Genomic DNA, 71,245 nt, shown 5'->3' with positions numbered 1-71,245 from the left:
GACATGGCTAGGAGTGGATCAACTTTATTAGCTTCATGATACAAGTTATTGTATTTACTAATGGGAACCTTATTTTACTTCTTCTTTATGTCCATGATATCTACTATGGAACCTTAATTCACTTCTTTTCTTCATTTCAGTACAATGTACACCTTTCAACTTTTCAGTCTTGGAAGTAACTTTAGCTAAAAGATGACTCCTTTCTTTGGATGAGCGTAATAAATAAAGGTCACGTAATTTTTTTTTTTTTTATGTAAGTATATCACGCTTCTCAATATTGATACGAGTATTTATTTTTAGCAAGTACCTATTACTCGGAGTGATGATGACGAACGCGGGATGAGTAGAAAAAAAAGTTACACTGATGGTGTAAGTATATCACGCTTCATATTTTCTTCGGAGAAGAATGATTGACTCCTTTATTAGTTACACAAAAGGCGGAAGTAAGAAAACATGTAAAAAGCTTGAGAGGAGAATCGGTGCTAGAGAAATAAGGAATCTGTGGACCCGAATAGGTTTACTTAGGGAATAAAAAGAATCGGAGAATCATTTCAATTGATTCGTGCTTTTTCATATGCATAAGGTTGGCGAGATATTTCATTCGAAACCTAAATTTACCGACTTAAAGGACTTGAGGTTGGCCTCCTTGCCGTAAAGAAATCAACTATAGTTATTTGGGCTACCGAAAAAAAAGGTATACGCACACAGTCAGGAGGAGTCACAAGATACGCAATTTGGTTTTAGTAAAACTTAAAGAATTTCTTCTTGTCAAACACTTCAAGAAGATCTCAAAGTTAAGACTTTGCACCAACAAATATGGAACTTTATCCTGTGGACCAACCTATAAGCTTATATTATATACATCTCAAGAATTCTTTATGTGGATGAGTTACATAGGAAAATGTTGCCACTCTAATAGGCAACTGAAATTAAATGGACATCTACTCAGCCGCCTTAATTTTTTATTTTTTCAGAGGAAAGAACGCACATTAAGAAAAGGGCATACCTTCAGCACTTGCACTAAAAATAATTCAAGTCCATTGCTACGACATAGGACCTATATATTCAAATAAGAGCTAGTTCTCTAAGAAACTCTCAGCCTTAAGTTTATTCCACTTCGACTCAAACTTTTTTATTTTTTATCTGAAAAAAATCTCAACCTTTGCTTCTAGTCCCAAATCTGTCCAAGGGTTCAAGAATCACCACTGTTTTTTTTTAGATTATCAATATCGTGATATTGTTGTAATTTCATATGGTGATTCTTGATACATGAGCAGAATTTAGACTAGAGTGAAAGTTGGTGACTCTTTTTTTCTAGAATAGAAGTTTGAGATAGAATTGGGTTAAACCTAAAGTTGAGGCTTTGTAGGAATTAGGCCATGGAAATAGGAGAATTTTTCTTCTTCCCCTTTTAACACTGTCCCTCTTTTTCATTTATTTATTTTCCTTAAGTCCCCAAATAAACGACAAATACTGGTCGGCCACCTCCGACCCACGAGAAAGTATTCTCGAAGTCGCTCATTGGGCCGATTTTTAGCCCAACAGCTAAGCTCGTCTTCTATCTTGACCTGTCGCTATAATTAAATTTCATCACTAACTACTCAAGATCGATGCACTAATAAAGTATTCATCATCAGCTGCAGGGTTCCCGGTCAAATGTCATCTTTAGATTCGGTCCTGGCATCACACAACCAAAATACAAGGTTGAAAACCTGTCCTATTCCTCACTTCTCTCTGTTCTTTCTCTTCTTTCTGATTTCTTTTTAGAATTTTAACAAGATAGACTCTGCGAAGGATGCATTTCTCAGATACATGACCCAATTGTGAGAAGTCATTGTTACTGTTGCTCAAATGGGATTTGAATACAAAGAATCATGAATCCGACGGGCAGAGGCATTATCCGAAACCATAATTGAAATAAATCATATCGGGCATTCGCGATCATTATACTGTACTGCAGGTTAGAGTTATTACATGATTGGAAGAACAGCAACACTAATGGCAAATGCGAGGATTACTACAAAAGGCACCACATTTCCTCTCCATTCTTTCTCTCTGCCTTTTTTCCTTGATACAATTACATCGTGTCAGCACTGGGAAGATGAAAACAAGATACAACTAATAGCCACTATAAACAACATTGATTCTGCATAAACAGCAAAAAAAAAAAAAGACCCACAAGACGAGTAATAAGTGAATATGAGATTGAAGCTCTTAAGAGACAGCAAGGTAGTGCCCTGATCGGTTGAATGCTGGATGAATATAAATACACTCTATACAATTCTACAATTCAACCAACCCTTTTATCAGATCCTCTGAGATTAAGGTTGAACCATTTCTTTTTGGATTTGTCTTTTCCTTCAACAGATCCATCTTCCACTGGACTTCCCATCTTCGAATCTTCACCTGGAACTCTGTTGCTGCTGCTGCTGCTGCTAGTACCATTACCAGCAGTACCACTGCTACCAAAGTCACCACTTGCTACCCGGGTTACAGTGAACGAAGAATGAATGCCATCCCTTTGTTTTAGTAACTCATCTACCTAAAATATACCATAGATTAATTCAGCTAAAGAGAAGAGGAGTCATGTCATCCCTCATGTCCAAAAGAGGGGGAAAGGAAAATGCGGCAGTAACCATCTATCAAAGACTTGACTTAATGGGTTAACATCATAGGAGGACATCTGATTTAAGGAAAACTGCTAATTGGAGAAAATGACATTTGGAATAAGGATGACAAATGGCATGAAAGTTGCAGCATCTTTCAAGTGAATAGCACAAAAGTTTCCATATCTGAAATCTTAAACGGACATATGTAGAATGCATGGTTGTATGCGTCAGTGCATAGAAACACATCTACTAAGGCAACATGCTTTGAATAGAAGATCCCTCATAGGAGAGATGGCCTCAGATATTCATATCGAGCATCTAAATGAGGATATCATTATTCTGCCAAAATGAGATGCTAATAACAAAGGAACGAATCATGTTAGCTGATGTAAATGGCTATAGAAGAATCACAGATTTTGAATGAGCAAGACAAGCCAAGAAGAGAAAATGACATACAGACTGCTTTTCCTGGCTGTATCTGTTGGTCGCCTCCTGAAATCGTGCAAGGGCCTACAAGTATCAGAATAAAATCATGAGAATGTGCATGAAGCAATAAGTACGGAAATAACATAGGAAAGAAGAAGACACCTTCCTATACTCTGTCTCAAATTGGCGTAGATCCGTCCTTTTTCTCAATATCTGAGCCTCAATTTCCTTCAGCTTCAGCGTTGAATCTTCATATGATCTTGCACATAGAGCCTCTATCACGTAGCTTGCAGGCTTGAAAAAGTTATCTCCTGAATCAATTTAAGAGTATTAATCCACCTAAATATCAAAGGGGAATCCTACTTCTGTTGCCAGAAGAGACCAAAAGCAATAGATAAGCTACCATACCATAGACAGCGAAGATGTGAGTTCCAGCTTTAAGTTCTGAAACCTCACAAGGTTGTAGACCTTCCAACCTTTTAAAGAATGCAGCTTCAGGATCCTTGGCCATTGCCAACTGCCCACCACTAACAATTAGAAATAGGAAATGGGGTGAAAAAGGTAAGTGAGAGGAGGAATAATAGAAAGAAACGCACTGCATTCACGGTTGAATCCATTCGGTAAACTTGGAAATGTAGAAAGTACATTCCTGCAGATGTCACCTTGCCTGTTTTCTCGCTGTCTTCCTATATAAAGAACAAATAATCTTATGACTAGAAAAAAAACAAAAAAAACAAAAACAAAAAATCCAATAGAATGCCAAATAAATCAAAAACTCTAGAAGTAGAGCAGATTGCATGACACAGATAACAATATTACAGAACTCATAAATAGCTCTTGATAAACAAGTCTTCCATGATTCTTACTTGACTAGAACAAATCACAATTGCAACGAAATGGTAGCAGTAGCACTCGCCCAGAAATTATTCACTCTCCAGGTGCAATATTTTTTATCTAACTCAGCCACAGGCCATGGTCCTTTTACAACATCCCTTGACTGCACTATGTCACAGCAACTCATTATTAAAGAAAACCCCAGCTCATCGTTTCATCCTTAAACACGAATGCTGCTATCACGTCATTCATTCTTACCATATCACAGCTACAATAACAGTAACAGCCTCACTAGCTGAGTCCAAAATTAAAAGCAGGATATGTTCTCAAGATCGCAAACGTGATACCAACAAACTGAAGAATGTGAAAGGAAAAAATGCAACTTGGCTTTTTATGTTTTAACACATGATTGGGACAGTCCCCCAGCTAAAACACCAACAGCTGCCCTCCCTTTAAAAAAAAAAAAGCCATTTTTCCCCTTTCGACAAAACAGAGAGAAATGGAAAGGTCCAGACTAGTAACGCACCTGTAAGGCCAAATTATAACCACCATTGGCCTCTTGTTCGAAGTAAAGCAACTGGATAAGAAAACAAAGAACAAAATAAATGAGTCCCTGAAACAAAACCATCCAGAAAATTTAAAAAATTAATACCAACATTTGCTGTGAAAAGCTTACTTTGAATTTGCTTTGTGCTGTGGAAGTGACTCTTACTACAATACCAGCTTCTGCTTGTTGTTCATTAATTGTTACACCAAAAAAGTGAGCACATTGCTTATCCACCTGCATGATAATTCAAAATCAGAAGAATGTGCTCTCACAGATGCTGATCAATCAGTCTATAAACAAAAACAAGCACCTTTCCACTGACTGATGTTCCAATTGGAAGGGGTCGTACTGTTACAGTTCCATTGATAGCTTCTTCAAGAACATTGGCAGAGATTGTAGTTTTGATTGGCACACCCAGTTTGCTGTTGACAAGTACGATGAGAGATGCAAAAGAGCCAAATGAATCTTTAAAAAAAAAAAATCCAGACTGTTGATAAAAGCACCTGAATAATGCTGCAAACATTGTATTGACAGTTCCCAGGTTAGACAAGTCGATTTCCATATCCAAGCCTTCAGCATCGAGAGCCTAATTTATTTCATGAATATGAAATTCAAATCTTATTGTTTGATTGATAAAGTAAAAGGACGATACGGAGAAAAACCATGCAAGAACTAAATTTCAAAAGAAAACAGAACAAGCCAAATCTACTAGGGGCACTGCAGCCTACTATTTCAAACTGAAGTTAACCAAAATATTAACCCGTCTTTATAAAACCATGCATCACTGATCCCCATAAGGTGTCTTCTTCACAAAATAAGAGCAGCATCTGCCTATGCCATTGTGAATGACATATTATATGAATTCCATGCATGAGCTTTACAAAAATGAACTAAAATAGCAGAAAATAAAGCATTAATATATACATTAAGTTCAACTCTTTTCAGAACCCTTATTTGCATCCCTATATCTGTATTTCCACGCTTTAGTCTTACGCCAAAGTCCAGCCTATGCATAAGGGGAGCATCAAAATATTTAGATACTAAATGACACACTTATTCAACAACTTAAGCTTTGAGAACAGTTGGCACCAATCCCACAAAAAAACTTACAACTTCAATTGCCACTACTGACTTACTGGAGCTGCCCATTCATACATCATAAGATGAAACAATCTAACTTAGGAGATAGCATGCATGATCAGGCCACTTAGAAGACACTGCTCAATCTTTAGCAAAATTCTTTGAACCTAAATCAACACAACCTCTGCAAGACTAGTATAACCTCATAAATTCACAATGTATCATATCTCACCTTATCAAAAAGCCAAAGTCAAGAGATATTATTACTCGAAGCAAGCGCAATCAAATGTTGGCACACAAGGTGGTACACTTATGTACAGTTCAAACTCCCAGCTACCCTCTCTCCCTCTCTCACCAAAAAAAAAGAAAAATCTCTCCTTCCACACTTGAAATGCCTGGGTACAATAAATTGGCATTGCCCACTCAACACAACAGCACTTCACAGGAATTCACGTGCCAAAGGCAACATTCGATCACATCATGCTAAGACATTCACATGATTGTTCGTACATCTAGCAGACATGCACAAGCACATTTCCAAACAAGTGCACAGGGAAGAGCGAGCACGATCAATTGAAGCACCTCAAACCCTGCGCTATCGTATTGTCTCCTTTTCTCTGGGTCAGATAGTATGTTGTATGAATATGCAACCTCCTTAAAAAGTTCAGAAGCTTCAGGATTGTCAACATTCTTGTCAGGGTGATACCTGCAAGTTTAAAGAAATAATCATATTAAATTATATATTTTTAAAGGTTAAGACTGAAGATCTCTCGAGGAGTCACGTTAATATATCAAAATTATTGCACTAGACTAAACTTAAAGAAGCATTCCAAGCACTACACAATGGTTGTTGTCAAATGAAAGGCTCTGCATCTGGCCTAAAATGATCAAGAAGCATATGTTTAACATCATACTAGGGTGGCAATTTAGTTAAAGAATATCTTTTTCTCACATATGCCATCAACTAACTCACATTACCCTAGAACAAAAGTTTTGGCACTTTCGATAAATGATTTACCGGGAGACGAAAGCATCTAGGGCATAATTATTCGAGCCAGATAAAGGACAGGATCCAAGATCATCATTTTTCATCAGTTATATTTGTCCTAACAAACTTATCATAAACATCACTGCTGCACAGACACGATATGCAATTCCAATTAAAAAAAAAGAACATTTGGTGGAACTAAGAAGTCATTTCTATCGAAAGCGTAACATCCAGACATCAATCGAACAAATGTCTACGTGTCCTAAATCATCAACAGGCCCTCCAAGCGCATGAGACTCCACCTACAGTTGCTCCGTTGACTGGAACACTCAGAGGAGCTCCCGTGCCATCCTCTTCATCATAATTGGTCTGCTCGCCTGAAATGCCACGGCACATATTTGGGAAATCCCATTACTAAGAGCGTCCGAATCAATCACCAAGACCCAGTTCGTAACTCGCGCGCTCCCAGCTGATTCTCATAAGATTAAGCTACTAAACTGAAACCGGCGACGAAAATCATACTCCAACAAAGCTACTTCCTTTAATTCATCAGAACCAGCAATGCGCATAAGCAAGCATCGACCCTTCTCCTAAACTCCATTCATCCGTCGAAGTCGACCTCTAATTCTTCAGTCACAGGCATACAGCACCGAGAGAACGAAAAAACGGATTGAGAATAACTCAGGGGAGGAAAAGGAAAAAAAAAAACATACTTGAGAGCAAGCTTTCTGTAGGCAGTTTTGATTTCCTGATCGGTCGAATCCCTGGACACATTCAACACCTCGTACGGGTCTCGCCGCAACGCCGCCGCCGACGGCCCTTCCACCTTCGGACCCATATCTCTCCCTCCCTCTATCGAAATCAACCCAGTTCACCTGGATTCACTCCATCCCAAATCTCCAGGCGGGAATTCAAAAAACGAACGGAGCCTCCCTCCCCCCAATTCAACTTAAAGAACGAATTTTTTCCGCCAAAAAGACGAGGCGCGGAATCCGAAGCATCGGATCGCGCTCTTCTTCCGCCCCCTCGGAGTCCGCGCCGGGGAAATGAGGTCCCAGAAAGACGCCGCGAGGGCGGGTGGTGGGCCCGGCGAGCTCGACGGACGGGAGGCCCCACCGGATCGCGACGGCGGAGGAAGCGAAGGCGGAGGAAGGAAGAAGATCGGATCGGATCGAATCGGCAGCGAATGGAGCTCTAGGGTTTTTCGAACGTCGGAAGCCCGTCAGCTCGAGCTGCAAGATGGGACCCCCACCCTCTCCTCTCCCCGCGAATGTCTCGATTTTTTCCCTTCTTGTTTTGTCCGGAAGAACTGGGTTCGCCCCGTCATTTTAAGAAATTTACAGCGAGATCTTCTCGTTGAAGTCAACGTGAGTTATTTTTATCCCACGTCATCTCGCTCTATATATTTTCGGAAAAAGGAAAACTGGGCTGCGGAAAGCAATTAGAGCTTCCATTGTTTGGATCTCGTGGACAAATTCGACTTACTTACGTCCTTTCATTTTCGGAAGAAATTAAATGTACGTGTTTGATCAATTCTCCCTTCAAGATTTGTTCCGGATTTTTGTCGGTATTCGAGGACTATATATCAACATCATATTATACTCGGGATGAGGGAGTGGAATGGTACTGAATCTCGTATTAAATGAGATTGAAAAATGTTTGGAGATGTCAATATGTCAATTTCATAGTAAATATTTACATTGGTTCCAAGTGTCGTTGAGAATATTGCCATTTCATTGGGCAAGTGATTTTCAAGCACTATTTTTTAAATATTTCAAACTCTGCTGGCACAAGTTATACAAAATATTCTTTTTAACGACAAAATATACATGATTTATAACTGGACGTTAGAGATATATTTCTGCATTAAGTAAAATCAAAGCAGCTATAATAGGTTAGACTTACTTTATAAGACTCAAGAATCAAGAATGCTGAATAATAATAATAATAATAATTTCTAAGACTATTTTAAAAATCAAATCGTTTTAAAGAATTTTTGTCCAATAGTCAAATGCATAACCGAACTTTTACTTTTAGTTTTGAAAGTAACAAAATAATTAACAATAGCAATATTTAGCTATTTTTAAATTGAGGATGATTCCTAACCCCCTTTTTGATCCATAAACAGGTAAGTCCATTTTGATAATATATGGTACATATTCCTTCCCAAATTAGCTGTATAAATTCTATTGGCTATTGATAGGTAGCTTATATGCTTGGTAAGATATTATTAAATTTATTTACTTTTAATTTATTTTTTTCATGAGAAAAAGGGGGCCACTAGGCATTGACCTGGTTAGAGGAAGGGACCATGGCAGTGAACGGGAACAATTGAAAAGACTCCACACATCAAAATTGTAAAGCCAAAAAAAAGGATACACAATTATAGTTACAAATTAAAATTCATTAAACTTGGGGATCATTTTTGGTAACACTCCGGAAACAATTGATTATATTCCTTTATTATCGAAAAAAAAAAAGAACATAAATCCATTTGATAAAATATTTATTTCTAAAAATACAAATCAATCTTTTTGTTCTCGAATAAAATTGGAATAGAATTAAAAATAGAAAAAAATTGATTCTTATTCTCAAAAACAATTCCTAGAATCAATTCTAATTTTTTTTTCTCCTCTTTTTTTCTTTGCTCTTCTTCTTTTTCTTTTCTTCTTCTTCTTCTTTCAAAAACAATTTTCAATTCTAATTTTTTTTTCCTATTTTCTTTTCTTTCTTTTTCTTTTTCCTTTTCTTCTTCTTCCTTCCTTTTGGCTGGAGACGGAGCCAAAAGAGGACCAGCAACCTCACCGAAGCATCGCCTCCATGGCAACAACGAGCTTTGCCGTGGATGGGCGAGGCTTGGCCTCCCCAGGCGGCTTTGGCCTTGCGCTTTGGCCTCACCAGCCGGGCGGGCGAGGCTCCGATGAGCTCGTCGCCCGTGATCGATGACTAACCGTCAAGAAGGAAGAAGAAAAAGAGGAAAAAAAAAAAAAAAAAAAAATTATATATAATAAAAGTATTAAAAAATTTTAAAAAAACAAAATAATTTAAAAATCCTACCAAACACATTTTTATTTAGAGAAATTTTGGACAATTATTAAGTCCATTTTTTTCTCAGAAATAGAATAAAAAAATCATTTTTGATAAGAAATTACTCAGCAAAATTATTACCAAACGCCTTCTTGGACTTCCTATTTCCAAGTTCGATGAGACTAAAATGAGCTTTGGTCTTCTCCATTTCATTTTTGGACTGACCGCACGATAGTCAAACTTTTGGCATGTATTAGCCTTACACAAAAGCAGGGACCACAACACCAGTTTCCCATTTTGATGGCAGACGATGTACATTGCCATGTGTGAGAAGGATGGACGGGAAATACTCGCCAAATTTCGATCTAGCGTGATGTCGAGCAATCCACATGCGGTGTATCGACCTTAATAACCCGGGTGTTGTAGGATCCACAGAAGCCGCACTTATGGTATAGCCAGTGGAACGGTGCCGTCCCCTTTTTATCACAATCGTTGCACAGTATGTCCTGCATCACCGAAAAGAGCAACTGAAGACTAGTGGACCGGCTGCGCCAGCACGAAAGATCTAAGGAAACAGAAGAGAAATGTTTACCTGGCAGCGATCCCTGTATTCTTCTGGAAGCACTTCCGAGGCTAACAATGCATCGAGCATGCCAAAGTAAACCTAAAACCACAATGAAAAACAGGGCTGAAACGGAATGAGAACCTGATCACGTGTTCTAACCTTGCACAAAAGAGGTACTGCCCTTGACTTACAATGCCCGTCAGCCCAAGTTTATATAAAAGTACAAACGTTTAATAGACACATCCATTTAAGGTTTAATGTTATTTCTGTTTTCACTGAGACCGACACCAAAAAAAAATTAAAAAAGAACAAAAAGAGGCCTCATATAATGAAGAGATTCCAGCAGGCAAAGACTAGCTAACTCTATAAGATTCATGTAATGGAAAATTAAGAGAACTGAACTTCCCAGAATGCTTGTGAATATTATGGTCTGCCCCCAGCCTAATCCTACAGTTGACACTTGTTCAGATTGAAACTTGAGGATTGAGAAATCAAATTCCTCCGATGCTCAGTTAGTGGATAAGTATAGAATAATTGGATTGGACCTGAGCAAGTCTTTAAAAGACTCAAGGAGGAAACAGGCAGGAGATTTGCCTGGGGTAGGAGACCCTGTGTTGTCTTCCGTATTCCCTCTTTGTTGGGAAGACAAAGATAGACAGGGAATTAAGGGGCCTCACAGTGGAGAAGATAGACTCCACGTCAGGGTGTGCATGCATGCCGTGGCTATTGCCTGGTAGGTTGGTATAGTAGCCATCTGCGCTTAGGGCACTTAGGGTGAGTGAGGATGGGTGAAAGGCCTACTATAGGGTTAGCATGCCTTACAACACTGCGCACAACCGCAGGCTGACCTTGTAACTCCGGTTGTGAGCAGCGCCAATAAGCATAGAATAATTGGACACTTATTTATCATAAGGTGGCTTTTCTAAGAACAGAAAGGGTTTTTATGAGTCCATAAAGGATTTTCTTTCCCCAGGTACACATCCAGTTTACATCAACTGAGTGGCTTCCAACAACATCACCAAAAAAAAATCCTGTCAAAGTCCTACAAGAAATAACTGAGAAGAACCATGATGGGACTTTTCTAAAGCACCCTTGAAAAACTTTACCCAAGTTCTAAAAGAAATAACTGAGAGGAACCACAATAGGAATTATCTAAAGAAACATTCTTAAACATCTAAAAGAGGACATAACAACTAATGTTCATACCGCCATATCTCCCAAGGATCTACTGCAAATTGGACAGACATAGTGGCTGCATGTGTATGCCTGACATAAGGAAGCACGATGTTCAGTATCTTCAGAACCAACACTCAAGACACCCAAATTAGACCTGAGCAGAGCCAAACATGAGAGAAACCTGGAAGCAAGCTGAATGCATGAAATGGCCACAGGGAAGAGCTTTCACAGTTGCACTCGATGTGAATAAAAAATCACAGCAGATTGGGCAATTTGTCTCCAGACCTTTTTCCCGGCACTTATGGTCAACCAACTTCATCCCCAAACAACAGTTGCAAGTCATGCAATGAAAAACATCGACCCCAAGACCCTTCCCAAGACGGCATAAATTACAAAAAGGGCAATGGTAAATATTCCTGGAGGGAAAAAGGAAATAAGATTATTCTGTAGTATGAATGTATTTTGGGCCTTGTGCCAAGGTTGATCCCAGAGACAGAGAGAATTAACAGAAATGATGCTCCAGTAAAAACTTGGCAACCAAAACTCTTTGCTAGGTAACTGACTTAGCTTGGATGCTCTGGACATAAATGAAGTATCAGACTAAAATTTTTATAGGAATAATAACAATAATAGCAATAGACCATTACAACATTACACAAGCAAGATTCAAGATTGCTACCACATACACTGACATATTTAGAGAATTTGGGCTTTGCAGAAACTCTAACTCCATTTTGCAGTTAGCACCCAACTTTAAGGCTATCGATTGATAAAGAAGATTTCACGGGGGGACAAAGATAATCGACCAACAAGGGAAAAAGATGCCATATATCGTCTTTCTCATGCCATAATCCCCTTGCAGACGACTCTTCACGGTTAATGTAGTTTTGGAAAAGCAATTGAAACACAAATGCATATGTGAAAAGAGACAATTCGATTGTACAGAACTTCATGAAGAATGCAACTTCTTTAACACCGTTGACCAAATAATAAAAAGTAACTGAGAAGAGAAAAAAAAATACTCAGAGAAATAATTAATAATATCGTAGAAAGTATCCATACCTTTCATCATCAAAAAATTTACAAATGCTACAATAGTGTTTTGCCATTGAGAGACCATTGCATGAAGGTGTTGCACAAATTTGTCCAATTGGCTGAATCTCAAGGCAATGCATGCACATCATTTCAGCAGTGGCTTTCCTGCAGCTCGATTTAACACAAGTTTAAGAGCGAGACCATGAGAATTGTGTGAGCACTCTAGTGTGCAATATAGAACGTCCTAGGATGGTGCATGCAAAATTTCATGAAATCACCTGTCCATGGTATGGTCACTGACATTATCATGGCAGAATCTGCATGTATACAACTTGCCACAGCAGGCAGCACGAAGCTTGCAGTTTCTCTTGTAATGCTCACAACCGAACACTTGTTTCTCTGAATCTCGAAATGATGGATAACATCCCAGAAGTATGTCACTTGTAGAATTTTCAGCAACAGCTTCAGGTGTTTTTTGTTGAGCAGCTATCCAGCGACTGCACTCAGTCATGTCAGAAAAAGGGGAAGCTAATGAATAGATGAAGTGCAAATGTTGGCATTGAAAATGAACCTGGTCATCAGATGTTGAATAAGATATGCCTTTCTTCTTGGGTCAAGAGTTGAATCCCTAGAAACTTTTCTTATCTCTGATTCAAGTTCACTTTGATTCATTCGGAAGATATCCTTCCATCCAGGCTTGAATGTTTCACTACGATCCAAGCTTCCACAAATATCACCACCTAAGAAGTGTGGATACAATAAAATTTGGAATTATGAATATCTAAGTTCCAATTTGGTGACATAGCAGAAGAATGTCAACTGCAGGAACTCAATGCTGGTGCATAAGCAAGAAGCACATTCACAAGAGAATAGTAAAAGCTCACAATATACCAAAAGACGAGCCACTCTCTGATGAAGCTGTATGCAAAGTTGTAGCAGCAGCTCCCTCCCACCACTCATTAAGCCATTCACTGAACATGGTGTTTTTAGTTGCCTGCTTCCACGTGTCCATCACATAGTTTTGCTCCTCCTGGGTGAGAGCAGAAGTCACCCATGGCAACATAGACTGGAGAACCTCTGCGCCCATAGTACCAATTATCCTACCAACTAGTTTTTCTTGTTCTTCAACTGAAAAATATTTAACAAATAATGGCCATAGCTCAAGTTCCTCTCGGAAAAGATGTTGATCCAAAGTAACCTTGATGGATCTGCACATGCCTTGAAGTTTGGTGGACAGCTCAGCGTACTTACTTGTGGTCTCATGGTGATAAATAGACACAAAGTTTCTTCCATCTGAATTAAGTGACAAAAGTTCACTGTTGAAGCATTCATGACATTGTGTGAGCTCTGAAAGTGTAGCCGAAATATCTTTGAAAAGTTTCTCTTCCTGCTTATGGTCTAAAGTGTAGGAGTGACTCACATTGTGAAGAGTCTCTTTGGATTCTATAGCTGGAAATACTATATCATCCTCTGCATTACTATGGGCTTTATATAAGCCCCGCAATAGTTGGAATCTACCAGTGAACTCCCTTAGGAAAGTGCCATCACAATTCTTTAGTTTTCCAGATTCAACATCCAGATACTCTAAGTCCTTGCGGATGGCTTTATGAAATTTAAATATGCTGTCTATGGGACGATTAGCATTTCCAACTTCGGCAGAGCATATATCAATTTCCCAGTTAAAAAGACTGGACTTGAGGAATGGGGCACATTTGTCAAAAGATGAGGACCACAAAGCATTTGTTGATTTTGCAGCAGCAAGAAAACCTACTCCGAGCTTATTAGAATTCACTCGTAACTTAGTTACACAAGTTCGATCATCACCAGACAAAGTATTGCCATATTGAAGTCCTCTAATTTGATGACTGTCATGGTCTCTGTGACAAAATCTGTTGCCTTGCTTGATTAGCCTTTCAAAAATAGGTGCCTCATCTTCACAACCAAGAGAAGTTAAGTCATCAGCATAAGACAATGAAACGAACCTACAAAATAGACCGTCTCTCTCCATGCTGCTCCCTGTCAATCTTTTGGCAGGACATCCAGTTGCACTAGAATACAAAAACTTTTTGGAGTGGCCTTTACATGCCCAACCAGAAAAAAGTGTAACCAGTGCAGAATCTGACGATGGAGCTGCAGCCACAAACTCTGCAAGTTACAAATAGGCTAGACACAACGAACAGAAAGCTTGAAGAGCAATTTTGCTTTTACTTTCCCCAACAATTAAGGTCAAGGGTCTACCTGCCATATGCATATTCTGAAGAAATGACTGTGCTTCTTCTTCACTCAGGGATCCAATCAACCATGGTAAGACTGACTCAATTAATCTCAATGGCATCAAGCATAGGCTCTGGTACAGAAGTTCTTGCTGCTGTTTGGGGCTGAAATGCTTTCTGGCTAAAGGTAGTACCTGGGAAAGTGATATTTAGATCCTATTTGGGAAAACAAGTGACCATCGACATATACAAGCTATACTGTCTTCAATTAATTGATCTGAGAGAAAATGTCCTGTCTATGGGAAATTTTAGGTTATCTAAAAATAGTATGCACACCTTAAGTTCTCATTCTGGAAGTGCTTCTTGATGGAATCTATCATTTGATCAGCATGTGAGCACAACTCTGTATTAAATCCAGCAGAAGTTGTGTTGGCTCCATCAGTCTGAATACTTTTGATCAAATGCCTCAGCCGATCAAATTGTATCTCTTCTGCAGCATGCTCCTCAACAAAAGAGAGTTCCAAATCTACAGCGGGGAAGATAACTTTATCCTCAGCCATGCTGCATTTAAAAAGAAAAGCTTAGAGTCTGCAAGGGACAGTACAGCCAAAAGAATATTCAAGTTGAAAGGAAATTCTAATAGCTGAATTTTAAGAACATTGATCTGTAAGAAAACCAGTAAAGTTAGTCAGCAAGAGAAAGGAAGCTAGGCACAGCAAGAGACTGATTCGGAAAAACAAAAACAAAATATACAATTTTCTCTCAGAAACTAACATCGACTGATGCTAAAATTACTCCTAGGGACCCTTAATGTTACGTGCAAAATTAACGATAGAGTAGGTCACTCGTGAAAGAAAAATTATCTCTGACTCCACAAAGCAGCTGCTCAAGCATCCATATTTTCTATGGGAGAAAACCTCCACCACAACAACAGAGAACCAGTTACAAAGAGATACCGCCATGAGATATTTTAATTGCTTAAGGCTTTGACCAAGTACAAAAAAACCCTCACAACCCAATCCAGTCACCTAAAATATGTTTTCTGAGAGGAGATTCAACAATTACTGAGACCCCATACCACCCCATCAAGAACAATAAGCATACTAATATAAAATAAAGACCACCATACCTGTGAAATATACAAACTTCAGCAATAAAACACAGCTTCTTGTTAAATGCAGATAAATCAGAGAAACCTCCAGAAAATTGGAGTCTTTTGGCTGCCTCAACTATATCATTCAACTCTCTTCTTATTGCATTATGCCAGAACAAGATTTCATCTATAGGATGAATCATAACAGAATCAGCAGGGTCAAGTTTCACCTCTTCAAATTTCCTTTTACTGCTCTTTGAAGATTTAACCGCACTGTCGTCATCCTCAGAAGAATTGCTAAACGATGATGGGACAGTGTTACAATTGTTCCCATGACTCTTACCAGAATCATGCATTTTCACCCCTTCAATCCAGGAAAAGATAACCTTCATTGAGAAAATTTAATGTCAGCCAGTACTCTTTTTTCTAGAAATTATGAAGAATATGGCACCACCCTCAGGTTATTTTCACCTGTTGAAGAAGCTTTTCTTCAGGGATTATCTTATGCAAGCATTCAAGCATATCCTCATATTCCTCAGGTGATATGGAAGAGGAGAACCATGGAAGAAACTCAGCCATCATGTTAACAGGGATGCTGCACAGGAACTGCCATACTAATGATGCCTGTTCGTCAAGGAAAACTTCTCAATAAGCAAAGGGAAGACCTGCAACAACCAAAGCAAGTCAGAGATACTAGTATCGTAGTTCCAAATACAAAGTAAATATTAGAATAAACTGAAGAAGAACCTAAAAAAGTTAGTCATGCCAAGAGAAAGTAGTTCCAAAACCCTTAGGATCAACGCCATCAAAATTAGTCTTCCTAAAAACTGCATGGGAATCCATCAACGAAAAGCTTGCAGTACACATTGATAGATAAGACTAACAAATAAAAGGAAAAATTAAAACAGAAAGATGTCAAATAGATAATGAACATAAGTGAATAATTGGAGAAACAAAACATTAAATGGCCGCTCTAAAAAGGTGATGCATTAGGGACAGAAAGACCTGTTCCTCCTCCTTGGACAAGTGCTGGCTAATTGATGTTTGAAGAGCTCCCAAGCATGAGGCCAATTCCCTCCTGTAGTGTTCTTCATTTTGCATCTGTGAGTTCAACAACTCAAACAACTGATCAAATAAAAAACCCTCTCCTTCGTGTTCTAAGGTGTAAGTCCTGGCCACATTCTTCACATGTATATCCAGAGCTGGAAATATGACCTAGATTTAAAACTGGAAACATCACCAATCTGTAACTTCAGAATCTCAAGCCATATCTCATATAGAGCCACGAAAAAAAAAGGCAAAAGGAAAGAGGAAAGACCACAAACCGAGATCATTGATAATAGAAAATCAATATTAAACGCAGGAGAATATGAATGCAGTCTCTATGCTTCCGCAGAGACCCAAGTCTCAATTAAAGGTCCTCTTCACATATTAAAAGAACCTTCATGGCACTATTAAAGTTGCATGAGAAGCCTTGCCATTTCAGAATACAGTGTTCGGTCAAGTCTAACATGGCCCAACTACTTTTACGCTTGCTGCCCTTCCTTCTAAATCTTTTTGCACCATCCACTTGGAATAAGGTAATGCATAAGCAAATTAAGGACAGTTAACCACATGTATGGCTCAGAGAGACTACTCCACTCTGGACTTACCCCCTTGTCTGAGAAGGAGAAGGGTTTCTCTGGACTTTTTCTTTTCCTTTTTCTTTTGGGTGGGGGGAGGAAGGGGGAGGGAGGGAGAGTGTGAGAGCTTCAGATTCGCATACTTCCATTATAAGGCGACACAAATACCAACACAGTACTTCTAAGAAGCTGCTATCTTCTCTCTAGTTTCTTTCTATATTCATTATTGTATGGACTGAGTAAATATGTTTGTATTGTTAGGTGAAACTATGAAATTTTCTCTAGACATGACTTGATTCCTTTCTCCTTTGACAAGATATTTTTCAATTACCCTTGGTGTTTCTAGGCATTTTAGCTTTTCCATATTGTATATTCCAGCTGGCCTGCACTTTAACTTATCTGAAAATAACCTGGGACTTTATTTTGATTATCATTTCAGATCATGCTCTTTCAAATCTCAGCCCTGCGAAAGGGTACAACTACAACTATGGGCTAAGAAGAAGTTAACTTCATGGAGTAAAAACATGTAAAATGTATGTCACTCATGCAAGAGGTGGTCAACTCAATTGCAAAATGTATCTCACTTTAGAAATTTTGTCAAAAGCGAAATATACATTGCCCAGGAGAAAACCTGAATGTAAATAAGAGAAACAAGTACCAAGTACTCAATGTCCAACCAAATGAGCATTTGCAGATGAGGTAGTGTGGGATAGAGTATATATCTTTTGGCCTAGTACATGTATCCTACTTTTAAAAATTCAATCGTATATACACCTTGGGATTGATGTTCTAGCATAGTTGTGGAACTTGATGCAGTTCAACAGGGATTGTCTTAGTTGAAGATAGGGGCCACAAAAAGTGATTTGTGCATTGGATGCTTCCACTTGCTAATCTAAGACATTGCATCCCCTCGATCCTCTACCAAGGGATTGCAAAGAACTCCACAAGAGTTCAATTCTAGACTTGTTCACAAGAGCAAAAGAAGTGCGTAGAAATGGGCAGTTCTCAACATTTCTGAGAGCTATTTCTACGGTATCCCTGCTGCTGGAATCGTGAATCTGTTGTAAGCTGACTCTTCAGGACATTCCTTTCCTCGATTTCTAAACCTGAGCGAGTGCTTTTCTTTTTCACTTATTGCCTTCGTAACCATAAGGCGAAAGGAAAAAGCTTTAAAGCTTCCTCAGGGTAGGTAACTTTGTGAACGAAATAATCAGTAGGAGAAGGCAAACCCGATTCGAACACCACAGCATACGAATGGAGGAAAGATTTACACAGTACATAGTCTAAGCATAGCAAGACGTCACGGTCTAAATCGTCCGTAATTCAGCCACAAGCCCTGCGCCACGAGAAGCGGAACAGTTCATTTGCTGAGCAACAAAGCCGTAGAACCACAAGTGCGGAAATCGCTAGTGAGCAAAAACGGAAAATTCGTAGAACTCGGAACTACTTCGATTCGACAGCTACCATCTAAACCAAGTCCAATCAACACGAGCACCATGAAAACTACGAGAGAAAGACGAAAACCGAACCCCGCCGAATATTAAACGGCCAAAAAGGAGCGAAAACGGCGGCAATGCAGCTAACCTCGTCCTCGGCATGGCAATGGTGCTTGTACATTGCGCGAAGGAAGCGGCACCTCTCCGACAGAGGCCCGATGCCGCCGCCGCCGCCGCCGCCGCCGGTGGCGATGGCGGTGGCGGCCCGGTGGAGGCGATCGAGCTCGGACCGGATGGCCCGGTGGAAGAAGAGGAAGATCAAGATCGGGGAATCGAGGACCGACTTCATCGAACGGGCGGGGCCGGCGGGCCCGGACGTCGCGGCCGCGTCGCCGCCGCCGGCGGGGGGCTGAGGCCCGGCCACAGGAGTCGCCATGCCTCACATGCGCGAGCTCGAGGAGGTGCTGAGGAGCAGTTCGCAACGTCTGTGTGCTCGCGTCTCCCGGATTCGGCCTGCCGTTTTCGCTCTCTCTCTCTCTCTCTACGTTCTTGCTTTCTCTGTGGCTTTCTCTCTCTAGGCTCTGCTCTGTTTTTAACTGTGGATTCTCTCCCATGGCAAGTCAGGGAACTTGCGACGGGTACAAATAAGAGAAGGCACGTTTCCTAGTTCCCGCGGCACGTGGCGCCTGACGCGAACAGGTCGCTCAGGAGGGCTTATTGCATTAGCACCAATTCGATTTGATCATATTAATTTAGCCCACTTCATTCCCGAAACCTTTTGACAATTTTTCATTGGAATCTTTCTGGCCAATTATGAATCCGAAATCACCAATATGGATATCAACTGTTTTATGCAACATAGTTAATGTCATGGCCGATTATGAATCGAAAATCACCGATATGGATGTCAATCGTTTCATCTAACATAACTAATGTCAACGTGATAAAAATTACTTTTTTTATTTTCTAACAAAAAATTATAAAAATTGTCGATATCAACCTCCTTTGGGTCAAATAAGATAACCAATGTCTACCTCCATGATTTCTTAATAGAATTGATCGAAATAACGTAATTAACAAATTATTAAAAATTTGAAATTGAATTGGCTAAAATTAAAGATTTGAACTAAATTGATATAGATATAATCAGTTTACGATTTTTTTAGTAATTTCTCCGGGGATTAAGCCACGTTTTGTGGCGCTTCTCTGCAAAAGATTAATGGAGTCAACCATTTCGATATCAGTAGCATGAAAGCTCATCGATTCCATGGACAAGGACGTACAAATTTTGTATATAGTGAGTCGCTAACCGGAGCAGGAACCAGACCTCAGACCTACCCTCTGACGAAACGGGCATTAAACAATTTGCGCGAGCGTGTCATGCGCGAGTTTGGCACGCACTTGCGAATAAGAAAATCATAATTTAGAATTTGTCCTAACGATCGTGGTTGCTCCACCATCGATGCATAGTGGCCACTAATCGTGTAGATTAGCCTGCAAAAGTGGATCCACCTTCCCTTTTTCTCCCTTATTTTCTGTTGGCACCTTCCTCCCCTAATGGATATCTCCCTTGGCACCCTTTTTGCAATAGACTAAAACGGGAATATCATCATCAGACCCACTTTATAGCGAGGTTAATGTTAGTGAGTTATGTGATGGAATCTAGAGTTAAACAGCTAAAAGTCAACCCTTTTATCATTGACGAATACATGTATTGAAAGTCTTAAAATTTATTATCAAGATGCAACTGAGTCTTAAAATTTCAAAAAAGTATAATTAAATTTTAAAACTAATCATGATATGCAATTGAGTCTTAAATTTTTCATAAAACCAATTAAGTCTTATAACCTATCAAATTGGTCCAATCTTTGTTAATTTATTTGATTTCACTTTTTGAAAGTTTTAGAATTTAATTGTATTTTCTTGACAAATTTTTGGACTTGATTGAACTTTTTAAAATTTTAAGACGCGATTATACTTTTTTAACAAGTTTTAAAATTTAATTACACTTTTTAAAAATTTTAGGACTTAATTATACGTTGAAGACAAGTTTTAAAATTTTTAGTACACTTAAGAAAATAAGATACAAAATTAATAGAGCTATGGCATGAAATCAATTAAGTAGAGACTTTAGGCCTATTATTGAAATGGACCCGATGAAGTTTTGTGCTGTGAAGATAATGCACTTACTTGAAAAGAAAAATTATACAATAATCTTCCCATTTAAGGCAGGGGCATCTCGTTCAAGTTTATTTATTTATTGGCGGTGGTGGTGCCTATTCCATTTCGGTTACTTCGACTGATGGTAAGGTGGGAAAATTGGGAAAAGGAATTGATGTTATACTTAGCAAAAGTTCGAGACCACTTAACCACCATCCAACTTAGCTCATTGAATATATATTGGAGGCCGCCAGTGGTATGCACGTCTTCGTCATCAAACAATAGAAAAATGCCCACGAGCCATGGTTTCGTGGAATCATGATGACCATGAAGCAAAGCGGGAGAAGCTCCTAGCAATCCCTCGTCCAATTAGACGATACAAAACCAGTAGCCGCCGTCGTTAGAGACGGTAGTTTTCCTTATTCCAAAAGACTCCTCCTTTCCCCCTTCCGCAATGTGTACTTGATCGGGCATTAGAACTAGGTCTCGCACCCGGAATCTAAAATTCCAGTGTTTAGGCATAAAGAAAGGAAGGAAGGAAGGAGATCCAGCTGAGAACCAGATGCGAAAATAAGTACCCAACAATTCTAATAAACAATGAGAATAGGTGGGCTTGAAGTGCACGAAGGATTTGCCAAAAGAGGGAGTAGGCGATGGTGGGATGAGTGTGAATGCAATACTGAGAAGAAAGTGGGAGCGGATTGAAGGATAGAGGTCCATGATTTTGTCCATGACTGACGACAGATGCTTGCTTATAGTTACTGATGCTGCGCATGGAGGTGACAGGATAACGTTGGAGTCGAGTCATGCCCCTCTTCCTGGGTTCTCTCCGGGCGATTGGCATGGACTGTTGCAAAGGACTCGCTTTCTGGATTTTGATACCTGAGAATTTAAAGAATAATCTCCTATGGCCAAGAAATTACTTCTGCATGTTGAGAAGATTTGATCAACGATTTGGCAAGTCAAACAAAACATGAGAATGGGGTTGCTTGCTCAAGATCATTAATCTAAACAGAGTTCTATTGGGCCTGGCCCGACGGGCACGAATACCATCTCCAGCCGCCTCGTCAATGGGCGGGCCTATAACCTTATCGGGCTTCTAGGGTCCATCCATGGCGAGGTCTGTGGTTAAACGTTAGAAGCATGCGCGGATCGATGCAAGAAAAGGAAGGGGAGAAGTCCTAAAGAGTAAAAAAAAAAAAAAAAAAAATTGTTTAATTTGTTGGTTATGGAGTGGTGTTATGACCGGGGATGAGTTTTAACTAAGTGTGCCACAGTCAAGCAATTAACAAGAGTCAATCGCATTAATACATAAAACTAATTTCACAAACCAATCTTTTTCAAGAGATTATTAGATCAAACAAGATGGAATGCCTAGCACCTTCTTGTTGTTTCAATAAATATCGATAATCTAAAATGATAGGTCAATAAAATTAATCAAAACACAGATAAAACAAAAGAATTGGCATTTTGTCGCGACGTAAAGGTAGATTCAATAGTTGTTGATATGATAGGTTTGCTTATCTTGGTATGATAAAGTGAGAATAGTTGTTGATATGATGGGTTTTCTTATCTTGGTATAATAGAATGAGGGTAGGTGACATGCGAATTTTATTTTCACTATTCAGTCCAACTTTTTCTTTCTTTTCTTTCTTTCTAAAGTTATCAATTGCTTCTAAGCCATCCCTAGTTGGAATCTGGAACGGAAGGCACGTCATCCATGCCTGAATTGGGGGATTTGAAATGACTCGCTAATAAACATTTCGGCACAGATCCGAAAGTTACGCCGCAATTAGACCGAGCTTGCCCTCCCTGATGAACAAAAGTCTAAAGCCACTTTTACTTCTCAGTCGATCTTTCGGACAAAGTTCAAACTTTAACCCTCACGCGTAGTTTAGGTTTCGTTGTATAATTGCCATCCTCTTTTGGTAATTTCCAGTCATTCTACGTCGGCCAACTTCTGTTGACTTGAGGAAGCGAAATCAAGTTCCTCTCACATATTGCCAACGTGGGAGGAGCAGATTAGATGCAATGACGGCATAAATCGTTTGCTTAACGTCAGAGCCATCGGCTCGGACCTTAGTTTTGTCTTTTTGCTTGTGCGTGCGGAGGTTATTTCCCTTCGGTCAAAAAGCATGCATGCATGCAAACGGTATTCGCACTCGCGTAGGACATCTTTCCTGCCATTTCTGACCCTTGGACTGAATTAAAGTATGACTAAGAAGTTTTATTTGACATATATATATATATATATATATATATATATATATATTAATATAATATATAATATATATACTTAGAATTGGCTAGGGTTCGACTTATTATAAAGTCGCACTAGTATGTTTCTAAGTATATGCACTTCGACGTACGTACTAGACTTGCTAAAATTTATCGTGAAAAATTTAACAATTAAAAAAATGGAACTTTGGAAATTTCAATTGACAATAGATAGGTGTTAGTTCAGAATCTATGTGTTTGAGTAGCGTACCCGCTTCAGCGATTTCCAATCAAAATTCAATTGACAAATCGCTAAGATATTTAGAACTAAATTGATAATTCATAAAAAAAAAATTATGATTATTGAAAGGTTTAGGACTAAATTAGAAATTTTTTAAAATATTTATGGCTAAATCTACATAATTGAAAGATTTAGAGCTGAATTGGTCAATGTATAATAATTTGACTTCCTTTTTCGGACAATTTTCCAAAAGAAATCTAATTAGATATGCTGTACTCCTTGGAGAAGTAAATGAGGACTTCGACATGTGGTCCTCTCGATTGGTGGTGCTTGTCTCACTTCTGAGACAAAAAGGATATGCTACAAAGTTCTGCAACATTAGAATCATAATAAACTACATATGACTAGCAAAATTAAAAGCTTTCAGTATAATATGGACACGCGAGGTTAAGAAACTGGACTTCAGCACTAAACGAGGTTTAACTCATTAATTTATTAAATAACCTAAAATATGCCAAATTGACTATTCTTCGTGATTAAAGAATGACTGAATTCATTTTAAATCAAAAACTGTTAGTGACCTAACCGATCGATATTGAAAAAAAAAGAAAGAAAAAGATTGGCAATGAAATAGGAAATTTTCTAGCAGTAGCCAAAGATTTATCTTAGTGTGGAGGAGCCTAGGAGGTAGCATTCAAACAATTTTGGCTGAAAAACCAAGAAGATTTTATGTGTACAAAAACCAATTTAAGTTGATTAAGAAAGGAATCTGAAAATAAATTGAGGACACGCCTTAAATATCTCATTCCCATGTTATCATTGAGAAGATTTTACGTGTACGAATAAAAATTTAAGTTGATAAAGAAAAGAATGCGAGATTAAATCGAGGAGGACACGTCTTAAATGCCTCATATCCTTGAGAAATGATGTATATCACATCGGTACGTCGGAACGAGGGTCACAACAGATGACTAAAATGATCAAGGAAATTTCAAAGAAGAAAAATTTGTAGATGAAGTTTTGAAACATCAAGGGGGAAGAAATAGATGCAACTTCTTGGACATTAGTGAGAAATAATTAGTAAAGTAAATAAATGGTTTATTCCTGCTATAATTGAGTTCGGTCAAGGTGGGACCAAAACAATAAATTCATGTAATGGAAAAATTAAATAAACAAACAATTCATCGAGGGTCGTTACAAAAAATTAAGAAAATCCATCAAAACGAATAATATTCTCGAAACGATTAAACTTATATATTTCAATTATAACACTCGTTTATCACAATTATGCTAAGAAAATTCCACAAATTTGAGATGATAATTTATATTGTTTCTCTATAATACATGGCCGATTGTCCTATAATTGGTGTATCATGTATGTTACTAATCATTTGGAATAACGTAGTTGTCCTATTGCCACAGGACAACTCCCATGCTTTTCGCAGCACTCCTGTATACAAAAAAGTTTAAACAAAATTCAGTTCCAGATGATACTACATAGAAACACTACTCAATCTTACTCATGCACAGCACGTGCATGCTAGTTGAGAAGGAAGTCGAAGGGATTCCATAGAGCACCCCTAAATCAAGTATAGTATTAGAGTATCTGATGTACTTTCCTACATATGTATTTTCGATGAGTGAGACATTAGTCATTCGAATGCTAATTTAAGTAAATATAAAGGTAGGCGATACCCATTCCTGTGATCTACCAATTAGCTTGGATCTAGCTAGAGACAAAAGGAAAAAGCCGCCGATGATGTTACATTCTAAAGTGCACTTTTGACCATCGGACAAGCCTCCTTTTTATTTTTTTATTTTTTTTATTTTTTTGTCGAAAGATAGAGATCATTACTAATAAGTTGCGGAACCACAACTAAGTTCGGAATCATTACATAATGAAACCCAAAGTGGATGAGGGGATATAAAATCCAGTTGCCTCCTTTTTATTTACCGTGTCAAGGAGAACCCAAATTCTCTATTAATAAAGCAAGATCCTTGATTCGTGAGTTTCAAAGGTATATGTCCTCCCTCTCTCTTCTTCTTCTTCTTCTTCTTCTTCTTCTTCTCTCTCTCTCTCTCTCTCTCTCTCTTAGTTGGGACCGTGGAAGTGGATTTGAAGTGTGCCTGAGATGTGGGTACTCAAGATGGAGATATTCTTTGTCTCATGGTTGGGTCCGTGGAAGTGGATTCGAATTGTGCTCGCGCCTTGTCGACATGTTGCTTCGACAAGTTACAACCACTTTGAACGGACGAAGGATCGATTGCACAAATTTGAACGAAACTAACCTCGGTTGAATGGGAGTGTGAATCAAAATGTATGGCGAACCTAGGAAAAGATAATGAAGAATCAAGGCCCTCGTGTTACACACGTGTGTCTCAATAACGAAAATGTGGCTTTACTCGAGATTTGTCTTCTTCGTTGGAAAGAAACGAAGACAAAAAACAAAAGAAGAAGATGTGAAAAAACGAAGGTAGGGGTTTCATCTTGTGTTTCAATTCGCGTTCCATTAACAGAAAATTTCGATGCTCCAAGCGAGAGAGGACAAAGAATAGAGAAGATGAAGAGCAAAAGAAGAAACACATGAGAATGTGAAGAGTTTTTTTAGGTCAGAATGTGAAGAGTTGGGGGTTTTATTTTAAGGGTTAGTTAAATTATATATGTATTTTTTGTGGACAAAATTGTCCATATTTCGGCCACCAGAAATGTCACACGCTCGCCGGGTTGATGGGTTCAAGTCCTTATTTGAGATTTGTTAGCCACTTTGGGTCCTTATTTGGAACAATGGCCACTTCGGGTCTTTATTTGAGAAAATAGGCTTACTTTGATTCATTATTCGAGATTTTCCCTTAAATTGACAAGTCGTTAAGATGTTTATGAATAAATTGGTAATTTATCAAAAAATTTAGGATTATTGAAAGGTTTAGGATTAAATTAGAAATTTGTTAAAATATTCATGACTAAATCGATACAATTGAAAGGTTTAGAGTTGAATTTGGCAATGTATACTAATTTTGCTTCCTTTTTCAGGCAATTTTCCAAAAAAATCTAATTAGACATGTTGTACTCCTTGGAGAAGTAAATGAGGACTTCGACATGTGGCCCTCTCGATTGGTGGTGCTTGTCTCACTTCTGAGACAAAAAGGATATGCCACAAATATTCATAATCATATGACCAACAAAATTAAAAGCTTTCAGCATAATATGAACACGCAAGGTTAAGAAACTGAACTTCAGCACTAAACGAGGTTTAACTAATTAATTTATTGAATAACCTAAAATATGCCAAATTGACTAATTTCATTATTAAAAAATGACTGAATTCATTTTAAATCAGAAATTATTAGTGACAGAATCGACTGATATTGAAAAGAAAAAAAATTGGCAATGAAATAGGAAATTTTCTAGCAGTAGCCAAAGATTTATCTTAATGTGGAGGAGGTAGCATTCAAACAATTTTGGCTGAAAAACCAAGAAGATTTTATGTGTACAAAAAATTTAAGTCGATCAAGAAAGGAATCTGAGAATAAATTGAGGAGTACACACCTTAGATATCTCATTCACATGTTATTCTTGAGAAGATTTTACGTGTACAAATAAAAATTTAAGTTGATAAAGAAAGGAATGCAAGATTAAATTGAGGACGCATCTTGAATGCCTCATATCCTCGAGAAATGATGTATATCACATCGGTACATCGGGATGAGGGCGACAAGAGATGACCAAAATGACCAACGAAATTTCAATAAGAAGAAAATTTTGTAGATGAAGTTTTGAAACATCAGGGGGGAAGAAATAGCAACTTCTTGGACATTAGTGAGAAATAATTAATAAAGTAAATAAATGGTTTATTCCTGCTATAATTGAGATCGATCAAGGTGGGACCAAAATAATAAATTCATGCAATAAAAAAACTAAATAAACAGGCAATCGTCGATGGTTGTTACAACAAATTGGAGAAATCTTTCCAGAATATTATGAAGCGACAAAACATTTCTATAGTCTAAGTCTACGGATATCGATAGTTAAAGTCTCAAGCTTTTATAGTCTCAAGACTTTGTTATCTCAAGACTCAAGACTCAAGACTCAAGACTCAAGACTCAAAATTATTCTCACCGACGTCTTTCTAATCCAAAGTGTTGAAGAAAATCCAAAGTCGAGGTTTATGGTTGAGGATTTGATTCTATCCTCGGAATAGATTCTTTGGTTGGATAATCATTTCGGATTCTTTAATTCTTATCTAAGATCAATTGAAGATCCGATGGTCGACGAAATAATCTTGGATTATTCTATTCTTGGAAACCGAGATCCCGATTGTATGGGCGAACAGATTGATGGGCTATCATCGATTCCTTAAATAGCTCGGATGATCTTCTTGATTGATTCCGTCCAACGGGTAGATTGGAGGAATTCCTTTGGTAAGTGCCAACGGCTATGATGGCATGAAGGAATATAAAAGGAAGATGTTCTAGTTGTTTTAAGTGTGTGATCGATAGAAAAATTCAGAGTACGAAGATCCTTGATTGTTAGTCGAGGCGAGCGAAATTGTACACAGAGAGTGTTTATACTTGGTAACGCCTTGAGCGAGTGTGGTAGATCATCTACACCTAGAAATCAAGGAAGATCAACACTGTAACAACTCTTTGATCATAGTGGAATCCAGCCAATCATCGGTGCGAATGCGTAAGAGTGGACGTAGGCTTGAATCAAGCCGAACCACTATAAACTGAGTGTTCAATTCTCTCTTTCCTTTACTTAGTCTTGCGATTGAATTTTTAACTGTTGCAAATTATTTAATTGTTTAAATATCGTGCAAGCTTCGAGAAATTTTTTTATATACCTATTCACCCCCTCTAGGTACTCGTACTAGCTATTTCAATTGGTATCGAGCCCGTGTTCTTACTTTGTTTGAAGTGTTTTACTTGAGTAAAAGATCCATGGCTAGTATGCTAGCACCGGGCGATGGAGGGGCAAAGCAATACCTGACCTCCCTACTTCGATGGAAAGGATTACAACATCCGGAAAAACAAGATGAAAGCTTTCCTACGATCAAAGGATCCTCCGGAATGGGACGTAGTGGAAAAAGGAATCACTCCCCGCTGCTGCATCAATCACCGAAAGAGGAAAAGAAACCGTTGAAACCAGCGGAATGTCTCAAGAAGAAATAAACAAGAGACAAGCACTCGATGCTAAAGCAATTTATTCTTTATATTGTGCTTTGTCACCAATGAATATAACAGAATATCTTCTTGTGTCACAGCAAAAGAAGTCTGGGACAGGTTACATATCACTTATGAAGGGACAGATCGAGTGAAGGAGACCAGAATTAACATTCTTCTTGGTCAATATGAATCCTTCAAAATGAAACCAGGAGAATCAATAAATCGACATGTTTAGTCGTTTACGATATTGTCAATGGTCTTGAGAACCAAGGACAAAAAAATTTCTGATCCCATGAAGGTGAACAAGCTTCTACGTGGACTCTCCAAGGATTGGAATCATATAAAGACTTCAATAAGAGAGACGCAAAGAATCATGCCATTATCTCGTAGACGAACCGATTGGAACTCTTCAGTCTTACGAAGTGGAACGAATTAATGAAGACGAAGATCCAAGAGGTAAGAAATCTATTGCACTAAAATCAAATGATGATTCGATGATGCAGATTCGAAGATGATATGGATGATGAGGAGCTCGCCCTCATGATAAGAAGATTCAGAAAACTGAATAGAAAAGGCGAAGGTTCATCCCAAAGAAACAAAGTTCTCGAGACATCAAACCAAGTCTGTTGATGATGAGGAACCAAACAAAGAAGTAGTTTGCTTCGAATGTAAAAAAAGAAGGGACACATCGGACCCAACCTGTCCTCTTCGAAAAGAAAAGAGGAAAAGCTGAGAAATTTCGAAAAGCTCTTAAAGCCGAAACCCGGAGCGATACGAGTGTGAAGAGAGTGATGAGGAATATGCCAACCTGCGTCTAATGGCGCAATCGGACTCGGACTGGATCGGACTCGGACATGTGAATTTGAGGTAAGTGATTATAAAATCCTGTCAAAGTCTCTAAATATATTGATGAGTTATGTTTTAGTCTTAAGACTTCTCTTAAAAGGATTTCCGAACTTAAAAAGGAAAACTCAGTTTTAAAACAAAAGGAAAACATTTTAGAAGAAAAGGTAAAAAATTTAGACTTGAATGTTTCTACTCTTAAAGAAAGTGAAGACAATCTTTCAAAAGAAAATGCTTTCTTAAAAACTGATTTATCAAATATTTCAAAGAAATTTTCAATAGGGTCCGAAAAACTTGAAAAAGTCCTTTCAATCCAAAGACCTTACTTTAATAAGTCGGGTCTAGGTATGACAGCTGAAACAATCCCTTTGATTGATTTTCCGAAAGTAAAAGAAAGAATTAAGAAAAGACCATCGAGAGAGGCTTATAAAAATCATTTCAAAAGAGTTTTTGTAAAGCCCGTAGGTCGAAATGCTTTAAGGTGTTCTAAGTGTAATGCAGTCAGGATCATTTTGAAAAAGAGTGTCCTATGGTTTGGAAGCCTGTTAAGAGAGTATGGCCTAATAATGCTCATCCTACTAACACGAAAGGACCCAAGAAAATTTGGGTACCAAAGAAAGCTTGAGACTCTTTTTTGAATGCAGGTCTCTGTCAAAAGAAGGTAAAGTGGTATCTTTGGCGGATGCTCAAGACACATGACAGAGACTCAAAATGTTTCATAAAGCTTATTAAAGTAAATGGTGGAAAAGTTTCATTCGGAGGAAATAGCAAAGGAAGTATTGTGGGATTCGAATTGCGAAAATTGGAAATCTCACAATAAGCAATGTCTCTCTAGTGGAAGGACTCAACTACAATCTACTCAGCATTAGCCAATTGTGTGATATTGGTTACAAGATCTTCTTTCAAGAAGGCATATGTTCTGGAATTAGCAAAGATTCGACTCGATCTTTCATGGGTCGAAGGCATGGAAACATCTACCTCCTTGATGTAAAGCCAAATGAAGAACAATGCTTAATCTCAATTCAAGATGAAGCAATTCTATGGCACAGAAAACTTGGCCATATCAACAAGAAGCAATTAGCCAAAATCTCTTCAAAACAGCTTGTTCGAGGTCTACCTAAACCGCCATACCAAAAGTCTGACTTATGCACTCCATGCATTCGGGGAAAGTAAGAAATTCATTTAAGCAAATAAATCATGTATCTACTAATCATGTAATACTGAGTTGCTTCATATGGATCTCTTCGGACCAACAAGAACCAGAGCATTGGAGGTAAGAAATATTGTCTAGTAATTGTAGATGATTACTCGTTTTTGCCGGGTATATTTTCTTGCAAATAAATCGAAACCTTTTCGTACTTTGAAAAGTTTGCTAAAAAGGTTCAAAATGAAAAAGGATGTGCTATTTCTAGTATAAGAACAGATCATGGAAGTGAATTTGAAAATCAAGATTTTACGAAATTCCGTGATAAATCTGGTGTTAATCACATATTTTCCTCTCCGTATACTCCGAGCAAAATGGAGTTGTGGAAAGAAAGAATAGATCTCTTCAAGAAATGGCTAGAACACTTTTAATTGAAAGTAAAATTTCTTCACGATTTTGGGCTGAAGCTGTTTCAACTGCTTGCTATATTATAAATAGAGTCTTTCTAAGACCTATTCTTGACAAAACCCCCTATGAATTGTTCAAAGGTAATAAGCCTATTGTTTCATACTTTCATGTGTTCGGTTGCAAATGCTTTATTTTGAAAAATGCAAATGATCGAGTTGGTAAGTTTGAAGAAAGATCGATGAAGGCATCTTCCTTGGATATTCTACATCAAGCAAAGCCTACGAGTCTACAACAAAAAAAGCCGATCCGTGGAAGAATCAATGAATGTCAAATTCCAAGACTCGTGCAAGATGAATCCGCCGGACTCGGCACGAAGAGACCGAATCCGCTCTAGATCTTCAAATGTCTACATCTCAAGAAGCATCTCAGATTCGGGAAGTCCATCATCAAGACGCTCATGGAGAATCAAATAAAGAAAGAGATCATCAACACGGTAACTGGAAGCACAAATCCAGTCATCCCAAAGATCTTATTATTGGCGAACTTAATGAAGGAATCCGCACTGATCAAAAAGGCATGAAGAATCTAGTCTTTGTGGCTCTCATCTCCGAAATTGAACCAAAAAGCATAGAAGAAGCTTTATCGATGAAAGCTGGATCGAAGCTATGCAAGAAGAGCTAAGACAGTTCAAAATCAATGATGTCCGGGAATTGACATCTAAACCAAAAGGTAAAACTGTTATTGGAACCAAATGGGTATTCAGAACAAAATGAACGAAAAGGAAAAGTCGACGAAACAAAGCGAGACTCGTGGCCAAAGGGTATACGCAAGAAGAAGGAATAGACTATGACGAGACTTACGCACCCGTTGCAAGGTTAGAAGCTATTCGTCTATTACTTGCGTTTGCTTGTTACAAAAATTTCAGGTTATTCCAAATGGACGTCAAAAGTGCTTTCCTAAATGGATTTATCCATGAGGAAGTTTATGTGGAACAACCGCCTGGATTTGAAGACCCAAAGAAGCCGGACTCGTCTTGGGGACCGAAAAGGCTCTGTATGGTCTAAAGCAAGCACCTCGAGCTTGGTACGAATTGACGGACTAAGTAAGTTTTTATTACAAAATGGTTTTGTCAAAGGTAAAGTAGATACTACTTTGTTTATTAAAAAGGAAAACAAAAACTTTTTACTTGTTCAAATATATGTTGATGACATTATTTTTGGATCCTCTAATGAAAGTCTTTGCAAGAAATTTTCTAAGTCTATGCGGGGATGAATTTGAAATGAGTATGATGGGAGGGTTAACATTCTTTCTTGGACTCCAAGTGAAACAAATGAAGGAATGAACTTTCATCCATCAAGAAAAATATGCGAATGATCTTGTCAAAAGGTTTGGATTGGAAAATGCAAAAAGATCGACATACCAATGTCATGTTCTCGTAAGATAGACAAGGATGAAGAAGGGAAGAAAGTAGATCAAAAGCTGTACGGGAGCATGATCGGTTCACTTCTTTATCTTCTTACCGCTTCTAGACCTGATATTTTGTTTAGTGTTTGTATCTCGTGCTAGGTTTCAATCAGATCCTAGAGAATCACATCTCATTGCCGTGAAACGAATTATCAAATACGTTGCTTCATCTTCAAGCATCGGTCTTTGGTATCCAAAGAGGGGGAGACTTTAATCTTTTAGGATACTCGGATGCAGATCTGGCCGGTTGCGAGTCGATAGAAAGAGCACTTCTCGGAACTTGTCAACTACTTGGAAACGAACGGTGTCTTGGTTTTCGAGGAAGCAAAGCACCGTAGCTCTTTCAACGACGAAGCGAGTATGTAGCTCTTGAAGTCTTTGTTCGCAAATTCTATGGATAAAACAACGGCTACAAGACTTTGGCATTGAAGACTCATGCACGTAAATCAGATGTGACAACACAAGTGCGATAAATCTCACCAAAAATCCAATCCTTCATTCAAGAGAAAAGCATATTGAGATTCGACATCACTTTATTAGAGATCATATTCAAAATGGAGAAATCTCGATTCAATTTGTTGATTCAAAAGTCAACTAGCGGACATATTCACAAAGCCTTTGGAGAAGAATCAGTTTGACTTTATCCGCTCGAGACTCAACATTTTGAAGCTTGAAGAAGTTAAAGTCTAGAGACTCACCAACTCTAAGACTCTGATCTCTTAGACTCTAAGTCCTGAGACTCAGACATTCATGGCTAAAGACTGTAAGTTGTATTTCATCTAAAAGGTACTAATTGTCATTTAGTTATAATTAACTCGAAAAGGTACGATCTTTTGTTTAATAATTTTGGCAGTTATCGATTTTGAAAAGAAGTAATCGTTCACTTTCCTTGCACCGATTGAACTTCCTTTTTCAAAAACTGAGTTATATATATACAGTTTTTTCCTTTCCCCAATTTTCAAAACCCTAAAAAGCACTCTCCTCTCGATACTGTTTCTACTCTTTGTTCATCGTCGAGAAAGTGGTCATTTTTCTTGGGAAAGCAAGTGAAGGAATCCTCCAATAGACAAAGAAAGATGTCGTCTTCGAGGAAATCATCAAGAATCGCAAAATGGGGACCACAAAGAATGAAGAAGGGACGGACACATTTCGATCTCACGAGGAAGAAGACTTACCAAGTCGGGCCGACAGAGTCCGATTCGCTCTCCTCCACGTCATTCAGCATCTCCCGCCCCCACAAAGTGCAAGTCACAACTGGAAGAAGAGATAATCGAGGATGCCGACCCCAAGAGTTCAAAAGCCCTCCTTTTGTATACTCTTTATCGTGCATTGAAAAGCACAGTACTCCATTGAACTATATAGATGACTTCCTTAAGGACAAAAATTATGGGAATGAGTATCTTTTCCCCGAAGAAAATGGAGGAATGGGGAATTGCCCCGAAAGGAAAAGCAGAGGAAGCACTTGCGAACATTCCAAGAGATCCTTGTATGCCAGGACAAAATCTGATTGACGGGAACGATGATGACAAAATGTTCCTTGAATTTAAACCTAAAATGGGTGTGGCGGCAAAGGTGAAAGGAAATCGGATGGATTTGTTTAAATCCAAGGATCAGGAAAAAGTGTATTGTGTCTTGTTGAAAAGAGGGGTAATCAACCCTAGAAGTGTCGATTTTGACTTCCCGGATTCCATCAACTTGAACCTAAGAGAGAAGTTGAATTTGCTTCAACTTGAGACTTTCTCGCTCCGACTCTGACGACGGGTATGATCATCGACCGCTTATTTCTATTCAAATCTTAGCTTTTTGGATGCGAATAGAATTTCATTGATGTTCGAGACAAAGTCTATGTGGTAGATGTGAATATGTTGGCGGACATAGTTGGAGTTGAACGGGGACGCTATCTCCCAATCAAAGTCTCACCCGCTCGAACTACTCGGATCTTGTCAAAGATAGGGATGTAGATAAGAAAATTATCTATTCCGGGATGAATGCCATCAACATTGTGCTTCACAAGATTGTGATCAATTGTCTCGACCTAAGTCTACTTCAAAGACCTGTGTCTCTTTCGAAGCAAAGTTGATGTATGCGATCAACTCAGACGAAAGTTCTTCTCCCCACACTATTCTTTTCCATATGTACAGAAACGAGTGTCAAAAGACAAAGGACAATTGCCTTATCACGGTGCAGTGACCAAGATCTTCGAGACATCGAATATTGAACTGCCACATACTTTTTGTGTTCGCCCGTGTGATAAGATGGTGGTAGGGCTGAAAATGTTAATGAAGATGCGTCCGCAAGAACTCTCTAAGGCAATGGAGAAATTCAAAGTGAAATCTCCGGTCGGCCCGCTTCAAAAGGGAAAGGAAAGAAGGCCATTGGTGCTTCTTCGAAAAAGAGGAAAAGAACTCTTATTCTGGAGGATGAGGATGAGGATGAAGATAATGAAGATCCCACTATTCCAGCACTGACAAGAACAAGACGTTTTGTGTCTTATCCGACAGAACTTCAGCAGAGCAGAGAAGAAGAAGAACAGAGAGAGAAGGAGAAAGAAGTTGAGGAAGAAGAAAAAGAACAGTCCGCTGATAAACTGGAGAGAAGGAAATCAAGAGCATGATCATCACTCTTCCCCTTTCGATGTCCTAGAGACAGGGGGAGTTAGCGAGCAAGAGAGGTCTCCACCTCATGCTGCCGAAGATCTAAGACAATCTCCGAAGACCCCAGGAAGACGTTCGGTGTCTCTCAATTGCCTCGAAGAAGATGATACGACGATTCCAAATCGCGGACCGTTCGTAAGCGCCATCGTCCGCACACACACCATCCGAGAAAGCCAATGCCGGTCCACGGACGGATGATTCTGTAGATCTTCGTAGTATCATGAATATTCTTCGGAAATGCGTAATCGATATATATTGGACTGTGAAATCCAAGCTTTGAAGCATCTTTGGACAAGCATCTTGATCTCTCTGGAAGATAAATATAAAGACCTTGCTCTGCAACTTCAAGCCAATGCGAAGAGAGAAGAGGTAGCTCATCTCGCGAGAAGATCGAAGAAGCTCGAAGGAGTAGTCCAGTCAATTGGGGATTTCCGGATCGTGCGCATTCCCAAGCGAGACATGACTCCTTTCTCACCCTCTTTTTAATGATGACAAAAAGGGGAGAACCAATTTGAACAAACATTATTTTAAAACTTTATTTGAAGTGACTTTTGTGTTTATGTTTATTTTTGAGTATGACTTGAGAACTTGAACTTGAGTGTTAGACTGAATTGGTTGTGGATTTTGATGCTTGACTGGTTGCATTTATATCAAGTATTGTTACATGGTATTACTCATGAAAGACTAACCAATTTGCTGTGGATGCAGAGTCGGTTGTTTATTAATCTTTATGAGTTAGCCATATTGCTTGAGAAATGTTTTTGCAGGTCAAAGTTGTTCAAATCTTCAAGAAAGTTTTGTCACCATCAAAAAGGGGAGATTGTTGGAGAAATCTTTCCGAGGAATATTTTGAAGTCGACAAAACATTTCTATCGGTCTAAGTCGGATATCGATAGTTAAAGTCTCAAGCTTTTATAGTCTCAAGACTTTGTTATCTCAAGACTCAAGACTCAAGACTCAAGACTCAAGACTCAAAATTATTCTCTCGATTGAGTCTTTCTAATCCGGTGTTGAAGAAAATCCAAAGTCGAGGTTTATGGTTGAGGATTTGATTCTATCCTCCGGAATAGATTCTTTGGTTGGATAATCATTTCGGATTCTTTAATTCTTATCTAAGATCAATTGAAGATTCGATGGTCGACGAAATAATCTTGGATTATTCTATTCTTGGAAACCGAGATCCCGATTGTATGGGCGAACAGATTGATGGGCTATCATCGATTCCTTAAATAGCTCGGATGATCTTCTTGATTGATTCCGTCCAACGGGTAGATTGGAGGAATTCATTTGGTAAGTGCCAACGGCTATGATGGCATGAAGGAATATAAAGGAAGATGTTCTAGTTGTTTTAAGTGTGTGATCGATAGAAAAATTCCAGTAGTCCGAAGATCCTTGATTGTTAGTCGAGACGAGCGAAATTGTACACGAGAGAGTGTTTATACTTGGTAACGCCTTGAGCGAGTGTGGTAGATCATCTACACCTAGAAATCAAGGAAGATCAACACCGTAACAACTCTTTGATCATAGTGGAATCCAGCCAATCGGCTGTCAGTGCAAAAGAGTGGACGTAGGCTTGAATCAAGCCGAACCACTATAAACCGAGTGTTCAATTCTCTCTTTCCTTTACTTAGTCTTGCGATTGAATTTTTAACTGTTGCAAATTATTTAATTGTTTAAATATCGTGCAAGCTTCGAGAAATTTTTTTATATACCTATTCACCCCCCTCTAGGTACTCGTACTAGCTATTTCAGTTACAACAAATTAAGAAAATCCATCTAAACGAATAATATTCTCGAAATGATTAAACTTATATATCTCAATTATAAAACTCCCTCATCACAGTTGTGTTAAGAAAATTCCAAAAGTTTGAGATGATAATTTATATTGTTTCTATATAATACATGGTCGATTGTCCTATAATTGGTGGATCATGTATGTTACTAATCATTTGGAATAACGTAGTTGTCCTATTGCTATAGGACAATTCCCATGCTTTTCGCAACACTCGTGTGTACAAAAAAGTTTAAACAAAATTCAGTTCCAAACGATACCATATAGACATTACTCAATCTAACTCATGCACAGCACCTGTAGCATGCTAGTTGAGAAGGAAGTCGAGGGGATTCCATAGAGCACCACTAAATCAAGTATAGTATTAGAGTATGTGATGTACTTTCCTACATATGTATTTTTGATGAGAGGGACATTAGTCGTTCGAATGCTAATTTAACTAAATATAAAAGTAGGCGCTACCCATTCCTGTGATCTATCAATTGCTTGGATCCAACTAGAGACAAAAGGAAAAAGCCGCCGATGATGTTACATTCTAAAGTGCACTTTTGACCATCGGAGAAGCCTCCTTTTTATTTACCGTGTCAAGGAGACTTGGACCCTTAGATATATGTCCATCGCGTTCGCGGTTTGTCTCAAATCCTTTCCAACATACACTCAACTCATTTAATTCCATTTTCATACGTTTAAATTTCATAGAAAATAATTTAGATTGTTGAGCTGTCGCTTCGGTGACGTCTTCTCCCAGCGGTCTATTCACGATGAGGAATTTTAAAGGAGCTCGTCTTTATCTCGGACGCCTAGAATTTTCTAATCGCAACAATCTTCAAACTTATCGTGCGGAAGGGAGCGCAGCTGGGGAGGTCCAAGACTTTCCATACCAAGTCCCCCATTTCTTAGGGAACATCCCCATGAACAAATCTGTGTATTTTGCGCGGAATGCGTAACGTGCTGGAGTCAATGGATTGAAACGTGTTGCTCATTTTCTCGATGGGGCCATCGCGCCCTGTACGCGGGCCGACGCTTCCATCGGAGTCAATTCCAATTGAACGCGATTTGATCCCCAGGTACGACTGGCGAGATATAATCCCAGCTTTGCCTTGACCTTTTCTTGCCCCCCATGGCAGCTTCTGGTTCGCTTCCTCTTCTTTTCCAGAGGTGCTTTTTGAAAAGTAAACGCCGTTGAACAGTGGTTTTGTTCACGATCCTCGTGCCCTAAAACTCACTTTATTATTGTCTTGATTGGACATGTAATGGCGGCCAAAGCATTTTTAAGACGTGACTAGAAAGAAACCCCGTATGATTTCGAGGGTTATTCGATTCATAAAACTAATAGAGCGTTTCTTGAATTCAAGATTTGCCAACTAAAAATGGGTTTGGCTCCGCCAGAAACTAGAGATTAGTACAAAGTCTGAAAAGTTGAAAGTCCAAGTCGATGGTCTAGAAAGCCGTCGCTATACGAGGATGGCTTATAGCGATGGCTTTGCAGCCGTCTCTGGCACGCACATATAATAGAGCCTCACAGGGATGAGAGTCCCTATTCCCCCCCTCTCTCTCTCTCTCTCCCTCTGCAAGATAGGAATCAATCGTCCCGCCATTTTCGCCTCTCTCTGTATCAGACTTTTGTTTGGATCTTTACATATCTTGCACAGTTCTTCCATCAGTTCTTGGTCAATTCTTGCACAAATTCTTCTCTTTCCTTTTTCTTTTTTTTTTTGGTGGTGGTGGGGAGCCGGGCACCGAGCATTCAGTTATGGTTCGCCTTTCTGATTTCTTCGATCTGATTTTATGTATCCTGATGGTAACCGTAGCTGCGGTGTCCGTCTATGCCGATCTGTCATAAAGCTTATTAGTTACGAGATTTAATTTGTTCCCCGCACGTTACACCAACATTCATTCATTCATTCTTCGAACCGAACCGAACCCCGCTTTTTCTCCAATTGGTCCGTGTGTCGGGCAAGGACCATACACAGATCTCATATTCTTTCTTATTTATATCTTTGCATATGATTTTCAATTTCATCCACCAACATCAAGGCTGTATATAATACTCCCCGTTCTTAAATTCTGCATTTCTGGTTACAATCGGAGCAGTTCTTTTCCCTCGAGGGCAGCATCTCTTGCGTCGAAAGGAAAGCCCCTCTTTGAATCTACACTAAAGAAACCTCCTTTTCCCATCAAAACTTGATGTGACCCAACTCTTCTTTCTTTCTGTCTTCCACACGGTTTCTTCGAGATTAGCTCAGATGCCACTCGAACGACAAAATTAAAGCCCACATTCGCAAAAAAGGGCGAGAAAGGACAGTTCAAGAAAACCCGCAGGGCTTCTCTCTCTCTCTCTCTCTCCGGATCTGCAAAGATAATGAAGAGTCAACAGAACCAAAATCTGCCGACTTCGATGTTCAAGCCCTTCTATTCACACCTCCAGTTCACCAACGCCCTCTCCTGCATCATCATCTTCGGGTGCGGCTTAACCCTAGGAATAGTCCTCACTTTCCATCTCCAGAACCTGTCCTTCAACCTCGACTTCACCCGGCTCGACTTCTCGCCAACGCAGTCGCTACAGCCGCCGCCGCCGGCCCCTCAGCCAGCCCCACCGGCCATCCGTGTGGGGCTGGCGGAGTACCTGAAACCGGCGCCGGTCACGCACGACATGGAGGACGACGAGCTGCTGTGGAGGGCGTCGATGAGCCCGCGGATTCGCGAGTACCCGTTCGAGAGGACGCCCAAGGTCGCGTTCCTGTTCTTGGCCAAGGGTCCTGTTCCATTGGCTCCTCTGTGGGAGAAATTCTTCAAGGGGCAGGAAGGGCTGTACTCGGTGTACGTGCACTCGAACCCGCCGTGGAACGAGACGGAGCCGGAAGACTCGGTGTTTCACGGCAGAAGAATTCCCAGTAAGGTCAGTACCGTCAGTCAGCTTCGCATATAATAATTTTTCTGGCAATAATTCTAGCCGTACATCTTTTTCGTCATTTGTCAAGTTACAGACACCTCTCTTTTGGAGCTTTTAGGCCGCAATTATTTTGAGAGAAACAGTAATTTTGTTTCGTCTGCTTTTGCTTTCAGTGTATATGATTTAGATTGACAAAGAAAATGCATGTCTTCATATCCATTCCTTTTTCTTTTTTTTTGTGTGTGTGTGTGTCTAATGTAGATATATTACAACCGACATAGTCAGTTCGAGTTGCATAAGGTTGCAGCATATCTTTTCCTTGTGTCCGGTCATATGTTTTGGGCATTACATGCATGTTTGCTTGGCAGAAAACTAAAGATGAACTAAAAAATGACAATTGCATAGAGATGCCGAGTTACGAAATTGTTTAGCGTCTTTACACTAGAGTTAATTGAAGCCGACCTGACTTATTGTGAGGTCAAAATTCCATAAAGTTGTTTGTTATCGTTGTCATCGTCAACGTCATATATAGCAAGTGTGACGGAGTTTCTTCAACTGAGGCCATGTACATTAGCCGCACCGTGGCCGCCCTAACCCTCGAGCCGGGAGCAAAGATAATTCAATTAGGTCCTCATGCGCGTCCTCTTCGCCGGAAGACAAGAGATTGACGGCAACATGATGATTTTCTTACGAACAGTTTTGAATGTTGGATGCGTTTGGAAGGCGAAGGGTTTCTACATGGAAAGAAACCGCCTGCCCCCCCTTGCCTAACGCGATCAATGCATGTGCACTCTTCCCTATAGGAATAGAGCCTTCGTCACATTAACTAGTCAATAAGAACGGAATTCCAAGAAAAATTGGGTCCATCTGGAGCTTCTTCATTTGGATTACGTTTGGTACAAGCGCATTGAAGAAGACGATAGGAGATCTCGAATTGAATCTTCGTAGTAGTAAAAAACGTTATTGCTTCGGTTAGATCTCGGGCTTTTCATCACATGGATATTGGTTTTGGGAAATTCAATACTTGGGCCCAATTCCAGCTAAATCAAAGAGGGTCCATCTATTGCTCCCGGTGGTTCCACCATTCCCATCTTGATCTTATTGTATGTGATCTCATGACATGACTTGTTTGACTTATCTGCCTGTCGGTCCATTCTTGAATTTGCTTTACAGAAATGATTAGAAAGAGCTACATAATAAGACAAGTTGTTCACCGACACCGATGATAAACTTAGCTGCCTGTCAGTCCACAGGCAAGAACTTACTCTGTAGGATTAATTCAGAAATTTTATCGAGTCAAGTCCTCCTTCAAAAGTATAAGTTCATATGCTGATTTTGTTCATCACATCTTTTATAGATCGAGTCTACTCATTTTTTTTTCTTTGTATAATGTGTCGATTGTCCTCACAAAATGCAGGGAGTTTCATGGGGAAACGTCAACATGATCGAGGCTGAGCGGCGCCTCCTCGCCAACGCCCTCCTCGACGTTGCGAATGAGCGCTTCGTCCTGGTCTCCGAGACTTGCATCCCGCTCTTCAACTTCTCCACCGTCTACTCCTACCTCGTCAACTCCACCCAAACCTTCGTCCAGTCCTACGACCTGCCAGGCCCCGTCGGCCGCGGCCGCTACAGCTCCGGGATGTTCCCGCACATCAAGATCCACCACTGGCGGAAGGGGGCGCAGTGGTTCGAGATGGACCGGAGGCTCGCCATCGAGGTGGTATCCGACCGGACCTACTTCCCTCTGTTCCAGAGGCACTGCCGGCACAACTGCTACGCCGACGAGCACTACCTGCCAACCCTCGTGAACATGAAGTTCGGGGCGAGCAACTCGAACCGGACGCTGACCTGGGTCGACTGGTCGAAGGGCGGGCCCCACCCGAACCGGTTCGTGAGGAACGAGATCACCGTCGAGTTCCTGGAGCGGCTGAGGGACGGGAACGGGATGCGGTGCGAGTACAACGGGAAGGCGACGAGCGTGTGCTACTTGTTCGCGAGGAAGTTCTTGCCCAGCTCCTTGGATCGGCTGTTGAGGTTTGCGCCCAAGGTGATGCACTTCAATTAGGTGGATCATCTCCCAAGAAAATAAGAAGGAAAAAAAAAAGGAGCGAAAGAATCATTCATTTTTCGTTCATATTCTTTTCTCTGGCAATGATACATAGGGTAAAGGATCTAGTTCTAGTTGACCTTGCCAAAGTTCTACCCTTTTTTTTCCCCACTATACTTACATTTTGAAACATTGTACAACATTGTAAACCATCGACCATGTATAGAACGAAGAGGTTCGAACGTAACAATCAAGTTTTCTGCCAAATTGATGCGCCGTGTATGCTTCAAATTCTCTTTTATGTATGTATAGTTAGGAAATATTTCAATTTTCAAAGGACAGTACTATTTCCACCCTTACATGACTAAATCCACCAAATCTTCACCAAAAAGACAAAATTACTCTCTACATTTAATTGCGATTTAAATTGATGGTCCCAAATTTAGTTACTTTCCTTATATATGTGGGATCTACCCACCATTAGTTAAGAATTTCATTTGTTTAGTTTTGTTTATTGTAGATCTTCCATATTCGTTAAAGGCATGATATCTTTTTTTTTTTTTTTTTTTGGTGACCGGGGGAAACCCGTACGCTGGCAGCACAGCGGGACAAACCCTGGGGCCGCATGAGGGAACCACCATTTCGTGACAGTAGTTAAGGCGCCAAACGCCTCCACTGGATTTTGAACCCTTCACCTTAGAGGAAAGGATCGGCAGGATCTTATTCAGCTGAGCCACCACGGCGAATGATTAAAGGCATGATTTCTAAAAGGACAAATGGTTGCATCCATGCAATATCTTTTTTTTATTGTAAGATATTACTTCCATAAAATTTTATTTTGTTGAAAACTCAATTTTCCAAAAAAAAAGAAAAAAACACTACTTCTTTCCTACATTGTCTATTAAATTTATGAATAAATTGTTTAGTAGATGAACTTTGATTAAAACAAAACATTGCAAAGTAAGATTTTTTTTTAAAAATAAATGCAAATGAAATTTCATTATTTTTGGATTGATGAAAAATAATGTCATCCATGAACCATTTACAAAAAAATATCAAGATACCTCATTGTACATGATGTTTTTAGTGTATTCCTAGATGTTCCTCTAATGTATTTACATGCTAAAAATATCTCACCAATATATTAAGGAAAAAATATAAATTCTTTGATTTAGTAAATAAATAGACTTGATATATATTTTAGACTAATGACATTAATAATAAGTTTATCAAGAAAGTGAGTTTTTGATATAAAAGGGACAAAAAATAGGGAGGTCATTATAAGATCAATGATGAAGGAGAGACTTTCAGTTTTATATTATATAAAAAATGTTTTTTTTTTCATTACTATTAGCAAGATAATTTTACGTGGAGCTTGTAAAACGTTATAGGAATATTTGAGAAATCACTTTTCTTAATATACATGGTAATTATTTTAAATAAAAATAGAAAAAAAGTAGTGTGGCCATTTCCTAAAAATGCAATTGAAAGATGAATGGTAGTTTTCTTTTTCAGTACAAATGGGAGTGGATTTAGTCATTTAGAGGTGGAAAATATCGTTGCCCTCTTCAAAATACTGATTATATGTAACACAATTATCTTTTTGGTGCACAGCGGTTCCCATCGTGCAAGACCACACCATCCGAAGGTGGGTTTTTTGTCCCGGATCGATTTTTTTTTTGAATGTCTGATGTTAATGAGATCGTTTGTAGGCCCACGTAATTGAGCCCATATCCTAAGCTTGCAAAAGGCCAGCCCAACAGCAGGTGACTTGGTAATGGACTTCGTGCTATGGTTACATGGACGAAAGAATGCTTTTGTTAGACTGGACATAAGTCGGAGTCCAAATTGTTGACGGAATTAAAATTAGACCTAAAGTTGATACTTTTGTTTCTAAAAAAAAGGAAAGTTCCAAATAAGAACTTTAAGTGTAATCATTTTTCTCAAATAAAGGTTCGCAGTGGTAGAGTCTAGAGTATAATTATTTTTTTAAATGAGGATCGGAAGTATAATCTATTTTAACTAAGAGTTTGAAATGACTATATTAATTTCAAATAACAAGTTAATTTTCTAGTTGGTCAATGATATTTTTGTCACTTACCTTTTTTTGAAATTTTCTCTTCTCCTTTTTTTTGGTTCTCTCTTCTTTTTCGCCAGCCACTAACAATGTTTGGAGATGGCTGGGTAAAGGCAACCCTCGCCCTAGGTGAGGTTACCTTGTTAGCCATAGGTGAGGTCGGCCCTTGTCTAGTGGCTAGTAAGGTTGTCGAGGCCTTGCTAGCCCTCATTGGAAGGAAAAGAAGAGAGAAGAGAAAAAAGAAAAATAATTTAAAATGAAAATGATCTTTTAACAAAAATACCATTTACTCGATCGTAATATATAGCTAGTCAGCAATTAGCAAGGTTAATCCCTTATTTGAAATTATCATAATCATTTCAGGTTTTTATTTGAAATTGATATAATTACTTTAAGTCATTATTTACATAAAATTTACTTTAGATTCTTATTTGAGTAAATATTGACACTTTAAGCTTTTATTTGAAATTTTTCTAAAAGAAATTAGGCTGTTTTTTCATGAGGGGATGAAAACAAGTGAATGCTAAAATAATTGATCATCCCTCGAAATTGAAATTTGCAAGAAAAAAACTTGCTTTTCCAACAGGAAAACTACTCGAGGAAAAATGAAAACATGCTAAATAGCTGATTGCAACCATGAGTAAAAGAGCTGTTCACGATCATCCTCAAACGACTTGTCGTGATAAAACAGTGCAGCAAAATTGTCAGAAACGAATGCAATGAAGACCACTTCATTAAGCACAAATGATTCTCAATCCCTCCTCATCATGAACAAATGAAAAGATGGAAAAAAAGAAACAGAAAAAAGAGGAAAAAAGAAAAAGCAGATGATGCCTTGGTAATTACAGGACTACGGGGGAGTTCCACGAAATCGAATGAAAGTATTTCTGGTAAAGATCGGATCACTGGCTCGTCCCGCATGTGCCTTCCGACATTGACGGTGAGTCGGAGACAGACTCAAGGTTGTCGTGGCACGGGGAGGACGACTCCTCGTCAGCCCCGCGGATCTCCTCGATCATCTGGACCACGTAACCCATCCTTGGCCGCTGGTCAGGGGAGGCGCAGGTGCAGGCCATTGCGATCTGGAGCAGCCCCACCATCTCCTCCTCGATGTCCTTGTACCTCATCAGCTCCAGATCGAACACCTCCGCCGTCCACTCCTCCCTCACTACCGACTGGACCCACCGTGGGAGGTCCAGGACTCCGCCCCCGGCCCCACTGCCATACTCAGCCCCGCTCCCGTGGTCTGGCACGGACGGGCACTTCCCAGTCAGCAGCTCCAGGAGGACGACCCCGAATGAGTATACGTCCGACTTCTGTGTGATCTTCCCAACACCACCGCCGCCACGGTTGCCGTCCGCCACCTCAGGCGCGCGGTAGCCATTGGGCCGGGGAGCAGCGGCAGGAGAGGCGAAGATGGAGAGGCCGTAGTCTGAGACACGGGCGTTCCCAGCGTGGTCGATGAGGATGTTGGTGGACTTGACATTGCCATGGATGAGCTTGAGGGACTTGCACGAGCTGTGGATGAAGGCCAGGCCACGGGCCGCCCCCACCGCGAGCTTGAGGCGGGTGGTCCAGTCCAGCGGCGTCCTGCCTACACCCCGGTTGCCTGCATAACCAGAAAAAATCAATCACCTGTTCTGCAACCAACCCACATTACTTCGGTACTTTCTCGCATCAAATCAATCCATTTGCAAGAACATTCTACAGTAAAAAGACAAGATTCCCATCATGTTTAATTTGCAAACGATAAAGGGTTCGATCGATTTCATCGGGAATTTGCGTCGAAACAGTGCCGACATGCTAATACAGGTTTTAGCTTTAATCCAAACGGATGTCCTCAAAAGCGAAGGGAAGGAAGATTCGGTCTGATCATTACGCAAGGGAGCTTCACGGAAGATTTTAACATCAAGGACGGGGGATCTTTAAAGAGACCGCACGATGCTGCCACGCGATTTGAATAATAAAGAACAAAGTCGAACAAAGAGTCGGGTCAGAGGTAATGATGGGGATGACAAGAAAGTGCCCGGGCGAGGGGCCACAGGAGCACGCACTTTTGGAAATAGTTCAGCTGAAAAGAAGAGGCGAGACGAATAAATTATTCGCAAGGAAAAGGAAAAGAGAAAAGAGAGGAGAGAGCAGGAAAAAAATGAGAACAACGTTCGGAGAAAAAGAACACGAAACATTCAAAATACGATTTGATAAAGAAAAAAGAGGAAAAATGACACAATACTATAGTTCTAAATTATAATTTATTTAATATAATTTTTAAATTATAACAATATATAATGTAATCTCTCAATTTACATGTTCAACTTAGTCTCTAATTATATGAAAATATTCAATGTTCACTTCAAAAACATTAAATATTTTTATAAAGTTCAAATTAATTAGATTGAACAGGTAAAGAAAAAATTACACATATGATCAAATTGCCGAGACTGAGGATCATATTCCGCGTTAAGCCACAATTCCGACATCATTTGTCGTTATCTCGAGATAAAAAGGGTAATTATGCAGCTAAATAAAGCTATCCTCTTTCCTAGGAAAATAAAACCACGTCGCAGAGGGGCGGGCCCCCACCTGGTTGTACTGAAAAATCGACAAACAAAGACAAGTGTTTCGGCTCCCTGTTCACGGATGGTAATTAAAGCCGCAGGTTTTCCCTGTCATCTTCCATGACTGTCCCCCTCCCCTTCCCTCCCCCGTCCGTAGTAATGCCCCACCTCCGCCTCTGGTACCATCGGCGGACCCACACCACCAGACCGCACCGTCTCCCGGAAAACAAAGGTCGACAATAATCAAAATCCCTTTGTCCCCCCCTCTGTCCTTTTTCCCTACACGCTACTACAAACGCTCGAGCTTTAAGTTCGAAAAAGGAAGATGCGAGGCGCACGAAACTCCAGTCGATCTCGGCATTGAAGGCCGACTCACGTAATGTGCCGTTTGGCAATTTATGGAGCGCGTGTGCTACTGTTCACCAAAATGGTCGGGAGATATCTCGAGTTGACAACAGGAAATGGGATAGAGTCGGATCGACGGGAACATCGATGCAGGTTTTCTAGGACTAAAACAGAGCAAGAAATGAAATTTCGAACAGAGTAACTCGAGAAAATAAAAGGGTTTTGAGAAAGCAAACGGGCGTACCGTGGAGGAGCCAGAACAAGCTCCCGTTCGCCATGTAGTCGTAGACCAGCAGCTTCTCCTCCCGCGCGAAGTAGTAGGCCCGCAGGCTGACCACGTTGGGGTGGCTCAGCCGCCCCAGCACCTCCATGTGCTGCTCGAACTCCCGCCTCCCCCCGACGCTCGCGTCCTTCAGCCGCTTCACCGCCACCACGTTCCCGTCGTCCAGCACCGCCTTGTACGCCGTCCCGAACCCGCCCTTCCCCAGCATCTCCGCCGACGCCCGCAGCAGGTCCTCCAGCTCGAACCGCTTCACCCCCTCGAAGAACACCATCCTCCCTCTCTCGTACCCGCCGGGGTTGTTGGCTGCCGCGGCGGCGGCGGCGGCGGCGGCCGGGTACGGGCTTGACGAATACACGATCTTCTCGCTCTCCAGGAGCTTCGAGTTCTTCTTCTCGCCGACGTAGCTCCTCCAGAAGTAGCAGTAGAGCAGGAGAGAGATTGCCGCGAGCACTAGGGCGTCGCCGACTATGATGGCGATCAAGGCCGCAGGCTTGATGTGGGACGCGCCGCCGGAGTGGCGAGCGCTCGACGAGGCCGCGGCCGGCGTCGCGGTCACGGGCAAGGAGCTCGGGGATGAGGCCACGGTGTTGGGCTTCGCGCTCGGGCTCAATGGGGTCGCGATGGCCCCGCCGGATCCGGGTCGAGTCGGGTCGCCGGCGGCGGCATCGCATTTCTTGAGTGGGTACCCACACAGAGCCGAGTTCTCTGCAAATGCGGACTCGGGGAACCTCGACAGCGACTTGGGCACTTCGCCGGCGAGCCTGTTGCGGGAGATGTTGAACTCCTGGAGGTTCGGGAGGTCCAGCCCCGAAATGGGGCCCGAGAAGCCGTTCCCCTCGAGCCTCAGGGTCAGCAGGTGGGTCAACCCGTTGAGCGCCGCCGGGACCTGGCCCGAGAAGTTGTTGAACGACAGATCGAGCCGGTAGAGCCTCGAGAGGGACGGCACGGAGGCCGGGAACTCGCCGGAGAAGCCGTTGTGGGAGAGGAAGAGGAGCTTCAGGGTCGTGAGGTTGGACAGATCCGGGACCCGGCCGGAGAAGCCGTTGCGCTTGAGGCTGAGGACGCGGAGCTGGGAGAGGGAGGCGAGGGGCTGGACAGAGCCGCGGAGGCCGAGGCCCTCGAGGACGAGGCGGGAGACGCGGCCGTGGAGGCAGGAGACGCCGACCCAGGAGCAGACGTCGGCGGAGGAGTTCCAGTTGAGGAGCTTGTCGCCGGCGGCGTCGGAGGCGGCTCTGAAGGCCAGGAGGGGCTCGGCGTCCGGGTTGGCGGTGGAAGGTTGGAGGGAAGAGAAGTGGAGGAGGAGGACGAGGAGGAGGAGGCGAGCTTCTTCAGGCGAAGAGGCGGCGACATTCTGGTGCTGCGGCGGAGGAGGTGTCAGATAGAGAGAGAGAGAGAGAGAGAGAGAGTGGTGTGAAGTGAGGGAAGTGAGTGAGGACTGACTGAGAAGTGAGTAGTAGGTTTTGCCTCTCTGCTCTCCGCAATGCAAACCTCGAGGAGGAGAGAGAAAAGGGGTTGGGGCACGAGTGTAAATTGAGGCTCTAGGTGGAGGGTGGAATTGGAAACCCGCGCTGGGCAACATTGTGACCATGTGATTGAAAATAGGACATTACGTTAATAATATTAATAAAATAGTTAATATCACGAAAAAATTCTAAATGATACATTTATGATAATTTTACTCTAAATTCAGTATACTTACAACAAAACTGTTCTTTATTAATTTTTAAATTATCAAATTACTAATTAAATGACCTATAACAATTAATGGATGTACTAATTTGGAGTTTTACTTTAATTTGTAATTATTTTTGTATTAATTTAATTTAACGGATACTAACAAATGTATCAATTTGGGTTTTTAGTAGTAAAAAAATCAATTTGTAGGATTTTCACAAATGAGGTTTAGGTTTTTGTGATTAATTTTTTTAATTTAAGATAATTTTTTCATAAATGTATTATTTTGGGATTTTTCATAATATTAACTTTTAGTAATAATTTTTAATTTACTGTGAGAAAAAAATCAGATAATAAATAATTATAAATTATTATGAGGTCTATTTCTTTGAAAATTTGTGACTCATAATAAGTTATAATTTTCACATTAGTTCAAAGACTATTATGCTGGCAAAACTCTATTTTTTATGTGTGGCCTTAACCGTCATTGATTTAAGGATTATAAATACTTCTCTCAAATCATTAGTTTCCAAGTCCGTATTGAATGTGGCTTTTGGCCTAAAATGCTCTCGTTTAGGGACCCAACTCAGATTTAACCCAATAAAAACGGAGACGATTGTTGACTTAGAGTCTGAACGGGAGTGTTCGGTATGTAAAAACAAAACCTAAATGTTTAGCTGATAGGGTTTGTCTTATTATAATTGGAAGGGAGCATTAAGCACTAAATTAATTGGTTCTTGCACAATTATAGAGATGGACTTTTGTTTTTGCCGCATCGCGCGAGTGCCAGGAAATTCGCGAGTCACTATGAGATTCCTTGAGCGCACTTCAAAACTCGAATTGAGAGTGGGAGCAATAAAAATGGCTTTGACTTGAAAGAGAGCTCTTGTTTATTCCCATTCGTCGTTTTTCTTTTTTTTTTTTTCAAAAAGAAAATGGCAATCAGCTCTCAAGTTTGGCGCGGGAGAACTCTTCGTAGTAACATGTGAGGAGTACATACAAGAGCATGTATCTTTGACGAGTACTTTAGGATCACTAATTAAGCATAGATAAATAAGGAATTTTTAAGACATTGAGCTCAATCTTGATTAAATGAAATCTTTAGATGAAACGACATATCTCGCAAATATGCTTGATAGATGGATTAGGCCTATTCAACTCGAGAGTTCATGTAACACTCTGTTATAAACTATATCAGTCTTGTATGATTGATGTTGAATTAACTCCAACCGAAGTCATAACTCTTTTGGAGAAACACTTTCACCCCAAAATATGAAAGGCCTTCACGGAAACAAGGTAGTTTATATATATATTCGAAAAGGGGAGGGAGGGGGAGGGGGCTAGCAAGGCCTCAACAATTCCTTTTAGCATTCCCACAACTTGTGGCATAGAGGGTTGAGCTCTCGGATTGATATGAATGAACCATAAGCTTATTACAATGATTTTCTTTGTAGTTCCTTCGTCCTCATTATTGGTCATCCCATGTAGCTCAAGCTCTTCTCAAAGCTTTAGGTATCGTTGGACCCTATGAGGGAAGTATGTTTGCTGGTTCTATCTACTGTGCCTTTATCTTTTTCCTTTTGCCAACCATCTCCAAAACTATCATGCTACAGCTATAGACATCCAATTTCTAAGAAACTCTCCAATGTTCCTTAAGATCAACTCTGAAGCAACATGTTTGCTTGTGCACCGCACACCCAACATCCACACAATGCTCTCTTCTTTTGGGCATATTTTGGCAAGATCACAAGTTGGAAACCTTGGGACAATAGTTTCCATTTCAGAGAATGGTGTGACACTATATGCCGAAGTGCAAGATCCTCATGTTGCAGCCTTAAGTACCCTAGCCCGTGAGCATGTTTGAAAGAAATTTTGTATACTGAATGCAAACTAAACTGCGGTTCTACCTCCGAAGTGTTACTCCCACCAAATATAAACTTTCTGAGGGATCCATTGGGCATGAACACATAAACCAAAGCTCTTCCGATTCCTTCAAAACGAAATCCCAAGAGGCTGACAACATTGCCATGAGTAGTCTTGCTCATGCTTGCAACTTCATCAAAAAATGCTTCCGCATCCCCTTTCTGCCCCTTTAGAAGCTTCATCGCCACAAGTTGACCAAGAGCTTGCCTTTGTACATGCAGCCATGGCCTCTGGCCTCCCTGGCTAGCTTTTCTTTGAAAGATTCCGTTATCCTCTTGATGTCTTGTAGGTGTATCTTCTCAAAGAGACAGTATCCCTCGATTTTCATTTTGCCATCAAAACATTCACTCCTCTGCTTCATCAAAGCCCTAAATTTTTTAATCATCAGTGTCTTCCTAAAGGAATGCATAACAATGAGGGCAATCCCAATGCCAGCTCCTGATGCAGCTATTGCTGCAAAAACAAAACAATATTTTCGAACAGCAAGCTCCAAGTTTTGCCGCTAGGATACAAAGCCTTATCAAATGAACGTTCCAAATGAAGTTGTGATGAAACCAGTAAAAGAGTGCTTCCTATAGTGCAGTAGATCGGGCACGATGGATAAGAAAGTTTAGTTGAATGGAGCTTTGGGGTCGAGCCGCATCTCCGAAGGCTCCATCCCCTCCTTCCCTTAACATTAATCAGACATATTACTTCACATTAATTAGAAAATAACTAGCCATCTCATTTAATTTGTTTTAATTTGGCCGTAAACTGATATAAACTCACCTTTTAAGAATGTTAGTTTGGTTTTTGCTTTATTTCTCATAACAAAAATCTAGTTTAATCTAAGGTTTTGTACTTGAGAAGAGGAAGGGGTCGCTAATATACGATAGATTTGCATCAGCAGTAAGTCATGAGTCCTAAAAGACAAGGGGAATCTTAAAAGCCGTTGTCCTAAAAACAAACTAGGTGATCTCCAAACCTTTGTTCCCGACATCACTAATACCAGCATCATAGTCGCGACCCTCCAAAGGAGGTAGTAGAACTAGAGTTTCGAAATCAGGACAGGACGCTGAAACTGCAGTTCTAGCATACTGGGTATGCAAAGTTGCCATCTCGAGAGGCGGGACAAGAGAGGAAATAAGTCGAGGGATCGATGAGTCGCATTCCTGGAATAACGTGGAATTGAGGTCACTGGGAGTGTAGTTCGAGGGACTGAAGTCAAATGTGGTCGCAGAATATGTTGGAAGAGGTATCTTTTCTGATCATCCGTCCGTCCATGCGACCTCAAGGATCTACGTGCTCCCTATTCATGTGGGTCACCTGATATTCCTTGGACACCGGGGACAGGGTCAGGTTATATCCATCACAGTTGAGCTCATAGCCTGGATACGCATGGTAACTCGGACTAAGACTATCATCATCATATAGATTGTACATGTAACACCCGCCAATTCGACGAGTCTCTTGAGTTCATTACAAATATATCTGGTTACTTGGTTCCATCAGAATTTAAAACACGGGCAATTGACCCAGGAAGACTCATAATAGACCAGCAAAGTGAAGAATGATGGCTGAATCCATGGCCTCCTGTACGTTCTGATTTCTTAAACTTGTTAGTGGTCCTAGAATTGGCTGTTCAATACATTGACAACTGACCTAAGTGTTCTTGCCAATCGCGACAATGATAATCTTGATTGAATTTCAAGGCTGATCAGAGAATGATGTATAGGAATACGATCGAACAATGACCAGTTCTTACCATTCTCTTTTGATCGTCAAGTGGATTACAAAACCGATTCAGATTAATGTATTGTGAATGGAAGAATCCTATTGTGTCACTCCATTCATTCTTAATAAAATTACCAGCGGTGTTAACAAAGGAAGGAAATTCTCTAGGAAAGTATCTCAGACAAATTCATACAGTTGTTGAAGTAGCACCAAATTGCAGCAGCGAACTGTTGTCTGTAGTTGCTACGGGGAATTTTGACGAGGGGGATGACAAGGTTGGCTTGGGGGGGATTGGCAAGTCCTCGACACTTCCTTTTAGCATCTCCATGACTTGAGTCATTGCTGGTCGATCTCTCGGATCAATTTGTATGCACCACAAACTGATTATGATCATCTTCTTCGCAATTCCTTTGTCTTCCCCATTCGTGATACCATGCAACCCAAGTTCTTCCTGAAGTCCAAGGCGCCGATGAATCCAATGAGGAAAATATATTTCGCTAGTATGGTCCACCTCGACTTCAGTGTTTTTTCTCCCACTGACCATTTCCATAACCATCATGCCATAACTATAGGCATCCGATTTATGAGAAACCCCTCCGATGCCTCTTATGACCAATTCTGGAGCAATGTAGCCTGCGGTGCCACGCACACCCAACATCAACACGGTACTCTCTTCTCTAGGACATATTTTGGCAAGACCAAAGTCAGAAATCTTTGGACAATAATTTTGGCCGAGAAGAATGTTGTGAGGCTTTATATCGAAATGCAAGATTCTAGCATTACACCCTCGATGTAGATACTCTAGCCCTTGTGCTATGCCTAGGGAGATGTTGTATAATGTTTCCCAACTTAATTGCTGATTTGCCTCTGAAATATTGCTTTTGAATATGAACTTTTCCAGTGACCCGTTGGTCATGAACTCATAAACTAAAGCTCTTTTGCTTCCTTCAAAGCAAAAGCCTAGAAGGCTGACAACATTGACATGAGAAGTCTTGCTTATGCTTGCAACTTCATTGATAAACTCTTCCCCGCCGCCTTTCAAATTCTTTAGAAGCTTCACGGCCACAAGTTGACCGTCTCGAAGCTTGCCTTTATACACATAACCATAACCTCCTTGACCCAACTTTTCTTGGAAAGAATTGGTTATCCTCTTGATATCTTTGTAGGCATATCTCCTTGAAGAGATTAGTTCCTCAATTTTCTGTTCAGCCACAGAATGTTCTCTCTTTCCCACCATCATAGACATATGTTTCCTTATCAGCGGTTTCTCCCTCAGGGAATAGACTACAAGAATGACAATTGCAATCCCGAATCCTGATGCAGCTGATCAGAGAAAGCCAAAAGATTCGCGGGCAACAATTTCAGTCCATCATATTACTAATCTAAGGTCCTAATGATGGAAAAGCAAAACTTTATCAAGGTTTCCGAGCAGTGAATTTCTATATGAGACAAAATGTAGGTTTAATGGAGTACCTGCGACTTTCATCACCAAATCACCATGTTGCGCTGTTACAAAGAACACAACTCCTTGTCAGAGAACTCTCCCAGTCCAAACTATGATGAAACCAGTAGGAATGCATTTTACAACAGCAGGAATGCTTTCAACACAGTCGGAGAGGATGTTATGCATGTAAGATCGAGAGCTACAGGGATCATAATTTGATTCACAGTCATCACAATCATTCTTATCTCTGTCTTTAAAATGACTAGTTTGATACTTGTGCTAAAGAATTAAGTTAGGAGGAAAATAAAAAAAAAAATTAGGGATTGAATTAGAACAGTGACTTTGATAAATACATTGACAAAATACAAAGAGGACAAGGATTAAGATGATAGTATACTGTTAAACAAGAAAGAAGACAAAAGCCAAGGAAATGATTAAATGAATAAATCCAACCTTGGTGCCGTATGGCTCAAGGTAGCTTGGTTCCTACATGAGTTAAGGTTCAACAGACCAGGGATCCTCAAGAGATTTTTCCTAATCAACAAAGGAAAGATACCCTCAGAGCAACAATAAAAAATTTAGACAAATGGACAGACACTGTGTTGTTCCGACCCTCGACAAAACTCTGCTGCGTGGTGAGGAGCCCCTGAATATTTGTGATTCAGAGGTAACTCGTAGAACATTCTAGGCAGAAAGGTAAGTGCACTCGACTCGACCCGGACAATCCAATGATTTTAATCAACGTTTCATAAAGAGGAGAGTATTATGCTCAGACACAGAGTGAAGAAGAAATAAGCCCACCAGGGACACAAAGCCAAACAAAAGCCCGGACAGGACAGCAACACCTGAAGCGCTCGTGATTGATTCCGCATTCGCCACCACTCTCCCCTCTGCCCTCTCCACTCCGCCGCCACTGGCGCCTTTGCCAGCGACTTGCACTTTCTTGACGCCTCCACCACTTCTCCATTTTCGTCACTTCCATATATTGCCAAAACAGCACTGTCCTGGCCTTCTTTTCAAGTAAAAGTAATTATTGACCCAAGAAGGTAATCCGCATGGAGAGAGGTGTTGCCGTTGTAGAGGAGAGAGAGTGGCAGTTATGTTCGGACCAATTTGGAAATGAGTCGATAGAAGGGTCAAGTTCTTGAGAACAGGCGTGCAAGAGAAGGTTGAATTATTCGAGAAAGCGGTGTTGGAGATGTGGAGCGACTACTTCTGGTGAAAGATATTGCGGACAACAAGTCATCGCCTGAGAGGTTAAGGATCAGACTGTTATTCATGCAAGCCAATTCAAAGCCAGGGAAGCCGCAGTAAGAGGGTTGTTGGTCTAGGATAGAGAATGGGAAGGTGATGTTGTGGTCACCACAGGTTCTGCGGATGCTGCAGTTTTGGAAGTGCTTGTTCATCACACAGACCGAAAGCGTTGCCGATAAGGCTGCAAACAGGAGTAGTAATATGAGGTTATGAGTGGAGGGAGAGGCGGCATGATCAGTAAGCTACCTCTTGAATTTGTGCGTGTTGGTAACTCAGAGATTGCTGGAGGATGGAATTATCGTCGAGAGAGTGGTGAAGATTTATATCCACAAGAATACATATTCTCTCATATTGGATCAATAATGACTACTTTTGATTCGGGTACGCTATATTTATTGATTGATCTCATGTTTATGTGATTGAAAGATCCTATTACTCTAACACGCCATATTTTAGTGGGGAGTCCACAAAATTCAATTGGTTAGCTGGCAATTGATTTGAAAAGTGTTCTCTTATGGTTCTGTATAGCCAGAAGACAAATTCTACTATTCTCTCATGATGTTGGAACGCCTTCCTTTAGTTGTTTCTAAGAAATTGCAGGACAGTCGAAGAATGTGCAGGAAAGAGAGAGAGGTGAATTCACCTAAGAGGTTGAGACATATACCCTCTAAAAGGTTTGTCAGTACAATATTCTCACTAGTGAATTCCCTCTTAAATATTATAATTTGACCATGTGATATATAAAAAGTTTGTAAAGTCACCAGACAAAACCATAAGGTTCAAAATTTGCATGAAAGTCTAGCCATTCCACAGGCATGTATATCAGCGGCGTTTTCATATAGTTCAGCATGGAATGTAATTTGGTCCACAAGCAAACTAACAATCAATAGAGACATATTACTCTGGCCAAAGGAGAAAGGACATAACTATTGATCATAACAATTTAGTTCATTTCAGCAAGTGGTCTAGGTTGGAATTTCAAAAGCGAAAATAAACAAACAAAAGGAAAGAAAAAAAGATTAGGGAAGATCATTTCATGATGATGTGTATATGTATCTAGCTTAGAAGTTGTTGATGAAGGTTTTGGTTAAAGTCTTCCCTCTGGAAGTCTAAGGAAACTTGACTCATTATGAATGTCATATCATGATATGATGAGATGCTTATACGATATAGAAATCTCTTTGATTTTCTTGATATGACATAAATTCTTACCGATCAATTGAATATCACTTAATACAATACATCTTAGGAACAAAGGGATATTCCCTAACATCACATACTTTATGGAGATTGTAGAACTAAGCTCAATGGAGAGTATTATGCAAAACATGCATGAGCAAACACACGTGCATAAAGCTCTTCACTTTATATTTTCCTCTTTGTCCAACTTATCGTAAATTTGCTAATCATCTATGATCCTCAATGCATCATTGTATCTCACATTGGAACTGGCTAAGCAAATAGTATTTTCTTTTGGACATTGCTACGAATCCATATACATACTAAAACTACAAAAGCGACTGCACAAACTGTGTATAATTTGCTGAAAATGATTAGTCAAATCATTTATGTTGAAAAGGATATGCATACTTTAAAAAATGACTTCTCTATTCTGAAAAGGGTAAAATACACTTTTCCGTGAAAATGATTTCATCTTCCTTTATCATAAACCCCAAAACAAAAGATCTAAAACAGAATGTCCAAAAGAAATATAAATAAAAAAAGAAAAAAGTAATGGCTTGTTGAATAAAGCCGAGGTGGGAAAAAGGAACTGAGAATAGAAAACCAAGGGAAGCCAAAAAGCTCTTCCTCTTCCTTAGAAGTCCCTACTAAGTTTGGAGAGCATGGCGAGGACATTCACTGAAAAAGACATGCGAGAATTTGAACGGTTGCTATTACGGGGAATTAACCGAAAAGTATTACCTCTTTCGTGAGGAGGCGGATAATCTGTACTAGAAGATGAGCACCGGAATTGCCCATCCGATCCGCCGCAATTGCCTCCACTTTTTTGGCATCGAAGCAATTCTCCCAGGAGGTTAAATTCCATTTCAGGCTAAACCCGCGCTTCCACTTTCCGTCGGGGTCATCATTTCCTATATCCTCGCTATCCGGTCCGGCTGGTTTAACGGGTACAATAACATGACTCTCGCACGCTAACGGTTTAAGATGTGGGTCTTCTGGTCCATCCATAAGAGTGACGTAAGAGCGGTTGGCGCCAGGAGACGGGCAAGTCGAGTGAGGATATGGAAAATCGACAAATGGGAAGCTGCTGCAATTACGGAGAAATGCTAGGTATGAATGCCCATCAGGAACAAATAAGCTCGGCCGTCTAGTGGCATATTTGGGTGTAGCAAAACAAGCATTGCCCGTTTTCTCGAACTCTGAGATCAACGCATGAGATTGATTATCATAATCTACATGGTCGTCCCACAAAGGTTCTAGTAACAGTGGCTTATCAGGACAGCATGGTCCAGCGCCGTCCCAGGGGGGAGAATCTTTCACGCTGTCACCGCACTTTGCAGGCTCGCAGAAATCCAATTGGAAGCTCACTGATGGAACCCAGTCTTCCAAAGAAATAATTGCCAAAATGCTAATGACAAGGCGAAGCAAAACCTTGGAACCTATGGAGCTCTCCACACCCATTTCAGAAATTTTAGAGGTAACAATAGAAGCACAAGAACAAGCGGAAAGAGGAAAGCTATGGGGCGCGTACAGCAGAGACAGAAGAGGCTCGAGTGAGACACGGTTGCTCAAACTGAAGACCGCATTTATATGAATGTCTTGCTGAATCCTTTTTCACGTTAACGCGCCAATTGACTGGGTCAACTGAGCGTAGAGGACCCGAAAGAGCAAACGCGCCTCAGAACCACGACGATTTCACTGAGAAGGTCGAGGACTATGATTTGAGTTCATGGCTGGCGATTGACTTAAAAAGTGAAGTCTTCTCTTGACACTGTTGGTTCCGATCAGGCAGAAGACAAACGAGTGAAGAGGTTCACTATTCCATCACATTTATCAGTACAGATTCCAAGTGTAAAATATGGGTTTTGATCCAGTAAAAAAAAAACAGAGAGAGAGAGAAGGTTGAACGGTCAAAAGAAGAAGAAAAGAAGAGAAGAAGAATGAGGGGGAGAGGCCGCGAGTCTTCCGGAGAGATTAAGAAAAAGAAGAAGAGAGAGAAGGAAAGAAAAGAAAAGAAAGAAAAAGAAAAAGGAGGAAATAAAAAGGGAAAGAGAAAGGGAAAAGAAGGAGAGAGAGAAAGGAAGACCAGAGAGCTCGTGTAAGGGAAAGAAAGGAGGAGAAAGAAAGGAGGAGAAAGAACGGAAGAAAAGAAGGTTTCATGCGTTCTTACCATGAGAACCACTCCAATCCATCTTAACCACGTAATGCAATGCCTGGAAAGCACCCGTGCCCCCATTCATTCAATCGGAGTAAGTTTGGACTTAGGGCTTAGAATTCGAAATTTTGGAAAAATTGAGCAGTGAAGTATAATTTTTGAGTAATTGAGCCTCCTGTTTTTGTAGAAATTATAGTTTAAGATGTTGTGGAGCTGTAGGATTTTATGGATTGTGATTTGAGCTTACGATTTGTCCAAAATAAAATTTTGAAGTTAATCGTGCGTAATGAATAGTGTGCGACCATTGTTGATTTTCCGCTTGATTTCGGGTTGGCTAAATTGGGGTTCTTGTAATATGTTGGAAGGGCTTTCCATTGATGTACGCTTGAAACGAGGTTCGGTGGAGAAAGTTATAATGTGACTAAGTTTTGTGCTTAAATTTCCCGTTGCAGACGGCTTAAATAATCGTTTTGGATATGTAGTTTATTAGCATATAGGTGTCATTTTATCAATGAATAAGCATAATTTAGTTGAGTCATTAGTTGGAGAGTAGCTTATTACTTGGTTTTGATATCGTTTTTGTTAGCGTGAGCTGATTTGTTGGAGTGATATGTATAGGAAGAAAATATTTATATTTGCGCGAGTTGATTTGTTGGGGTAATGCATATAAAAAGCGAATAGTTTACTTAATAGGCAATTGTTACCCTAGTAGTACTTGTATGTGTGTATATATATATATATAGCCTTGTAAAAAAAAAAGATATATTGAGAATAATAATGATCTATTTTTCAACATGGTATCAGGGCAGGAACCCTAGTTTTTACCACATTCTTTCGACCAAATCAAATCGCTGCCGCAGCATTGACTTGTGCTGTTGTTGCACTAATCTGACCTGACTAGAAATTCCTTTGCGAAGGAATTGTGATTGGCAACCATGACAAAGCCAACCGATGAGGTACCTCATCAAGACCAAGGGGAGAACTCAACAACCGGCTTCTCTTCTAGAGAATCTTATGATGAAGCTAACACAGATTTTGACTCGAGTTCGACACAGGTATCAACACAATCCTGGGAGCCATCCACTGCACAAATCTCAGTCAAATTGGATGGATCAAATTATGGATTGTGGTCTCAAGTGGTGGAGATGTTCATCTTCGATAAAGACAAGTTGGGTTATATTAATGGTGATCTCCCTCAGCCCTCACCTATCGATCCTCAATTTCGAAAGTGGAAGACCGAGGATGTGATTGTGAAGGGGTGGCTAATCAACTCAATGGATCCTACATTAATAGGAAATTTTATTCGCATCCCAAATGCGAAGATGGTATGGGACTTTGTTGCAACAACCTTCTTTGATGGAAGTGATGCCTCCCAAGTTTATGACTTGAAGAGGCGGGTTGTTGGAGAAATCTTTCCAGAATATTTTGAAGCTGACAAAACATTTCTATCAGTCTAGTCTGGACATCGACAGTTTAAAGTCTCAAGACTTTGTAAACTCAAGACTCAAGACTCAAGACTCAAGACTCAAGACTATTCTCACTAACCGTCTTTCTAATCAAAGTGACGAAGGAAATCCAAAGCCGAAGTATATGGTTGAGGATTCGATCCTATCCTCTCGGAAAAGATCCCTTGGTTGGATAATCATTTCGGATTCTTTGATTCTTATCTAAGATCAATTGAAGATCCAATGATCGACGAAACATTCTTGGAATGTTCTATTCTTGGAAACCAAGATCCTGATTGTATGGGCGAACATGATTGATGGGCTATCATCAGATTCCTTAAATAGCTCGGATGATCTTCTTAATTGATTCCGTCCAACGGGTAGATTGGAGGAATTCCTTTGGTAAGTGCCAACGGCTATGATGGCATAAAGGAGTATAAAAGGAAGACGCTCTAGTTGTTTTAAGTGTGTGATTGATAGGAAAATTCCAGAATCTGAAGAACCTTGATTGTTAGTCGATACAGTTCGAGCGAAATTGTATACACAGAGAGTGTTTATACTTGGTGATACCTTGAGCGAGTGTAGTAGATCATCTACATCGAGAAATCAAGGAAGATCAACACCGTAACATCTCTTTGTTCATAGTGGAATCCAGCCAATCGGCTGTCAGTGCAGAAGAGTGGACGTAGGCTTGCATCAAGCCGAACCACTATAAACCGCGTGTTCAATTCTCTTTCCTTTACTCGAGTCTTACGATTGATTTTTTAATTATTGCAAATCCTTCATCTGTCTAAGTATTGTGCAATCTTCAAGAAAATTTTATAAACCTATTCACCCCCTCTAGGTACTTGTACTAGCAATATCAATTGGTATCGTAGAGCTCGTGTTCTTACTTTATTTGAAGTGTTTTACTTGAGTAAAAGATCCATGGCTAGTATGCTAGCACCAGGGCTGGTGGAAGGGCAAAGCAATACCAGACCACCCTACTTTGATGGAAAGGATTACAACATCTGGAAAAACAAGATGAAAGCTTTTCTACGGTCAAAGGATCCTCTGGAATGGGATGTAGTGGAAAGAGGAATTATTCCTACTGCTGCATCAGTATCCGAAAGAGGGAAAGAAACTGTTGATATTAGTGGAATGTCTCAAGAAGAGATAAACAAGAGACAAGCACTCGATGCAAAAGCAATTTACTCTTTATATTGTGCTTTATCACCAACATAATATAACATAATATCTTCTTGTGTCACAGCAAAAAAAGTCTGGGACAGATTACATATCACTTATGAAGGGACAGACCGAGTGAAGGAGACCAGAATTAACATTCTCCTTGGTCAATATGAAGCCTTCAAAATGAAACCAGAGAATCTATAACCGACATGTTTAGCCGTTTTTGCAAATATTGTCAATGGCCTTGAAAATCAAGGACAGAAAATTTCTGATCCTATGAAGGTGAACAAAGCGCTGCGTGGACTCTCCAAGGATTGGAATCATATAAAGACTTCAATAAGAGAGACGCAAAGAATTATGCCATTATCTCGTAGACGAGCCGATTGGAACTCTTGATCTTACGAAGTGGAACGAATTAATGAAGACGAAGATCCAAGAGGTAAGAAATCCATTGCATTAAAATCTAACGATGATTCGATGATACAGACTCAAGAAGATCTCGGACGATGAGGAGCTTGCTCTAATGATTAGAAAGTTCGAAAGCTGAATAGAAAAGGAAGAAGGTTCAACTCAAGGAAACAAAGTCTTCGAAACAGCAAACCAAGTTTGTTGATAATGAGGAACCAAACAAAGATGTAGTTTGCTTCGAATGTAAGAAAAATGGACACATCGACCAAATTGTCCTCTCCCCGAAGAAGAAGAGAGGAAAAGCTGAAAAGTCTCGAAAAGCTTTCAAAGCCGAAACTTGGAGTGATACGAGTGTGAAGAAAGTGATGAGGAATATGCCAATCAGGTGTCGATGGCACAATCGACTCGGACTGGATCGACTTAGAAAGTGAATTTGAGGTAAGTGATTATAAAATCCCTGTTAAAGTCTCTAAATACATTGATGAACTATGTTTAGTCTTAAGACTTCTCTCAAAAAGATTTCCGAACTTAAAAAGGAAAACTCGTTTTAAAACAAAAGGAAAATATTTTAGAAGAAAAAGTGAAAAGTTTAGACTTGAATGTTTCAACTCTTAAGGAGAATGAAGATAAACTTTCAAAAGAAAATGCTTTCTTAAAAACTGACTTATCAAATATTTCAAAGAAATTTTCAATAGGGTCTGAAAAACTTGAAAAAGTTCTTTCAATCCAAAGACCTTACTTCAATAAGTCTGGTTTAGGTATGATAGCAGAAACAATTCCTTTGATTGATTTTCCAAAAGTAAAAGAAAGAATTAAGAAAAGACCGTCAAAAGAGGCTTACAAAAATCATTTCGAGAAAGTCTTTGTAAAGTCTGTAGGTCGAAATGCTCTAAGGTGTTCAAAGTGTAACAGTAAGGATCATTTTGAAAAAGAGTGTCCTATGGTTTGGAAGCTGTTAAAAAGGTATGGCCTAGTAATGCTCATTCTACTAACGCCAAAGGACCCAAGAAAATTTGGGTACCAAAGAAAGCTTGAGACTCTCTTTTAATGCAGGTCTCTGTCAAAAGAAAGTTAAGTGGTATCTTGACAAAGCGGATGTTCAAGACACATGACAGGAGACTCAAATTGCTTTATAAAGCTTGTTCAAGTAAATGGTGGAAAAGTTTCATTTGGAGGAAACAGCAAAGGAAGCATTGTGGGTTTTGGAACTGTGAAAATTGGAAATCTCACAATAAGCAATGTCTCTCTAGTGGAAGGACTCAACTACAATCTTCTAAGCATTAGCCAATTGTGTGATATTGGTTTCAAGATCTCCTTTCAAGAAGGTATATGTTCTGGAATTAGCAAAGACTCAACTCAGTCTTTCATGGGTCGAAGGCATGGAAATATCTACCTCCTTGATGTAAAACCAAATGAAGCACAATGCCTAATCTCAATTCAAGATGAAGCAGTCTTATGGCACGAAAGCTTGGCCATGTAAACATGAAACAATTAGCCAAAATCTCATCAAAGAAGCTTGTTCGAGGTCTACCTAAATTGCCATACCAAAAGTCTGATTCATGCACTCCATGCATTCTCGGGGAAAGCAGGTAAGAAATTCATTTAAGCCAATAAATCATGTCTCTACTAATCATGTACTACGTTGCTTCATATGGATCTCTTCGGACCGACCGTAACCCAGAGCATTGGAGGTAAGAAATATTGCCTAGTAATTGTGGATGATTACTCCCGCTTTACATGGGTATATTTCCTTGCAAGTAAGTCGAAACCTTTTCGTATTTTGAAAAATTTGCCAAAAAGGTTCAAAATGAAAAAGGATGTGCAATCTCAAGCATAAGAACAGATCATGGAAGTGAATTTGAAAATCAAGATTTTACGAAATTTTGTGATAAATCTGGTTTTAATCATATGTTTTCCTCTCCATATACTCTTGAGCAAAATGGAGTTGTGGAAAGAAAAAATAGATCTCTTCAAGAAATGGCGAGAACACTTATAATTGAAAGCAAAATTTCTTCACGATTTTGGGCTGAAGCTGTTTTAACAGCATGCTATATTATAAATAGAGTCTTTTTAAGACCTATTTTAGAGAAAACCCCTATGAATTGTTCAAAGGTATGAAGCCTATTGTTTCATACTTTCATGTGTTTGGTTGCAAATGCTTTATTTTGAAAAATGCAAATGATCGAGTTGGTAAGTTTGAAGAAAGATCAGATGAAGGCATCTTCCTTGGATATTCTACATCAAGCAAAGCCTATAGAGTCTATAACAAGAAAAGCCAGTCGGTGGAGGAATCAATGAATGTCAAATTCCAAGACTCAATGCAAGATGAATCCAGCCGGACTCGGTATGAAGAGTTCGAACCCACCCGAACTTCCAACGCTTACAACTCAAGAAGCATCTCAGTCTCTGGAAGTCCAACATCAAGAAACTCATGAAGATTCAAATAAAGATAGAGATCATCAACTAGGCAGATCAACCAGTAACTGGAAGCATAAATCCAGTCATCCCAAAGATCTCATTATTGGCGAAATCAATGAAGGAATCCGCACTAGATCAAAAAGGCGTGAAGAATCTAGTCTTTGTGGCTCTCATTTGTGAAATTGAACCAAAAAGCATAGAAGAAGCTTCATCGATGAAAGTTGGATCGAAGCTATGCAAGAAGAACTCAGACAGTTCAACATCAATGATGTCTGGGAATTGACATCTAAACCAAAAGGTAAAACTGTTATTGGAACCAAGTGGGTATTCAGGAACAAGATGAATGAAGAAGGAAAAGTCGTACGAAACAAAGCAAGACTCGTGGCCAAATGATATACGCAAGAAGAAGGAATAGACTATGATGAGACTCACGCTCCGAGTAGCAAGGTTAGAAGCTATTCGTCTATTACTTGCGTTTGCTTGTTATAAAAATTTCAGGTTATTCCAAATGGACGTCAAAAGTGCATTCCTAAATGGATTCATCCATGAGGAAGTTTATGTGGAACAACCACCTGGGTTTGAAGACCCAAAGAAGCCAAACTCAGTCTTCAGACTGAAAAAGGCCTTGTATGGTTTAAAGCAAGCACCTCGAGCTTGGTACGACAGACTAAGTAAGTTTTTATTACAGAATGGTTTTGTCAAAGGTAAAGTAGATACTACTTTGTTTATCAAAAAGGAAAACAAAAGCTTTTTACTTGTTCAAATATATGTAGACGATATTATTTTTGGATCACCAAATGAAAGTCTATGCAAGAAATTTTCTAAGTCTATGCAGGATGAGTTTGAAATGAGTATGATGAGAGAATTAACATTCTTTCTTGGACTTCAAGTGAAACAAATGAGGGAAGGAACTTTTATTTATCAAGAAAAATATGTGAATGATCTTGTTAAAAGGTTTGGATTGGAAAAGTGCAAAAAGACCGACATACCAATGTCATGTTCTCAAAAGATAGACAAGGATGAAGAAGGGAAGAAAGTAGATCAAAAGTTGTACAGGAGCATGATCGGTTCACTTCTTTATCTTACTGCTTCTAGACCTGATATTTTGTTGAGTGTTTGCATTTGTGCTAGGTTTCAATCAGATCCTAGAGAATCCCATCTTAGTGCTGCAAAACGTATTATCAAATACGTTGCCTCATCTTCAAGCATCGGTCTCTGGTATCCCAAGAAGGGAGACTTTAATCTTCTAGGATACTCAGATGCAGATCTGGCCGGTTGCAGAGTCGATAGAAAAAGTACTTCTGGAACTTGTCAACTGCTTGGAAACAGGACAGTGTCTTGGTTTTCAAGGAAGCAAAGCATTGTAGCTCTCTCAACGACAGAAGCAGAGTATGTAGCTCTTGGAAGCTGTTGTTCGCAAATTCTATGGATGAAACAACAGCTACAAGACTTTGGGATTGAAGACTCATGCACAGAAATCAAATGTGACAACACCAGTGCGATCAATCTCACCAAAAATCCAATCCTTCATTCAAGAGCAAAGCATATTGAGATTCGACATCACTTCATTAGAGATCATATTCAAAATGGAGAAATCTCAATTCAATTTGTTGATTCAAAGAGTCAACTATCGGATATATTCACAAAGCCTTTGGAGAAAAATCAATTCGACTTTATCCGTTCAAGACTCAACATTTTGAAGCTTGAAGAAGTTAAAGTCTAGAGACTCACCAACTCTAAGACTCTAATCTTTCAGACTTTAAATCCTCAGACTCAGACATTCGTGGCTATAGACTGTAAGTTGTAAAGGTACGAATTTTCGTTTAGGTATCTAAACTCGAAAAGGTACGATCTTTTGTTCGGTTATTCTATAATCCGCTTAAAATTTGAAGACTTGTCTTTTTAAAAAAGAAATAATTTTGGCAGTTATTGATTTTGAAAAGAAGTGTTCATACACTTTCCTTGCACCGATTGAACTTCCTTTTCAAAACCGAGTTATATATATACAGTTTTTCTTTTCCCAATCTTCAAAACCCTAAAAGGCACTCTCCTCCCGATACTGTTTCTACTGCTTGTTCATCGTCGAGAAAGTGGTCATTTTCTTGGGAAAGCAAGTGAAGGAATCTTCCAATCGACAAAGAAAGATGTCTTCTTCGAGGAAATCATCAAGAATCGCAAGCAGGGGACCACAAAGAATGGAGAAGGGACCGACTCACTTCGATCTCACTGAGGAAGAAGACTTAACAAGTCAGCGACAAAGTCCGATTCGCTCTCATCCACGTCATTCAACGCCTCCTGCCCCACAAGGTGAAAGTCATCTTCTGGAAGAAGAGATAATCGAGGATGCCGACCCAAAGAAGAGTCCAAAACCCTCCTTTATCTATAAACTTTATCGTGCGTTGAAAAGCATTGGTACTCCATTGAAATATATAGATGACTTCCTTAAGGACAAAAATTATGGGAATGAGTATCTTTTTCTAAGGAAAATGGAGGATTTGGGAATTGCCCCGAAAGGAAAAAAGCGAGAGGACGCACTTGCAAACATTCCAAGTGATCCTCGTATGCCAGACAAAATTTAATTGAAGGGAACGATGATGACAGAATGTTCCTTGAATTTCAACCGAAAATGGGAGTGGCAGCAAAGGTGAAAGGAAATCGGATGGATTTGTTCAAATCCAAGGATTAGGAAAAAGTGTATTTCAGGCTGTTGAAAAGAGGGGTGATAAACCCTAGAAGTGTCGATTTTGACTTCCTGGACGCTATCAACATAAACTTAAGAGAAAAGTTGAATTTGTTTCAACTTGAGAATTTTTGCTCTGATTCTACTGACGGGTATGCTCATCGACCGCTTATTTCTATTCAAATCTTAGCTTTCGGATGCGAATAGAATTTCATTCAAGTGTACGAGACCAAGTCTACGTGGTAGATGTGAATATATTGCAGACATAGTTGGAGTTGAACGAGGACGTTATCTACCAATCAAAGTCTCACCTACTCGTACTACTTTGGAACTTGTCAAAGATAGGAACGCAGAGAAGAAAGTTACCTATTCAGGATGAATGCCATCAACATTGTGCTTCATAAGATTGTAATCAACTGTCTCAGACCGAAGTCTACGTCAAAGACTTCGTGTCTCTTTTCGAAGCAAAATTGATGTACGCAATCAACTCGGGACGGAAAGTTCTCTCTCCCGCACACTATTATCTTCCATATGTACAGAGCAATGTCGAAAGACAAAGGACAATTGCCTTATCCTGGTCCGGTGACCAAGATCTTCGACACATGAATATTGAACCGCCACAAACACTTTGTGTTCAACCGTGTGATAAGATGGTGGTAGGTTTGAAAATGTTAACGAAGATGCGTCGCAAGAACTTTCCAAGGCAATGGAAAAATTCAGAATGAAATCTCCAGTTCAGTTTGCTTCAAAGAGAAAAGGAAAGGAGGCCATTGGTGCCCCATCGAAAAAGAAGAAAAGAACTCTCATCCTGGAGGATGAAGATGAAGAGGAAGAAGATCCTACCATCCATGCACTGACAAGAACCAGACGTTCTGTGTCTCAGCCGACAGATCTTTAGAAGAAACAGAGAGAAGAAGAAGAGCAAACCAAGAGCAGAGAAGAAGAAGAGCAGAGAGAGAAGGAGAAAGAAGCTGAAGAAGAGAAAGAAAAGTCTGCTGCTGAATCTGGAGAGAAGGGAAATCAAGAGCATGATCATCACTCTTCCCCTTTGGATGTCCTAGAGACAGGGGGAGTTGGCGAGCAAGAAAGGTCTACACCTCATGCAGCCGATAGTGAAGGTCCAAGACAATCTCCAGCAGACCCAGAAGAATTTCAGGCTTCTCAATTGCCTGAAGAAGGTGATACATCGACACCAAATCTGCAAGACTATACAGAAGCGCCATCGTCTCTATTTACTCCATCTGAGAAAGCTCATGCCGCACACGGACGGAAAATTCTGCAGATTTTCATCGCATCATGGATATTCTTTTGGAAATGCGTGGTCGATATATGCTCGGATTGTGAAATTCAAACCATGAAGAATGCTTTGGACAAGCATCTTCAGTCACCCTGGAGGATAAGATGAAAGACCTCGCTCTGCAACTTCAAGCCAATGCCAAAGGAGAAGAGGTAGCTCATCTAAGGGAGGATTTGAAGAGGCTAGAAGGCTTAATTAAGTCAATGGGAGATTTCCAGATCGTGCGCATTCCTAAGCAGACATGACTCCTTTCTCACCCTTTTTAATGATGACAAAAAGGGGGAGAACCAATTTGAACCAAAACAATTCTAAAAAACTTTGACTTTTGTGGTTGGTTATGTTTATTTTTGAGTATGACTTGAGAACTTGAACTTGGGTGTGATTTTAAATTTGACTGAATTGTATGTGGATTTTGATGCTTGACTGGTTACATTTATATCAAGTTTTGTTATATGGTATTACTCATGAAAGACTAACCAATTTTCTGTGGATGCGAGTCTGGTTGTTTTATTAATCTTTATGAGTTAGCCATATTGCTTGAGAAATGTTTTTGCAGGTCAAAGTTGTTCAAATCTACAAAAAAGTTTTGTCACCATCAAAAAGGGGGAGATTGTTGGAGAAATCTTTCCAGAATATTTTGAAGCTGACAAAACATTTCTATCAGTCTAGTCTGGACATCGACAGTTTAAAGTCTCAAGACTTTGTAAACTCAAGACTCAAGACTCAAGACTCATGACTATTCTCACTGACAGTCTTTCTAATCCAGTGACGAAGGAAATCCAAAGCCGAAGTATATGGTTGAGGAAATCCAAAGTCGAAGTATATGGTTGAGGATTCGATCCTATCCTCTGGAAAAAATCCCTTGGTTGGATAATCATTTCGGATTCTTTGATTCCTATCTAAGATCAATTGAAGATCCAATGATCGATGAAACATTCTTGGAATGTTCTATTCTTGGAAACCAAGATCCTGATTGTATGGGCGAACAGGATTGATGGGCTGTCTTCAGATTCCTTAAATAGCTCGGATGATCTTCTTAATTGATTCCGTCCAACGGGTAGATTGGAGGAATTCCTTTGGTAAGTGCCAACGGCTATGATGGCATAAAGGAGTATAAAAGGAAGACGCTCTAGTTGTTTTAAGTGTGTGATTGATAGGAAAATTCCAGAATCTGAAAAACCTTGATTGTTAGTCGATACAGTTCGAGCGAAATTGTATACACACAGAGAGTGTTTATACTTGGTGATACCTTGAGCGAGTGTAGTAGATCATCTACATCGAGAAATCAAGGAAGATCAACACCGTAACATCTCTTTGTTCATAGTGGAATCCAGCCAATCGGCTGTCAGTGCAGAAGAGTGGACGTAGGCTTGCATCAAGCCGAACCACTATAAACCGCGTGATCAATTCTCTTTCCCTTACTGAGTCTTACGATTGATTTTTTAATTATTGCAAATCCTTCATCTGTCTAAGTATTGTGCAATCTTCAAGAAAACTTTTATAAACCTATTCACCCCCCTCTAGGTACTTGTACTAGCAATATCACGGGTGACTCGGATGAGACAAGGTGGAGAGACAATTAAGGCTTCTGTAGCTACACCTGTTGCAAATTCACCAGCACTAGCACCATCTGTCACCTGTTCAACAATTCCATCATTAACACCAGTCATGCTAGCACCACCCATGGTTGCTCCAACATCAGTCAAAGCCTGCCTAGCCCCGTCATCACCAGTGTGGGAGCTATCATCGACACTACCACCACCCCCAACAATCGTGTCTCTTCCCTTGGGTATAACCCTAGCAATAATCTCCCACCAATTTTCCCTTTCTAGCCAATTCTCCCCCTGAAAGGTAGAATTGGTACTTGGGTAAAAGAACTCTCCTTCGACAAATGTGACATCCATAGTCACATAAATTTTCTTGGTAGTCAATTCCATACGTCTGCGTGTACCCCTTTGCTACCAATCTTGCCTTGTATCTTTCGATGGACCCATCCGCCTTATATTTGACAGAAAACACCCATTTGCATTCCACTGTTTTCTTTCCCTCAGGTAAGTCCGTTAATTCCCATGTTCTATTTTTTTGCAATGCCTTCATCTCTTCTTCCATAGCCTGAACCCACTGCGGATCCTCCAAAGCTTCCTATACTCCATTCGGAATTTGAACCGAAGATACAGCCAACACGAACTGTTTCAATGGTTTAGATAACCTTCCTGTTGAGACATAATTTGCGATGGAATATTTCGATCTCCTTTCTCCAGCATCTGGTGAGTATCGATTTGGGGGCTTTCCCCGATTATGCCTAACAGGTAATTTATATTCTACTGACATATTAGATTCATCAAACAAACTAGAAGCAGTAGAGGAGATTACCTCAGGAAAATCCCCACGAACTTGGTCGGGTACTGGAGGGGAAGGGGGCTGTTCAACTTGTTCACGTGTGGGTATTTCGCCCTTTGTTGGATCCTGCGAGGCTTTTGTGGCTACACCTGTCACAAATTCACCAACACTAGCACCACCTGTCACCTGCTCAACAATTCCACCATTAACACCAGTCATGCCAGCACCACCCACGGTTGCTCCAACATCAGTCAAAGCCTGCCTAGCCCCGTTATCACCAGTGTGGGAGCTATCATTGACACTACCACCACCCCCAACAATTGTGTCTCTTCCCTTGGGTATAACCCCATCAATAATCTCCCACCAATTCTCCCTTTCTAGCCAATTCTCCCCCTGAAAGGTAGAATTGGTACTCGGGTAAAAGAACTCTCCTTCGACAAATGTGACATCCATAGTCACATAAGTTTTCTTAGTAGATGGGTTGTAGCATCAATAGCCCTTTTGATGAGTACCATACCCCAAGTACACACACCGTAAAGCACATGGATCAAGTTTGGTACGTTGGTTCTTTGGGATGTGAACAAACGCAACACATCCAAACACACGAGGAGGAATTGTCAAGACTGATGGCAATGGGATAAATGCAGAGAGTGCTTGTAGAGGCGTACGGAAATCTAGCACTTTTGAGGGCATTCGGTTGAGGAGATGCACTGCCGTGGCAACAGCATTATCCCAAAAACGGGAAGGAACATGTCCATCAATTAAGAGGGTTCGAGCGGTCTTGAGTAGGGGTGAGCAGCGGTCTAGGGTCGACCCTGGACCGACCCTGGACCGGCCCAACCCTGCCGGTCCTGGTCCGGTTCCCAAGGGGACCGGGTCGGTCCTTGGTCCTGAAATTCCAGGACCAACACTGTGCGGGTTGGTCCTCGGTCCTAAGAGTTTTGGGTCGGTCCAACCCCGACCAACCCCGTATATTATATTATATTATTTATAATTCTTTTATATATTCAAACCTAAATAAAATGTATGTTATATTATATTATATTGAGATGTTCTATCAATAGCACTAATAGTAATTTCAATTTAAAACTTTTGTTGAGTATTAATTATGTGTCGTTTGTTTTATTTTCAAGTGTTTAGAAGTTTAAGTGAATTAACAAGATGTGAAGTTATATATTCATGGTTTATATTAAGTATTTTGA

General features: G+C 40.1%; 4 protein-coding genes and 1 non-coding gene across 5 annotated transcripts; 1 reads left to right on the top strand and 4 right to left on the bottom strand.

Moving 5' to 3' along the window:
- Positions 1–1,912: 1,912 nt before the first annotated feature.
- Positions 1,913–7,787, bottom strand: LOC104453779 (chaperone protein dnaJ 15). The gene is made up of 11 exons (XM_010068404.3): positions 7,198–7,787; positions 6,079–6,202; positions 4,920–5,002; positions 4,727–4,838; positions 4,546–4,650; positions 4,396–4,446; positions 3,632–3,721; positions 3,444–3,552; positions 3,198–3,346; positions 3,066–3,119; positions 1,913–2,542 (listed from the first exon to the last, which is right to left on the bottom strand). Exons 1-11 carry the CDS (start codon positions 7,320–7,322, stop codon positions 2,291–2,293), a joined length of 1,254 nt encoding a protein of 417 aa, XP_010066706.2. The 5' UTR covers positions 7,323–7,787; the 3' UTR covers positions 1,913–2,290.
- Positions 7,788–9,688: 1,901 nt separating this feature from the next.
- Positions 9,689–19,249, bottom strand: LOC104453778. Its single transcript, XR_005552156.1, has 14 exons — positions 18,800–19,249; positions 16,599–16,808; positions 16,065–16,258; positions 15,630–15,979; positions 14,837–15,061; positions 14,526–14,716; positions 13,179–14,417; positions 12,859–13,027; positions 12,566–12,784; positions 12,315–12,452; positions 11,434–11,668; positions 11,283–11,342; positions 10,104–10,175; positions 9,689–10,017 (listed from the first exon to the last, which is right to left on the bottom strand). It is a non-coding gene; the product is annotated as a zinc finger protein BRUTUS (transcript).
- Positions 19,250–38,181: 18,932 nt separating this feature from the next.
- On the top strand, positions 38,182–41,944 carry LOC104453777 (glycosyltransferase BC10). The gene is made up of 2 exons (XM_010068400.3): positions 38,182–39,636; positions 41,048–41,944. The coding sequence occupies exons 1-2, from the start codon at positions 39,100–39,102 to the stop codon at positions 41,693–41,695; spliced, it is 1,185 nt and encodes a 394-aa protein (XP_010066702.2). The 5' UTR covers positions 38,182–39,099; the 3' UTR covers positions 41,696–41,944.
- Positions 41,945–44,455: 2,511 nt separating this feature from the next.
- Positions 44,456–50,719, bottom strand: LOC104455704 (probable leucine-rich repeat receptor-like protein kinase At1g68400). The gene is made up of 3 exons (XM_039314631.1): positions 50,522–50,719; positions 46,902–48,408; positions 44,456–45,363 (listed from the first exon to the last, which is right to left on the bottom strand). The coding sequence occupies exons 1-3, from the start codon at positions 50,717–50,719 to the stop codon at positions 44,657–44,659; spliced, it is 2,412 nt and encodes an 803-aa protein (XP_039170565.1). The 3' UTR covers positions 44,456–44,656.
- Positions 50,720–52,023: 1,304 nt separating this feature from the next.
- LOC104455679 (LEAF RUST 10 DISEASE-RESISTANCE LOCUS RECEPTOR-LIKE PROTEIN KINASE-like 2.4) lies at positions 52,024–57,006 on the bottom strand. Its single transcript, XM_018876809.2, has 3 exons — positions 56,872–57,006; positions 53,724–53,756; positions 52,024–53,573 (listed from the first exon to the last, which is right to left on the bottom strand). Exons 1-3 carry the CDS (start codon positions 56,993–56,995, stop codon positions 52,438–52,440), a joined length of 1,293 nt encoding a protein of 430 aa, XP_018732354.2. The 5' UTR covers positions 56,996–57,006; the 3' UTR covers positions 52,024–52,437.
- Positions 57,007–71,245: the final 14,239 nt, after the last annotated feature.

This window comes from Eucalyptus grandis, chromosome 6 (genome assembly GCF_016545825.1).
Source record: "Eucalyptus grandis isolate ANBG69807.140 chromosome 6, ASM1654582v1, whole genome shotgun sequence".
Taxonomy (NCBI): Eukaryota; Viridiplantae; Streptophyta; class Magnoliopsida; order Myrtales; family Myrtaceae; genus Eucalyptus; species Eucalyptus grandis.
This window is presented reverse-complemented; position numbering and strand designations above follow the sequence as displayed.

What these genes read in the sequence shown, in the direction of transcription:
- LOC104453779 (XM_010068404.3), bottom strand. Translation starts at nt 7,322, where the DNA reads ATGGGTCCGAAGGTGGAAGGGCCGTCGGCGGCGGCGTTGCGGCGAGAC. An exon ending in TACAGAAAGCTTGCTCTCAA is followed by an intron (nt 6,203 to 7,197) that starts GTATGTTTTTTT and finishes TTAAACTTGCAG; the next exon opens with GTATCACCCTGACAAGAATG. An exon ending in TGGATTCAACCGTGAATGCA is followed by an intron (nt 3,553 to 3,631) that starts GTGCGTTTCTTT and finishes AGTGGTGGGCAG; the next exon opens with TTGGCAATGGCCAAGGATCC.
- LOC104453777 (XM_010068400.3), top strand. Translation starts at nt 39,100, where the DNA reads ATGAAGAGTCAACAGAACCAAAATCTGCCGACTTCGATGTTCAAGCCC. An exon ending in GCAGAAGAATTCCCAGTAAG is followed by an intron (nt 39,637 to 41,047) that starts GTCAGTACCGTC and finishes CACAAAATGCAG; the next exon opens with GGAGTTTCATGGGGAAACGT.
- LOC104455704 (XM_039314631.1), bottom strand. Translation starts at nt 50,719, where the DNA reads ATGAAGCTTCTAAAGGGGCAGAAAGGGGATGCGGAAGCATTTTTTGAT. An exon ending in GTGGGAGTAACACTTCGGAG is followed by an intron (nt 48,409 to 50,521) that starts GTAGAACCGCAG and finishes TGCGGAGAGCAG; the next exon opens with AGAGGCAAAACCTACTACTC. An exon ending in CTTGTTCTGGCTCCTCCACG is followed by an intron (nt 45,364 to 46,901) that starts GTACGCCCGTTT and finishes CTGGTTATGCAG; the next exon opens with GCAACCGGGGTGTAGGCAGG.
- LOC104455679 (XM_018876809.2), bottom strand. Translation starts at nt 56,995, where the DNA reads ATGGAATTTAACCTCCTGGGAGAATTGCTTCGATGCCAAAAAAGTGGA. An exon ending in TCCGCCTCCTCACGAAAGAG is followed by an intron (nt 53,757 to 56,871) that starts GTAATACTTTTC and finishes TCTTTGTAACAG; the next exon opens with CGCAACATGGTGATTTGGTG. An exon ending in TTTGGTGATGAAAGTCGCAG is followed by an intron (nt 53,574 to 53,723) that starts GTACTCCATTAA and finishes TTCTCTGATCAG; the next exon opens with CTGCATCAGGATTCGGGATT.